The sequence below is a fragment of the Sinohyriopsis cumingii genome, chromosome 3, assembly GCF_028554795.1.
Source record: "Sinohyriopsis cumingii isolate HCF-2022 chromosome 3, ASM2855479v2, whole genome shotgun sequence".
NCBI classification, from domain to species: domain Eukaryota; kingdom Metazoa; phylum Mollusca; class Bivalvia; order Unionida; family Unionidae; genus Sinohyriopsis; species Sinohyriopsis cumingii.
In genome coordinates, this window is record NC_142963.1 from 117,112,762 (window position 1) to 117,184,850 (window position 72,089).

The following is a 72,089-nucleotide window of genomic DNA, read 5'->3' on the forward strand; positions in this document are numbered from 1 at the left end:
TTTCTTGAGTATTGGGTAGCCCTGAAAAGGGGTGTTTTTTTTTGTGGAACTTCATGGACACCTGGTTAATGGTGGCATCTTCCAGGCCTGGCGCCACATACACATCTTGTTCCCCAGTTGCTTTTTACTTTTTTTGGGGAGAGAGCAGAGGCAGGATATGTGGCTTCAGAATCCCAATTTTCGGTTTCTGGGATTCTGAAATTTCTTCTTCTTCTCTCCTTTTCCTCCTCTTCTTTGTTTCTTCTCTCCTCCTCCTCTTCTTTGTATCTTCTCTCCGCCTCTTCTTTGTATCTTCTCTCCTCCTCTTCTTTGTTTCTTCTTTCCTCCTCCTCTCTCATCCTTCCCTCTTCCACAATGGCTTCCGCGGCCAGTTCATTTAGTATGCGCCTGGCATATTCCAGATGCACATGAAGTTCCAACAGTTTCGCCAGTCTCGTGTTCATTCTGGTGTTGATCAATCAACAAGGGTAGCTGGACTGCCTAACGAGTTTCAATTTATACTAAAAGTGCGGACGTGAAGGAAAACATCCCCCTAAAAAACATAAAATTGATCTTACCTAGATCATGACCAAAACAACGCGCGGACCTCAAAGAAACACTCACTCACTTTTTTTATACTACCCATTACTATTGTAAAAAATTTTTTTTCATTAATCACTTCAATATACTATCCACATACGCAAAGCAATCCAATCCAACCCCCAAATCTACTCTCCCCACACCTCAAACAGCCAAAAAAAACCAAACATCATATTAATCTACTATCCACACCAACGTACCTGAGCACTTACAAACACACAATCTTATACACAAACACATACCTTCACATTTTTAAAAAAAGAGTTAGTGTTTATATTCACACTACTCTACCTACACACACACACACATTGGCAAATTGATGGTTATTTCTTTTCAAGAGTATTGGGTAGCCCTGAAAAGGGCTGTTTTTTTCTGTTTTTGTTTTTTTTGTTTGCTATGGCAATCTTTTAGTTTCTAAGAATGCGATGTCCTCTGAGGATAGACTTTCTGGCGATAGGTCTGCTTCTTCGGAAAGATAAGAAGAACTCTTTGGTGTCGATACGACAATCGACAAAGCCTCTGTCAGCTTCAGGTTGCTGCTGTTGTTGTTGTTGTTGTTGTTGTTGTTGCTGTTGCTGTTGCTGCTGTTGCTGCTGTCTCTGAAGTCTGTACTTCTCTGTCCATTCTTCTTTCTCCCTGTTCACTTCTTCTCTGAAGAGCTCTTCTATCAGGTCTTCAGTGACTTTTAACATTCTCACATTCTCTATTTCTTTTGGCTTCGGTATCAGACTGTGTCTGACCCTATGCAAATTCACGTAGGCTTCGTTTAGCTTAGCTAGTTTGGAGCACATCTTCGTAGGAGGATGAGTCGACAATGGATGGTTAGACTGGAAACTTCCCCGGTTCTTAAAGTCAAAGCGCGGACGTGAAGGAAAACATCCCCACACGGTTTTCGAGTCGCAACGTTCAATGAGTGTCATGAGAGGGATAGTAAGAAGTCAAAGAGCATGAATCAAACATTCTTATAGCCAAACAAAAGACAAAGGCATTTTTTTTCAAAACACAACATTTTTATTCAAAAATCACTTAACACTAAACAACAACTCTAACATTTTTTTAACAATAATCCAACACTATAACATCAAACATTTTTTTTCAAATCACAAACATTATTTTTCTCAATTCACACTCTATTTTAAACAGGGTTGGCAACGTTGTGAATGAAATTGTGATTTCCACTGTTGGAAATCATTAGGCCATTGATGGACACTACGTTTCCTAGCTTGAGACAAAAGATAAGCATACTGGTCACAAAACCATCGATCTACTTTCACATCATTTGTAGAAGAAGAACGAGGATCAAAATGAGTCACTAAATGTTCTAAGGAATAGCCCAGGCTGCGATGATGCAGAAAATACACACAATATTGTCCACACACCAAGGAATCTGTGCCTTGTAATTTCACATTATTGAATCGGGTGGTCTGAGCATTTCTTCTCATAAAGTCGATGATATCGTCTTCCAAAGGGGGCAATCCGTACGAATCGAAATATTCCACACATCCTTCTTGAGGAAAGTAAACGGCTACCCAGTGGGTTCCTTGGAGATGACTGTCGTCCGTGTTGATGACATAAGCTAGATGGTCTTGAGGTTTGCGATGAGGGAGTTCCTCTTTAGCACAGACGACAGGATTCCAAGAAGCCGTGTACGAACTGTGGTTCAAAAGGTAATAAAGTTCCCAGGTATCCATTGTTTTGTGTGTTTTCTTCTTCACAGGTAATAATAAGTCATCAATTCGATCTTGACTTTTTGCTTGAAAATGTCTGACAAATAACCGTTTCTTCGTTTCGTCTCCTCACTTTGATTCAGGAGAGCTTCGATACGATGGATCTCTTGAGTGGCTAATGGTGGACAAGAATGTTCACGCAAGTCTTTATACCACTGATGCAACACGTCTTCGTCCGAGATGAGACTCCAAGCCTCGTCCAGATACTCGTCCAATTTTTCTTCTTGACTCAGCATCAGGCATTTATCGTGTTGAATTTGATTGGGATGATCGTTTTGACATCCATAGCAATTTTTCTTGATCAATTCCGTCATTTTTTCGACCAAGTGTTTGGCAAAACAGGAGACTAAATGGGCTTCTTGTTCTGGCCATCTTGACTTCATCATGATCACTTCTTCTTTTTCCATGGTCTCCTCACATTCCATGTCTAAAGTTTCTCCACTAGGTAAAGAGGGATAACAATCTTCCATGGCTTCTAATAGTCTAGAATGACTTCTCTCAAACTGTTGATTTCTATGGTATTATCGAATTCTGCATACAGGATGACGTTCACCGTCTCTGTTAGATTTGTAGTAAACTGAATTTCCACACGAATCTGGCCAGATTTTATAGGGTGGAAATGTCCCTCGTCGCTGCCTTGGTCTGGAGTGAAATCGAAAGCCCACAAAGCGTAGCCTCCTGCGTAATCCTCGTACGTAATGCCGTGACTGGTGTTGGTTCCTAACTGACCAGTGGCTTCGTACAGGGACAAGTACGACCTCAAGTAATTCTTCTTGTCAAAGTTAGGTTCGAAAGGTCGGGTACACAAGGTCTTGCCATCGCGACTGACTTCGATCTTGGACACGTCAAAGTGTTGAAAGTGGAAAGGATTTTTAGCCAAAGCTCCGTTGAAGGCTGCATTCTCGACGATACCAAGGATCAAACGTTTGGGTAACTGTTCTTGGAACAGATGATCTTCGATCATGGATCGCAGCCCCGTAGGAATGGTGAAGGTTTTCACTTCCACGCGTCGTATGGGATACTTGGCGGTCGTTCTGCTCAACGTCTGACTTATATCGTTACCCACTTTAGGTAACACTTCCACGCGTCGTACGTAGAGCTTGGCTTCCTCGATGACAGTTTTGCAAGCACTAGTACCTATCAAATGGAAAACGGCACTACTACGATTCAGTCTCAGGCGGAGATTCACTCCGTTCAACAAATACTTTTCTTGCAACCACATGTCCAAATGCAAACGATCCATCAGTTCTAAACTTTTGTTGGCTCCCATGATTCTGTCTCTTCGTTCTACAAATCCCGCATTGTGTTCTTTCTTTGTATCAATTTCGAATTCTTCAAACTGGCCTGCATCGTCAGCTTCCCATACCACACAGGCATTGAGATGAGTGTTCTTGGCGTCTGTTCCGTACGTCAAGAGATTTTCCAGGTACGCTCGATAAGGGTAAGTTTCCATGCTGCTACTGACTAGTTTGTTATTCAAGTACAAGTCCACTCCACTGAACAAGGAATGCATGAAATTGTTGACGGGAGCTATTACCTCATCATCATCTAGGGGCGTATTATCCTCATCGACAACTTTGACTTTCAGGTACAAGTAACTGCTATTCAGATCGATGTAATCTTCGGGCTGTCCTTTGATTTCAAACTCGATGGGAGCTGAGGCTGTCAAAGAGGAGACGGGGTGAAATTCCACCCACTGGGATTCTTGCATGGTCATCGTGGTGGGGGGGCATGGCAAACAGATCCAGTTCCGACTTGGAACAAGCGCAAGACTCTCGGTGCATCATTTTTTTCTGTTTTTTTTTTTGTTCTTTCTCAATAATCGAAAACGTCTAAGTCTCGAACGGTTCTTCTTTTCTTGACCTTTCTCGGTTTAGACGTGTGAAGTCTGGTGAAAGGGTGTTTTCTTCGTCGTCTCTTTCTGCCTTGTCCTTGCTGAATGCCTGACTCGGTAGCGTGCAGGGCATTTATAGGTGTGTCTCGTCGGCCTAAAATGTCTTTGCCCGTTTGCAGCAAGACATTTTTTGCCTGCCCTCATGAAGGCTTCTTTAGGGTTTTGTTTGTCGATGATGACATTTTGGAGAAATTCTTTGCCTTGCGTCAGTGCCGCATCTTTCAAGGCGTGCAATCTGCGTGTCACCATCGGTTTCAAGACTGGGGCCACCGAACGAAAGGCCAATTTCAGCATATCTCCTAAACCGTGTCCTCGCTGTCGAGCAACCCCTCGGTACACTGGATACATGACTTACGAGTCGTGAGAGAACCGTTTTCGAAAATGGAGTTTCACCGTGACTTTTCCTTTGGTGAATGGAATATTTTGTCCCAGATCTCCTTTTATAGCAATGTTGACCGTGTCCAAATAAGACTTACTGACAGGCAAATAGTGAGGATGGACAAATTCGCGGTGAACGTGGTAAGTGTTTCCACCTTCCTCGTCAGCGTTCGTGGCAGAATCCACTTTGAAAGGAATGACACGCAGTAACGGTACGGAGGTGTTTTCCACCACGTTGTACTCCACCACATCGGAGTACACAAACATCAAATTCAGTCCTTGGTTCAGTTCTACCGGGGCACGAAATAACTTGCTAAAATACTCGTTGTCGTAAACGATGGGTAATTCGTTTTTCTTCATCATGGCCATTCTCATGTCCATGTCTCCACCCAACATGTCAAACAATTCAGGACAAAATAAAATGGACAGGATTTTACTCCCGTCAAATTTCATCAAGAAGCGACGAGCTGCTTTGTGGTATTCCATGTTTTTTTTGACACTTTCCAATGCTTTCAGAAACACGACATTAAACCTGGAGGCTATGGTGCTGACCAAATGTTGACCACTAAAATAATAGGCTGGGGGAATGAACAAGTGATAGGTGGTGTACATTTGATTTCTTGTGCTAGGGGTTTTCTTGTCATATTTGCCATGGGTATCCAAGTACTGTTGCATTTGCTCGTCATAAACTTCCACATCAAAAAAGTTTTGATTGGGAAGGACATTGAGGACTTGGGTCAGGTGAATGATTTCCACTAAAGCCACTTCCCAGTGGGCTTCGTGATCTAACGGGATGGCCTGAGGTAATTTGGCCGTGTAACAGCACAACGTGTTGTTGGGAAACACCTCCATGGAACTGTCACTGGGTAAGGTTATGTAAAATTGGTTTTGGTGACTCATAATTCCAGAGTTCTGTGGCTGTCCGAGGGGTTACTGGACGTCAGAGGCGTGTCTCCGCCCAAAATAGGGTCGTTGTGGTTGTTGTTGGAGTGGTGACTGGCACTGGCACTGGACACAAGGTTCGCGTGGTTTCCATTCGAGGTGAATTTCAGGGAGGGATTAGGAAGCAGGTAACCGATGCAACTGCTCAATAAAATAGTCCACAATTGTTTGTCTCCTTGTTGCAAACTCAAATTGGCAATGGCTGCCCCGATGACACGATACACCACGAAGATTTGGCAGAAAAAGACGATTTGCGTTTTAGGCACACGTTCTCCACACCACACCCACAAGGGTTGTTTTTGTAAATCTTGCACAGAAGAACTAGGTGAAGGAGTGGTCGACGTAGCTGCGTCTGTGATAAAGGGCATTATGGTCACTTCTTTTTATAGTCGATGACTTGCGAAGCGTCGATCCAAGAATCAAAACTGGGTGGATATCCTTTCCAACGTACTTTCACTTCTTTGACACGTCGTTGGCCCACTTTATGGGTTCTGCGTTCGAGAATGCTTTCGATGTCGTACACGTCGTCTTCTTTTTTGGTGACACGTTGTAACTCGGGCAAATAAAACGTTCCTTTGAGCACTTCTCCCTTCATGTCTTCCAATTTATAGACGGCAGGATGACGGCCATGCACTCGTCCAGTGACGCGAAACAGTTCGGTCGTCCAGTTAGGTAAGTAACCTTTGTCAAAAGTGCGTTTGGTTTTGCCAATGCGCACCCAATCTCCTACGACCAACTCTCCACTTTTCTTGGGGACAGCCCTCGTCGGGGACGTACCAAACAGGCACTCAAACACCAGCACTTCGTTGTCGGGAGTCACGTCTTGCGGGGAACGTCCGATGCTTCGATGGTAAGATTGGTTGTACGCTTGCACCAGGTGCGGTAAGATGTCGATGTACTTCAGAGTGTGGTGATGCGTAAAATATTTCCACATGCGTTCTTTCAAAGTACGTTAAAAACGTTCCACGATGCTGGCTTTGGTTTCGGGATTCTCGGTGGTAAAAAAATGACTGTCACGTTTCTTTAATTCTTTTTGGAAAGCTTGGTTCAGAAATTCGGTGCCTTTGTCCGTTTGCCATCGAAGAGGGTGACGACCGCTTTGTTTCAACACCCGTTGCAGGGCTCGCACTAACTCGCTGCTCGATTCGGAAATCAAGGGCACGACCCAGGCAAATTTGGAAAAGACGTCGATGACACAAAACAAATATTTGTAGCCACGATTGTAGCTGGCCAAATGAGAGACATCGGCTAAATCGGCTTGCCATTGATGATCGATGCCTTCCACTCGGGTGCGACTTCTGGCAAACTTGCGTCGAATGGGTTTGTGTAAAGTGTAGGTAGCTTGTTCTTGTAACCATCGTTGCACTTGAGGTAAACGGAGACTTTTCAGTCGAGTTTTGGCATCACGATACAATTTTTGAACTCCTGCGTAACCTGCAGGATGGGAGGGATCGTAGTAAATGCTGGCTAAGACTTTTTCCATTTTTTTGTGTTCGTATGTTAATAAGACACCCACTCTTGGAGGATGCTACTCTTTTTCTCTTGGGGTATTTTCTTGGATTGCAATGCTTTGCGTGTGCGACCGGCAATAGGTGTTGAAGAGGAGGATGTCTGAGCGGGGGATATCGGTTCTTGTTTCACTTCTGTCTTCACTTCTGTCTTCACTTTCTTTTTCTCTTGTGATGAAGAAGGGGTGGCCATTATCTTTTTAATCCATCCAATTCTGGAGGTAGGTGGTGTTGTTAACTTGCGTACTTTTTCTGGTGAAGTTTGAAACCCTTCTTCTTCTTCTTCTCCTTTTTCTGTCTTGGTCACTGGTAGTGATGGTACTGGTACTGGTACTGGTACTGGTGATGGTGCTGGACTTTTCATCAAGGTCTTAAAATCTTTCAGAGTGGGTAGAGCTGTTTCGTCTAAAGCTTTCTGTTGAAAGAGTTGCAGTCGTTGCAAGAGTTGACCGTACTTTTGCGATTTTTCTGTTTCGGACAAATCTTGGCGATCCATCAAGGACTGCAATTCGTGTTGTAACTGGGACATCTAGCTCAAATGGGGATTGGGAGATAAATGCGGGGTGCGTTGTTCTTGCCAACGATGGTATTCCATCCATCGTTTGTAAGGCACTAAAGCTAGTTTTCGTCCTTCCATGGGGTTGTCAGCGGTCGATTCTGAGATCTTGGGACTTCCGAGGGCCTTTTTATCTTGCTCCCACCAGTCCTCCCAACATGGTTCCCAAGACTCCATTCAGTATGGGGCCTAACAAGAGGGGTAAAATGCCTCCACGTTGGACCAACATCTTCTTCTTTTGACGAATGGGAATTTTCTTTTGAACCATTTGGCGAAGAACGTGACGATGTTTGCTTAAGCATTGTTTCTGGTGTTTGGACAAAGGGATCGTGCCTTTCAAGACGTTCAAACAACATTCGCACACGGTATCGATGACCTCTTTGGAGGCCGATTGAATGAGTTTTTTTCGTAGGGGTGGAGAAGCTTTGGACAGGACAGATAACATGTCTCCATGTTTGACTAAACGAGGAGGCAGTCCTTTCCTTTTCTTTCCTTGGGGTTTTCAGGAGGGTGACATCTTCAAGAGTACCAGAACACTGATACCCCCGACTTGGTCACAGGTCTTTTTTATACTGGAACGCGTCGCCACTAATTGTCTTTATGTCGTATTATTTTGGTGGACAGGCATGAAACGTCGTGCAGGGGTACGTAACGGACTAAATCGAGCCAGTTCTTGCTTGGACAAATCCAGTAAACTTTGTAACATGCCCGATCTTTCTTGGACTTTGATTTTGGGAGAAGGTACTTTGTGAGCAGCAGCCACTGCCACTAAATTGGAGGGTCCTGCCACTTGGGAAGTTCTTTTTGGGGTCATCAACGGAGAAGTTCTTGGTGTGATCAATGTCTCCAAGTACTCTTCAGTTCTTGGTGTCATCAACGGAGAAGTGGATGAACGTGAGGCTGCCGGAGACGCAGTCAGCTCCGTGGCAGGTAGTGGTTTGCGAGTGTAAGGTTGCGTCCTGGCCGAAGAAGATGTGCCTCTCTTGCGACTTGTTTTCTTCTGTGGACTTTTCTTTTTCTGGGGACTTTTTCTCTGTTTCTTTTTCTGGGGGCTTCTTTTCTTTTTCCGGGGTGGTGTCTGGTAAGAGGAGGTTCCCGCCACTGGAGAAGTTCTTCTTGGGGACCTGGTCTTTTTCTTCTTCTTGAAGCTTCGTTGGACTTTTTTCTTGGGGAGAAGTTTGGGGGCATTAGGATCCCATCTTAAGAGAGAGCGAATGATGACCCCTTCTAGAGTACCGCTCCCTCCAGGTTTCAAAATGATTTGTTTTTTGGTTTGAGTGTCGATGCGGGGATCGGCCAGTTGGACCAAAGCGACTTTGTTTCGATCGAAAAAGCGTTTGGTTTGATGAGGAATCTGAATGATTCCTTGGAGTGTTTGACATGCCGTCACCGTGAACCATCGTAAGACTTCTTTGAGACTAGCTTCTAAGACACGAGCTCGTATTTGTGGATTTTTTTCTCGACTGATGCCATACAAGGCACGAATCAATTTGACGGGAAGATGCGACTGAAGGGACGTCATGTTCACACTGTGTGAGACAGACGAAAAGGGTCTGAGGTTTTTATAGATTTTTTATGTGGAGTGAAATTAAGTCGAGGACGGAGACGTGTACAGGTCAGGCCCTCCGTCTTGGCACCAGTGGTGAAACAAGTGGGTACGAAATCGCAAATCCTCGGGGGTCGTAGGTTTCAAATCGACGAGTAAATAGGCGTGTGGAGTTTGAGTGGCATCGTCGTACGCCTGAGTTAGCCAAGGCGTTCCTAACTGTTTGGCTAAGACTTGCACTTGCGATTTATCTCGAGGGCTTTTAAACAAGACCACGTAATGCGCATTGAAACTGATGGTGCGATGGGCTTTACTTTGTTGAAACAAATTTTGGGTGATGTAAACGACACTGGCATTACGATGATGCCCTTTGCGCGTGAACCACAGTTTAATTTCTTCTTCGTCTTCTCCTAACATGTCGTCGAAAATAACCAAATGGGTTTGACGGGAGTCAGAGACGATGCCGTCGTCTTCTTTAGGAATGCCTTCCACAAACACGATGGAATCGCCTTGACTTTCTCGCAAGAGGCTGTACGCCGATTGCCACTCTTTGTAACACCACACGATCCGCTGAGGTGGCCGATCGATCAAATGATGTTTATGTTCGATCAAACGTTTGACGAATTCGGTTTTGCCTGAACCGCTAGGTCCAGCAATGAGCATGTTAAAGGGATGGCGAAGATACAAAGCCTCCCAACTGGCACGATCTAAGTGTTCGTCGATGACTTTGACAGTAGAGGAAGAGGGAGCAGAGACAGCAGAGATAGCCATAGTGTGAGAAATGTCACTTGTGACACGAAAACAAACAAGACAAGAGTTTATATACTTTTTTCAGAACACGTTTATTGAATGTTTCAAACATGAATACGAAAGACAAAAATACATAAAAGCCAAAGGCTTAAGTACAAGGATAAAAGGCACATGATAACCATTAACGTGGAATAAACACAAGTGTCTGTACAACATGTTTTGGGTAATGTTCTAACCAGTTCTATAGTAGGGGGTAAGGTCACACAAGTGTCCTCCCGGAAGGGTCTTTCAGGCCTGTCCACGACAGTCCCGTCCTGGGTGACGGGTTCTTCTGGCACCGTCACTAACACGGGTTGAAAAGTAACTTTTTTCCTTAAACAACTCTCGTGCATACTGGGCCACTTCTTGGGTGGAAACCTCAAAATCCCATTCTTTCCAGGCACGGACATCTGTCCAATGGGGATGTAAGTCACAAGCTACACACACATCGTCATACACGTCTTGGGTAGCTAAAAGTTGACGAATCTTTTTTTCCTGTTGAGGTCGAGAAGTATCCAGATGAAAACGCAAGGCTTTGAGCAAAAGGAGTTTTTCGTGACCATTTAAGGCCATTGAGGTGGTAAGTACTGATCGTAAAGAGTCCACAAAGAATCGGCTGGTAAACGAAATCCCAGAAAACAAGTCACTAAGACACACACCACTTGTCGACCCAAATTGAATGGATACAGTTCTTGTAATAATCGATGGTAATGATCCACGGTTTGAATATGGTCATTGAGTTCCTTCCACGGAATCTATTCAATCACTTGTGACATAAGCCGTGGCATGGATTCCTGTTTTTGTACTCTCTTTTTTTCGGAAGCAATACACGTACATTCTACCCAGACATCTTCGTTCTCCAGAAGGAAATCTAGAATACTGTAACCTACAGTTCAAACTTCGATTAGAAGTTTTCTCTTCCACTAAGTAGATTCCACGTAACATATGTTGGTAATCCTTTAACTTGTCTTCCTCAATGCGTTGCTCTAGGTGAATCTCGAAGTAACCAAAATGATGAACATTTCGTTCATTCACTAACTCACTAACAAGGTCTGACCACTGAAACAATTTCTGACGAATCAGCCCTCTTATACCATTCAGGTACCAGTGGTTAAAGATCTGGTGTCGTAACGGATGCAATTGTTCTTTACGTTTGACTTGTATTTTCACCAGTTCTCGGTAAATCCTTTCTCTCAACTCCTCAGGCAAGCCCAAAATGTTCTCTTGTAAAGTATCCATAAGTATATACACTGTTTTTGGAATCCTTTGGTGGTGGCCAATAGCCTCGTTTACCTTTGTGCCTGATGTAATATCCACTCATAATCAGTCTTCTTATACTTTAGAACAGAGCTTAATTTAAAAACGGTTGAATAACTTTGCGTTTGCGTTTCACTTGTATTTTGATCAGTTCTCGGTAAATGCGTTCTCTCAACTCCACAGGCAAAGCACGAATGTTCTCGTGTAAAGTATCCATGAACAGATTATGGTAAGTTACTTCAATGTCTCGGTCCCACTAAGGGTAAGTAATGACAATTCGGTGACCATCGAGCATGTTCTACGTAGGCCGAATCTTGCGGTTCCCAGTAATGAAGTGACACACCGCAACTGAAGCACTTGACTTTATCTCCTTCGCCCAAGTAGAAAAATCCGGCTCTGGCTAATTCTTCGGGGGTCGGTCCTCCCAGATACTTAGGCCATTTTCCTTTGAACGATTGAAGACGATTTTCAAAGTCGCAGTATTCCGACAAACGCACAGGAAACGAATATTCGTCTTTCACAGGTTCGTTTCGATGAGGGTTGAGTGACATGGGCAGGAGTTTGCTTAGGGCTGGATGACATCCGTAGGGGGGTAGACGTGAAGGTGAACATTCCCCTTTAAAACGAAACCCAGTAAAATGTCCAAGAGGACGAGCGGCATCACTTTCGCATCCCTCAGGTTTGACACGCACAGCATCCCTTTCCATGATAGGGGTAGTGACACTAAAGTTCCCATGATGCTTTACGGCATCGCTAAGGTCACAACGTACAGCATCGTACCCATCGCAAGGCTCACAATCGCATTCCACTTCAGAAGCCTCACACTTGAATTGTGCCTTTCTAAACAACTTGTTTTGTGTTTCTCTGAAAGTATTCATCTTGTTCGCTCGGTCTTGGTAGTCACAATGAACTATCGATCTTGACCATAGCCCCTTTTTATACTAGTCGCAATGCAGTCTCCAGCTTGTACATCTTTCCTTTTTTATGTTTTTTATGTCTTGTTCTGGAAGGTACCGTCTCTAAGGTACCGTCATAATTGTACCGTAGTGTGATGGGTGGAAAGGCCATAGAAAGGTAAGGGCAGTGCGGAGACCATCAAGTATGTTCCAGAATAGCTGAATCTTTATAGATACATAGATCCATTTGTAACTTCAGTCCGCAAGCGAAACACTGTACCTCGTATCCCAATCCTGACTCAGGTCCCAAGTAGACAAATCCTGTTCTAGCTAAAACATGCAAAGAAGGTAATCCTTCCCTATCCGTAGGCCATTTCTGAAACGTGTCCAATCGACGGGCACAATCACAATAGTCAGGTAAGAAGACTGGAAAATGGTAGGGTTTGAACTTGGAGTTCTCATCGGGTTTCTCACTCGATTCTTGCTGTGGCGAAGTCATCCTTCTAGCGGGTGACTATCCTCTTACAACCAATGTTTTATACCAACGTGTCCATACGGTAAGGTGAAATGATTGGGAAGTCGAACTGGCTTCTGGTACACGATTTGATAGACTTTTTCCAAGGGCCGACTGACGATGTGGTGAGTGGGTAAACGTACAATCTTGTTCGGTTAATAGGTGGTCACTTTAAAGTGTTCATCCTCTCCCGATTGCAAGGCTTCTTTCAATGCCCCAAAGTTCACTACACGACTGGTACGATAATTCAGAGTCAGTCCTTTCACTTTGCACGTCGTGTGCACTTCTCCTTGTTTGTCCCGGTATTCGTAACCGTAATTTTTGGGACCGCCACTGACGAAACTTAGAATCTTGTCGTCGGGATGCTCGTCTGTCCAGGCTCCTAAACGGTCTCCTTCGATGTCAGGGTGCTGTTGACTCGGGTGATGGATGTAAATGCAACTGTCCGTGTCAAAGTACAGGACACGTTCCCCTAACAGTTCTAAAGCTTCGTACAATTTTAAGCGAGCATGAGCTGTCACGTAAGCCGCAATGATGACATTTCCAAAAGGGTCGTCTTGTACAAAGTCCAGATATTCTTCTTTATTGACCAAGATCAAATCCTCGCGAACGACGTCCACGTGTTTCATGTATTTGGTTTTGTCGTGAATCATCTGGAAGTAGCGGGAAGGTTCTGTCAAATATTCCGTCTTGGGTAAACACGGTCGTTGTGCCATTTTACCCCACAAGCAATTTAACATCACTTTGGCAAACGATCGCCTGCCTTCGTTTTTCTCTATGTGGTCTAAAGAGATGCCTTCTTGTTCATAGTATTTCTCTTTGAATTGTATTTGGTCTTCGGGAGTGTGACACCAGGAAGGATAGCCGCTGGCTTCTTGTTTCAGTTTCAAAAAGGCATCCACGTAGTCAGCGAAAATGCCTTTCTGACTGGGATCACCCTTGTGGTATTGTTGTGTCTTGGGAAAGTGGCAAATTTCGTACACTTCTAACAGTTGGTATCCCATGTCCAGAGCTTTGAACAATTCTACGCTGACCCAGGTTCCCGTCAAGGCACGTTCTTCCTGGGTGTGCTGACAAGGTTGGTCTTGGTTGCACGTTTCGGCACAAGTACGGCACAAGGGAAACATCAGTTTGCCTTGACAATGGTGAGGTAAGACGGGATGGTATAGGTTCGTGGGAGGCAAAACTTTACACTTGATCAAGCCCTCGTATTGTCGAATGTTTTTCAGGTCGATGTGTTCCGTGAACAATTGCTGGTGCCCTACAGGAAAGCGACAATATTTGCACATGTAGGGATACAGCGAACACACGTCCAAGTATTTGATTTCTTCTCCTTTCTCTTCGTCGGCTTGGTACAGCAAACAGGTGGCATTGGTCCTTCCTCCGTACAAACTATCCCTCGGGTTCAGCGGGTCCATGAACTGGTAACTTTCCACGAGGCGTTTAAACTCGGGATCGGTTTTCATACGGTGATCGTACTCGTGTTCCCACATTTCCACCACTTGGTATCCTTCCTGTTCTAACTTTAGGCGTCGCTGACAAGTGTCCTGGTACAAGTCTTCCATGGTTCGTTGCAAAAACTGATTTTTAGTGCCACGGTCAGGGTAACAGACGGGACATCCGTGAAATAAACAACCGTTAAACTCGTACACGATCTTAGGGTTTTCTAAGTCCCAGCCATCGACCGAATACGTTCCGATGGTCTTTTCACCCCCTCCGTTGCGGGCATGCTGAATCCACTTGTCTTCCTTGTCACACAAGTAATGTAACCAACGTAGGGCTTTGACCGAGTATTGACGTTTTACAAAGTGGGTCGTTTGAGGGCTGATGACAGCTACGGTGTTTTCAGGCATGAATCGTTGCCGGTACACTAAGGAACACGCTTTGGCAATGGTGCAAGCTTCTTTCAAAGGATCGACCCCTCCGTGTTCCATGAACAGTTCTCGAAATTTTCCACAGCAACGCCGTAAAATGTCCACGTCGGAACGACAATACTTTAGCATTTCTTCCTGAAAGTCGAAAGGGTCCGAGGCGTGAGCCTGGTACCAAGCGTAGAAAGCTTCTCGTTGTTCGGTACGCATGTTGTCGGGGTCGTAATAGTGAGCCTCAGGTAAATGGGGTAGAACGGCGTGTTGATTGGCTTCCGTATTGAAAAAGTGTGGAAAGTACCCTTTAGCCATTTCTGTCATTCCAAACGTTTTAGGCATTCGGCTCAAAGGCATGGCCAAGTAACTCATCGAATCTTTAAACTGTACTTGTCCCACTTGCATGAAAATGATTGTGGCTCCGTTCAAAGTCACTTTAGGACGTTCGGTGCCATGTTCCGTATAGTATCTCAAAAGAAACTGTCCATCGTATCCGGAGAAATTGTGAGCCATCACCGTGGCATGACGATGACAATCTCCGTAACGTTCGATGTCCTCTTGGCTCCACGTCTTGTCGATGGGGTCTAAGACCCATTGGGCAAAATCGGCTAACGTGTTCGGTCCCCGAAAGATTTTTTCACGCCCTCCGGGAATCTTGCTGCAGTGAGGGCAATGACTGAAAATAGGTTCTTGAATGCACTTCTCGCACGCTCGATGAGCCACGCAGAAATTAGGAATGTGAATGCCAGTCTCTTGCATGCATTCGAAATCGAAAAAGATGAAATTGCCTTTCTTCTTGTGGAGGTGGAGGTTGGTATTTTTGCACGTAGCATTTTTGTTCCAAGTCCACGATGTGGTGACAAATGTGACATTTTTTCTTTCCTCGACATACGTGTGCCTTGGCAGTATTGGTACATATGCCTTGTCCACACGTAGGGCACAATCTCAGGAGTTGACAAGCACATTTCTTCTGTGAACCTTGCGTCTTCAAATGTTGTTGGTAACAGGTAGGGCTGACAAACGTGCGCAGACAAGTTGAACAAGGCACTGGTCCTTCGCTCAGACAGGGTGGAGAGGCCAAAAATCCTGGGCATTTCATTCCACAATGTTTGTGTTGCTCTCGATTATTATAACCACGGTCACATTTCTCACAGTAATATCTGTATCCCAGGAATCCGGTGATAGTGGTAATGGTATCGAAATGGTCATCGTGATAATAAACATGAATGTATTTTCCGTCCTTAAAATCTTGGCCTCGAAACAACAGAGGCCCGCGCATTTCTTGAGGGTGCACTTTCAAGGTGTAGCGTGGAGCTAGGACATCTTGCAATTTTTGCATTTCAGGAATGCCACAGGGTGTGTCTTTGGACAGGCCAGCTTGTTGTAACAGGAGTTCTGCTTCGTTTCGTTGTTTGGCTCGGTCCGATTGTCGAATAGTTTTCCAGGCTCTTTTCCATTCTACCGTATCGTTCTTGTTGGCATAGGTTCGTCCCACCACGATGGCACGGGCTAAACACATCTGGTCTTGAGGGTTGTTAATTCGGACGAGACTTGTTTTGGTGTTGCGAAGGTCGTCCACCAATAACATCTTTTTGCGTCCAGTCCCTTGAGGAGGAGAGACGTGGGTCATGTCCAGTGTGGCTTTTTCATCGGTGATGTCAAACTGGTCATTAGATTGTTGTACGTGTTGAATCTTGTCCATGACTTTGGAAGCGGTCAATTCTGCAGGGGTGCTAAACTCGATCCAAACAGGGGATTTCAAACCGTCGTGTTGTATGGAAAGTCTCAAGCGATCGTCTTCTTTGGGTTGACATTGTCGCTTGAGTGCGGTGAGCAAAGAATCCCACACCCCAGTGATGAACACTTCTGTTTTCTCTAACGGTACTTCGGCCTTGAAATCTTTAAACTTCACCGTTATTTGTAAGCCGTGGTTCTAAATTTTCTAGAGGAGCACTCTTCCGTCTCTCGAATGGAATAGTATTTTTCAGGGTTGACTAAGGGTGGTGAACTTGGTTTAGAGGTTTCAAATTCTGGTTCACTCATGTCCTCTTCAAAATCACTGGCATGAATTTGTGCCAAGACTTCCGCTCTGGTACGAGGCGATAGATCACGTTTCTGCCTCTTACTTTCTTCTTCTTCTTTCTTCTCGAATGAATAGGATCGTTTCATCTTGAGTGCAAAACGTCAAATGACTCAAGTTTAAACACCATAGACTAATTTATAGTCATGGCAGACCAGCGTATATAAAAGGGTGTGTGTCTTGTCCTTTCACTATTCATTTCACTCTCAAACCGAGCACAACGATGGAAGAGACTAGCCAAATCGAACGTTTCATCAGAGCTTTGCGAGGGGTCATTAGAAAATTCTCTTCAGACCAGCCCACGGACTACTCTCCTTCCTTTCGAGATAAAAGTCAAGATACTTGCTATATCTGTCAGAAGAAAGGGCATTGGTCTTCAGAGTGTCCAGACCGTCAAAAAAGAACAAAAACAGGGGCTAAAAAAGACAAAAGTCAAGATACCTGTTATTATTGTCAAGAAAAAGGACATTGGTCTCCATATTGCCCAAAAAAGAAACAAGAGGAGTCAGAAGAAAAGAGGAATTCTTCAGAAGAAGAGAGGGATTCTTCAGAGGAAGAGAGGGATTCTTCAGAGGAAGAAGAGGAAGAAAGAAGACAATTCTATTTACAAGAGGCAAAGAAACAGGAGAAGAAAAGAAGAAGGGAAGAAAATGAGGAGAAAGAAGAGGAAAAGAGGGTGAAGAAATTCAAAAAACAGAGAGACTAAACAAGGAGAAAGAAGAAGTAAATGAACTTTTAATTAAAGTGTTCTGTTGTGAATTGTGAATTGGATTGTAACAATGGATAAAAGAATAAATTAATTATATAAGGTAAGTGTCTTTGAGTTATGATTTTAAAATAAGAACGTACACTCACGCACTCATACAAAAGACACGTACTATAAGGGGTAAAATGTTTTTTTTTTTTTTTGAGTTATTGGCAAATTGAAAAGGCTATCTCTTTTCGAGAAATGTGGGTGGCCCTGAAAAGGGCCTTTTTTTGGTGTAGGGGTGAGTTTAAGCAATCAACTTTAACTGCCTTAAGCCTTTACCACGGCCAAGGCATACTTCTGGACTGCGTAATGTCGATGATGATTGCGTTGAAATCACTAAGGGTGGTACGGTAGGCTTAGTCACAGGGTTAACGTGTTTAGCTCGGGAAGGTCGTATTCTCTTCGGTCGTAATAAAGAAGTCTGATACATTTGTTTCAGACTTCTTAACTCCGCTAAAATGTCCAACAGTACCGTGACCGTTTGATTTTCACCCTCTTGTTTCTTTGTTGCTACTTCTTCTTGCTGTTGTTGCTGTTGTTTTTTTCTTACCTCTTCTTCTTGCTGCTGCTGCTGTAGGAGAAAAGCTTGTTCTGCTTCCTTTTGTCGTTGTATAAATTTCTCCAATTCTTCTTTCTGTCTCTGTCTAAAATTCTCCACTTAGGGTAATGAAGAAGGTAACGAAGGTTCCGGAACAAATTCTTGCGAGGTAAGAAAATCCACAAAATCCCAATTCACCTCTTCTGAAAGTAAGTCCGGGTTCCCTTGGGCGGTCTCCCCTGCTGGTGCACCCCAATGGATCGTTTTCTGAGTTTCCGTCATGTTGAATCACTGTCGCATAGATTGACTGTACACAAGCGCTAGCGAATCTATATAGACCACGTGACGTCACAGACTGCTCTCTTCGGATTGGATGTGGACTGACTGAATTTTGTAACGCGTGTTCGAATTGGTGAATGAACTCAATCCGTTTCAATCCTTCCTCTACCTATAAATAAGCGCAGTTCACTGCATTGATTCACCTGTTCTCGTCGCTTCAAGATGTGGACCACAGTCGAATCATCCACCCTTGTGTCTTCAATGATGTTTAGGACGGACATGCTCATGTATGTCCGGTCCAAGTGGACCGTTGTCGACAAGTCAGACACCAGTCTGTGGATACGAAGAGTGTACGTAGAAAGACAAGGTTGCCTCAAGAGGACACTGATTTATGGCCCTCGAGTAAGACGCAGCTTGAGGACAAGAAGATGCCGCAGATGCCCTTTATGTTAATGGATACATTAACATAAACCCAAAGGCCCTTTTCAGGGCCACCCATATTTCTCGAAAAGAGAATGACTTTCCATTGCCTTGCCCATTTTTGTATTTTTTTAAAAAAAAATAAAAAAATCCCATGTTCAATTCCCCCCTTGTCCCTAGATAGACCCACACTTTATTCCCCCCATGTTCAATTCCCCTTGAGGCTAGAGTGGCCCAAGACTTTTTCTCCATGTTCAATTCCCCTTGAGGCTAGAGTGGCCCAAGACTATTTCCCATGTTAAATTCCCCTTGAGGCTAGAGTGGCCCACGATTTTTCTCCATGTTAAATTTCCCTTGAGGCTAGAGTGGCCGTGGGGGGGGGGGTCTGTAATGCTAATTCCCATTGAGGCTAGGGTGGCCCTATTCACTACTTTTGAGTCAGTGAAATTACCTCGAGTTCAGAGAAGTCAATTTTCATGTACTTGTACAAAACTTTAATTCATACTTTCTAGAGAGTTATCTCCTTGTTCATTCCCCAAAATCCTACTCTGTCTTGATTGCTCAGGCTTGTCCTCTATGATTCGCTGATATTACAAAAGCGCGTCCTCTTCCGTTCGTCTTCTCCTCTTCACCAGCTTAATCCCGTCCTCTCCCACTCACTTTCGATTGCAAGAACCCGTCCTGCCAGGTCACCCTACATTCTCTCCAGTTCGTCCTACGAGGTCTGCAGCTCGCCTTATGATCCCACCAGATAGCCCTACGATCCGTGTAGCTCTCTTTATGATCCATCCAGATATCCCTACGATCCGTGTAGCTCCCTGTATGGTCACTCCAGCTAACCCTACGATCCGTGCAGCTCTCTGTATGATTCCTCCAGATATCCCTACGATCCGTGTAGCTCTCTGTATGGTCCTTCCAGCTACCCCTACGATCTGTGTAGCTCTCTGTATGGTCCCTCCAGATAGCCCTACGATCTGTGTAGCTCTCTGTATGGTCCATCCAGATAGCCCTACGATCTATGTAGCTCTCTTTATGATCCCTCCAGATATCCCTGCGATCCGTGTAACTCTCTGTATGGTCCCCCCAGATAGCACTACGATCCGTGCAGCTCTCTGTATGGTCCCTCCAGATAGCCGTACGATCTGTGTAGATCTCTTTATGATCCCTCCAGACATCCCTACGATCCGTGTAGCTCTCTGTATGGTCCCTCCAGCTAGCTCCATGATCTGTGTAGCTCTCTATCTGATCCCTCCAGATAGCCCTATGATCTGTGTAGCTCTCTTTCTGATCCCTCCAAATATCCCTACGATCCGTGTAGCTCTCTGTATGGTCCCTCCAGTTAGCCGTATGATCTGTGTCGCTCTCTTTCCGATCCCTCCAGATAGCCCTATGATCCGTGTAGCTCTCTGTATGGTCCCTCCAGATATCCCTACGATCCGTGTTGCTTTCTGTATGGTCCCTCCGGCTAGCCCTACGATCTCTGTGTAGCTCTCTGTATGGTCCCTCCAGATAGCCCTACGATCTGTGTAGCTCTCTGTATGGTCCCTCCAGCAAGCCCTACGATCTATGTAGCTCGCTTTATGATCCCTCCAGATATCCCTACGATCCGTGTAGCTCTCTGTATGGTCCCTCTAGATAGCACTACGATCCGTGTAACTCTTTGTATGGTACCCCCAGATAGCACTACGATCCGTGTAGCTCTCTGTATGGTCTCTCCAGCTAGTTCTATGATCTGTGTAACTCTCTGTCTGATCTCTCCATATAGCCATATGATCCGTGTAGCTCTCTGTATCGTCCCTCCAGATATCCCTACGATCCGTGTAGCTCTCTGTATGGTCCCTCCAGATAGCCCTATGATCCGTGCAGCTCTCTGTATGGTCCCTTCAGATAGCCCTACGATCCGTGTAGCTCTCTGTATGGTCCCTTCAGATAGCCATACGATCTGTGTAGCTCTCTTTATGATCTCTTCAGATAGATCTACGATCTGTTTAGCTCTCTGTATGGTCCCTCTAGATAGCCCTACGATCTGAGTAGCTCTCTGTATGGTCCCTTCACCTAGCCCTACGATCTGTGTAGTTCTCTTTCTGATCCCTCCAGATAGCCCTACGATCTATGTAGCTCTCTTTATGATCCCTCCAGATATCCCCACGATCCGTGTAGCTCTCTGTATGGTCCCTCTAGACAGCACTACGATCCATGTAACTCTCTGTATGGTCCCTCCAGATAGCCCTACGATCTATGTTGCTCTCTTTATGATCCCTTCAGATATCCCTACGATCCGTGTAACTCTCTGTATGGTCCCCCCAGATAGCACTACGATCCGTGTAGCTCTTTGTATGGTCCCTCCAGATAGCCGTACGATCTGTGTAGATCTTTTTATGATCCCTCCAGATATCCCTACGATCCGTGTAGCTCTCTGTATGGTCCCTCCAGCTAGCTTTATGGTCTCTGTAGCTCTCTATCTGATCCCTCCAGATAGCGCTATGATCTGTGTAGCTCTCTTTCTGATCCCTCCAGATAGTGCTATGATCTGTGTAGCTCTCTTTCTGATCCCTCCAGATATCCCTACGATCCGTGTAGCTCTCTGTATGGTCCCTCCAGTTAACCCTATGATCTGTGTCGTTCTCTTTCCGATCCCTCCAGATAGACCTATGCTCCGTGTAGCTCTCTGTATGGTCCCTCCAGATATCCCTACGATCCATGTTGCTCTCTGTATGGTCCCTCCAGCTAGTCCTACGATCTGTGTAGCTCTCTGTATGGTCCCTTCAGATAGCCCTACGATCCTTGCAGCTCTCTGTATGGTCCCTCTAGATAGCTCTACGATCTGTGTAGCTCTCTGTATGGTCGTTCCAACTAGCCCTACGATATGTGTAGCTCTCTGTATCGTCCCTCCAGATATCCCTACGATCTATGTAGCTCACTTTATGATCCCTCCAGATATCCCTACGATCCGTGTAGCTCTCTGTATGGTCCCTCTAGATAGCACTAAGATCTGTGTAACTCTCAGTATGGTTCCCCCAGATAGCACTACAATCCGTGTAGCTCTCTGTATGGTCCTTCCAGCTAGCTTTATGATCTGTGTAACTCTCTGTCTGATCCCTCCAGATAGTCCTATGATCTGTGTAGCTGTCTTTATGATCCCTCCAGATATCCCTACGATCCGTGTAGCTCTTTGTATGGTCCTTCCAGATAGCTCTGTGATCTGTGTAGCTCTTTTTCTGATCCCTCTATATAGCCTTATGATCCGTGTAGCTCTCTGTATGGTCCCTCCAGATAGCCCTACGATCCGTGTAACTCTCTGTATGGTCCCTTCACATAGCCCTACGATCTGTGTAGCTCTCTTCAAGATCCCTTCAGGTAGCCCTACGATCTGTTTAGCTCTCTGTATGGTCCGTCTAGATAGCCCTACGATCTGTGTAGCTCTGTTTATGATCCCTCCAGATAGCCCTACGATCTGTGTAGCTCTCTGTATGGTCCCTCCAGATATCCCTAGAATCCGTGTAGCTCTCTGTATGGTCCCTCCAGATAGCCCTACTATGCGTGTAGCTCTCTGCATGGTCCCTTCAGATGGCCCTACGATCTGTGTAGCTCTCTTTATGATCCCTTCAGATCGCCCTACGATCTGTTTAGCTCTCTGTATGGTCCTTCCAGATAGCCCTACGATCTGTGTAGATCTCTTTATGATCCCTCCAGCTAGCCCAACGATCTGTGTAGCTCTCTGTCTGGTCCGTACAGATATCCCTACGATCCGTGTAGCTCTCTGTATGGTCCCTCCAGATAGCCCTACGATCTGTGTAGCTCGCTGTATCGTCCCTCCATATAGCCCTACGATCTGTGTAGCTCTCTCTCTAGTCCGTCCAGATATCCCTACGATCCGTGTAGCTCTCTGTATGGTCCCTCCAGATAGCCCTACGATCTGTGTAGCTCTCTTTATGATCCCTCCAGATATCCCTACGATCTGTGTAGCTCTCTGTATGGTACCTCCAGCTAGCCCTATGATCTGTGTAGCTCTCTTTCTGAACCCTACATATAGCCTTATGATCCGTGTAGCTCTCTGTATGGTCGCTCCTGATATCCCTACGATCCGTGTAGCTCTCTGTATGGTCCCTCTAGATAGCCCTACGATCCGTGTAGCTCTCTGTATGGTCCCTTCAGATAGCCCTACGATCTGTGTAGCTTTCTTTCTTATCTCTCCAGATAGCCCTACGATCTGGGTAGCTCTCTGTATGGTCCCTCAAGATATCCCTACAATCCGTGTAGCACTCTGTCTGGTCCCTCCAGATAGCCCTACAATCCGTGTATCTCTCTGTATGGTCCCTTCAGATTGCCCTACGATCTGTGTAGCTCTCTTTATGATCCCTCCAGATAGCCCTACGATCTGTGTAACTCGCTGTATCGTCCCTCCATAGAGCCCTACGATCTGTGTAGCTCTCTCTGGTCCGTCCAGATATCCCTACGATCCGTGTAGCTCTCTGTATGGTCCCTCCAGATAGCCCTGCGATCTGTGTAGCTCTCTTTATGATCCCTCCAGATATCTCTACGATCTGTGTAGCTCTCTGTATGGTACCTCCAGCTAGCTCTACGATCTATGTAGCTCTCTTTCTGATCCCTCCAGATAGCCCTACGATCTATGTAGCTCTCTTTATGATCCCTCCAGATATCCCTACGATCCGTATAGCTCTCTGTATGGTCCCTCCAGATAGCACTACGATCCGTGTAACTCTCTGTATGGTCCCCCCAGATAGCACTACGATCCGTGTAGCTCTCTGTATGATCCCTTCAGATATCCCTACGAGCTGAGTAGCTCTCTGTATGGTCCCTCTAGATAGCCCTACGATCTGTGTAGCTGTCTTTAAGATCCCTCCAGATATCCCTACGATCCATGTAGCTCTCTGTATGGTCCGTCCAGATAGCCGTATGATCTGTGTAGCTCTCCTTCTGATCCCTCCATATAGCCTTATGATCCGTGTAGCTCTCTGTATGGTCGCTCCTGATATCCCTACGATCAGTGTAGCTCTCAGTATGGTCCGTCGAGATAGCCCTACGATCCGTGTAGCTCTCTGTATGGTCCCTTGAGATAGCCCTACGATCTGTGTAGCTCTCTTTATGATCCCTCCAGATAACCCTACGATCTGTGTAACTCTCTGTATGGTCCCTCAAGATATCCCTACAATCCGTTTAGCTCTCTGTATGGTCCCTCCAGATCTCCCTACTATCCGTGTAGCTCTCTGTGTGGTCCCTTCAGATAACCCTACGATCTATGTAGCTCTCTTTATGATCCCTCCAGCTAGCCCAACGATCTGTGTAGCTCTCTGTCTGGTCCCTCCAGATAGCCCTACAATCCGTGTAGCTCTCTGTATGGTCCCTTCAGATTGCCCTACGATCTGTGTAGCTCTCTTTATGATCCCTCCAGATAGCCCTACGATCTGTGTAGCTCGCTGTATCGTCCCTCCATGTAGCCCTACGATCTGTGTAGCTCTCTTCATGATCCCTCCAGATAGCCCTACGATCTGTGTAGCTCTCTGTATGGTCCCTCCAGATAGCCCTACGATGTGTGTAGCTCTCTGTATGGTCCCTCCAGATAGCCTTACAATCCGTGTAGCTCTCCCTTTCACACTCATTTATTACTTTCATCACAGACAGTTACATATTACGTTTGAATTAGGGATTCTCGACATATGATATTGAAATTTCAACCACCGCTGTGTAATTCAAAATATTCTCTGTAAAACGTCAACATAGGAAATGTAACTTTTTAACCACCACTGTATAATTCAACATATAAAATCTAAAATCTTGATCTGGAAAATGGAACTTTAAGGACAAGCATTTTTGATACAACACGGGAAATTGGAATTCTGAACATATGACATTAAAATTTCAACAGCAACATTCTGGTTGGACCAGCTGTTGTCCGCTACGGTGCCTCGTAGATCTTGATTACTTTTTTCTCTTCGATCGTGAATGGTTTGGCGTTGAGTATTGCTGCACGCTTTAGTCTGACACTGCGTGACTTGAATCAGTGTTATTTTCATTATGTTATTGCGTGCAAGGAGATATTGATTGCGATTCGCTTCCGCCACCTGACAGTTTCTTCGATTTACCACTTTTGATAACGACCGATGAAGTTACTACAAGATGTATAAAGAATTGTATGCAGTCTGTCTTTGGAAACGTTCACCGCGATTTCTTGCAAACTTATTATTGATTAGGATGTTCAATGCACTTTTATGATCGTACACACACACACACACACACACACACACACACACACACTTGAAATGACAGGGTGTTGAGTGAATGCGGAATTCACCCCTGCGGCTTGTCGTGACGTGATAACAAAAATCTTGCGAAACTATGAAACATTGAAATAAAGAAAAGACGATATAGCTTTTAGGCGCAGTCAATAAAAAAGTTCAGCTCCAATGTGCAATATGAATTTGAATTATATGGAAATCAATAATGTTATTGTAAATACTCCCACATGTCTTTGTCATACATGTATGGCCATACTCGTCCTTAAGCCGAATGAATGTAACAAGTAGGGATAGAATTTTCGATCTTCCAGATAACATCGATGGTATAGTAAGGCATCTTTATCTCCAGATAGTTTTGATTTGTGTCTGCGACATACCTAATTATTACCTTTTCATTAGCTGGTAAACGCTTGAGATTACGAGTGTCGACGTCTTGTACACAAACTTTGGTACACTGGAAACTTACGTTCGTTGGATCAAGAACAAAAAATCTGAATAAAGGATATTAGTTGTTCACAGGCAGCTCGTGGCACAATAACACATAGTACCTTTCGCTTAACGCATTGAGTACGACAGGGCTGTCTTAGTTAATTTTGCCTAAAATAGTATTGTGAATGGATCTTATAACTAATTCATTTATTTATATTTGCATGTCTTGGACTTCAAAAGCACTCTTTATCATAAACTATAATGGTGTGCTTTTTTTAGCAGTACCCAACAGAGCCTACGTCTGCTATGGCATATGAACAAAGCAAAATACATGTATAACCTTCATTAGTGACATTGTTAAGACCATTTTTCGTATCCTTTCGTACCAAAAAGAAACCTATAAGCCACGCGAAAGGTACATTTCTGTTTATAAATATGTAAACGCATTTTAAAAACAAAACGGTTAGAAAAGATACGAAACACTAGAAAGCCAAAACGATTTCAAAGAGGTATCGGCATTTCACAGAGTTATCGGTTTTTTACAGAGTTGTTGGAATTTCTTTTACAGAGTTATCGGCATTGATTGTTAAATCATGAAGAACGCAAGTTACGTTGGGCTTTTGTCATGAGAAACAAGACGAATTATTAAAAACCGTTGATACTTCAATAATAATTTGATAAACACATTCTATATATTGCAAAGAAGAAAGATTTTGCTTTGAAATCATGTAGCTTTATCAGTTATTAATATATGCCTGCGCGTATCGCTTCTGGAAATACATACATAAATAAATAAATAAATAAATAAATAAATAAATAAATAAATAAATATCACATTGTAAATTCTAGTAGCTGTTTTATTATAAAATGCAGTTTTATGTTGTAGATGTTTTCTCTTGACTGTACTTGACTGTAAAATTGCCATGAATGTATCAAACTGTTAATGAAGCATACAGTCTATACACACTATTTGCACAGTGTCAGAATTTCGTTTTTGCTATGTTCATAGTCCGTTGTGGGCGTAATATCATGCACGTAGCCAACAAAATAATGGTTCAACTGCATTATCGGGTTCTTACAAGTGAAATTATTTTACTCATTTAAAGGTGACTGCGAAGTTGGAAAGTAATAAGGAGAGTTTTATATCGGTAATTTTTTATAATTGCAGGCTGGTACAACGAACTCTTCCACAAGAAGCCTGGTTTCAATGACATGGATTCATTGCGTCATCGTTACCCACGGTAACAAGCAGAATTTCTACTCTTGTGTGAGATTAGCAGAAATAGCTAAAGCAATATATTATATACGCTCTATGAATAATTATACTGAACATACGATGCTTTGAATGATACGGTTTGCCGCGGGAAACAGGATATTGTGATAATATGATACAACCTAAGCCGAGTGGCACCAATAATAGATGAGAACGATGAGGTTTAATGGGTGTTTTAGCCACGTTTGTTATTACTCCAGGGCAATCTAAATTATAATTCCTATTTATATCGCTCCAAGTACGCAAGCATGACGCGGTTAACAAGAATGCCGACAAAGTAGCATATACTCAGTCTGTAAGCAAGTCGTGCTGCAGAGTATAAACGTAGGCTCTACCCTTTTTTAACAAAGAATCGAGACAAGAAAGAAAGGAAGAAAAAGGTAGAAAGAATAATGACTCACTGTTTTTGTTGTCGTTTCGAATAAAAATTGTTCAAAATTTCTCCACAATTCTAAGCGATCAAAGTTAATAACTTGTCGTACTTTCTGTGCAACAGAAAAATTTGATTTATTAGAAAGACACGAATTTGCATCCATAACTTTCAATAGTCAGAATTGTTGAAAACAGACCAAGATGCTGGTACTACTACAAATTGTGATGTTTATTAAAGGACTAGGAAGTAATGAACATATTGTTTTTGCCGTCTTGTACATAGTTTTGTTGTATTAATCACGTTTGCCTCCACCGAAATTTCATTAGGTCGCTAAATTCAGCTTTTGTTGAAAACAAAAACGAATCGCATGAAACCATGGTATTTTCTTCCTTTTAACCCAACCTTTTTGTTATCGAAGCGATATGGTATCGACGGTTAAACCATTTTTATAGGGAATTTTTAATCATGCTCGGACAAACATAAAATTTTAACATTTTTTTTTTTTTGGTAATGGGATATGGGATTTGCAGCTTAAATAATCCGACATTTCATTTAAAGAATTTTTATGGTAAATAGGTTTGTTTTATTGTCACATGTGTTGGTATGCTAAGGCAACTTTGTTCGATCTTGCAGGAAGATGACAATATAGAAAACAAAGTATGTAATAACATGCGATGTGACCGAGTCATATAATATTTGTTTGTCAACGCAAATTTACCAAATCCCATAACATTTTACCATTTTCCAAAAAGATCTTCCTCTGGACTTTTAAGGCCTTAGGAAACTAATACGCCTGATTTTCACCTCGTGTATATGTCATAAGAGGCGATTAATGGAGGTAACCTACTGGCTGTGATGCCTGATGCGACCTCGTGGAACCCAAATAAGCCATTAATGAAGGAAACCTCCTAGCTCTGAAACCTGATGCAGCTTTGTACATGCCATAGAAGGCGATTAATGGAAGTAAATTGCTTGCTGTGAGATGCAATCGTGATCATGTTCCAGCTGAGAAAGTCCCTAATTTTAAAAGACTGGTTTATGCAAAACAATTTTGAGCTTGAATTTTAAGGATTTTAGCCCTTTTGCCTTTGCTTCGATTTTGAATGTCTTTCGACTGAGGTTTTACAAAATATTGTCCTTTTTCTATTGCCTATTGGTGGTGGGTAGTTACCTTTGGTTGGAGGGAGTTCCTCTTCTTGATAATTTGGGTAAGGTATCTGACTCTGCCATTTTGTTACAAAGAAACGTTTGCTCGACGCTATACAGCTAGGACTGTCGATGTACCGTTAACCTCATATACATACATACATACATACATACATACATACATACACACACACACATACACACACATACATACATACATACATACATACATACATACATAGCTCGACGCTATACAGCTAGGACTGTCGATGTGCCGTTAACGTCATATATACATACATACATGCGTACGTACATACATACATACGTACGTACATACATATGCATACATACATACATACATACATACATACATGCATACATACATACATACATACATGCATACATACATACATGCATACATACATATATACATACATAGCTCGACGCTATACAGCTAGGACTGTCGATGTGCCGTTACATACATACATACATGCACGCACGCACGCACGTACACACACACATACATACATACATACATACATACATACATACATATATAGCTCGACGCTATACAGCTAGGTCTGTCGATGTGCCGTTAACGTCATAGATACATACATACATACATACATACATACATACATACATACATACATACATGCATGCATGCATGCATACATGCATGCGTACGTACGTACGTACACACACACATACACACACATACATAGATACATAGATACATACATACATACATACATACATACATACATACATACATGCATGCATACATACACAAACACACACATACGCACATACATCCATCCATGCCCACCTACCTGTATACCTACAAACATATAGACAAATATAATAGCATCTGTACATATGGACAGTAAACATAGATGAAAACAAAACAGATTAATCGAACAGACAGGCAGTCAGACACACTGATTATGCATACGTTGAGATACGTTTTATTAAACAATATGTACGAGAATCATAGTTCACTGTAGCAAGTATATATAATCCGATTTATGAAACATCGGGCATTGTTTATGGCTGCTTTGTAAGCGTCATTCATGTATCAAACGTCTCAAAATAATGTTTGGAATGTATTATTTTGCTAGACGGCAAAAACAAAAGGTATACAAAATAAAACAACTGTTGTTTTGAAAACTGAATAAACGGGGCGAATCAAGGCAAAAAGTCATTGACGGAATTAATTTTACAGTTGAAATATCATAGTAGATTATTTAAAAAAATAAAACGCTAAAACTGTGTTAATATCATTAGGCGATATGATAAGTTGTTTATGTGTGCTTAATATAAACAAAATTCATTATGCTTAATTCACTCTTAATAAGATGTATTATTTTTCCATCTTCTCTGATTACTATCAAACATGTTTCCTCCGTTTGGTCGTGTTTTTTTCTTTCTTTCCTCCATATATTATCAGCGAGGACAAGTACATTACACTACAAACTATCAGTCTTGCAGGTCTTGCAGAGATTTGCTTAAAAACCTGTCCGCTGTAATGACTTATAAGTCGTGTCCAACTGCAAACTGCACAGACCCAGATCTGCATCCTCATAATACGCCGGCAGATCTAGGTCTATGCAATTTGTTAAGAGTAAGCAATAGAACATACAGCATGGTGTTCAAATTTGGTTCAGATTTACTCAAATTGTAATAATATCGACGACAAAAACCAAACAGCATCTTTGCGGAATGTAGACTATACTTTCAGAAGTATCTAGAGTTTGCCGAACCCACAGGTTCAAGTTCAGAGCTGCAGAGATTAATTCGATTTAAGGTTTATAAGAACACGGTGCTGAATTTTTTTCACTTCTGATAAAAAAAAGAAATAAAATATTTTAATACCTTTTTTCAAGAGGGAAGGGCTGTCATTTTTATCCAGACTAAATCAGAAAATGGAGGAGCACATATAGAATCATGAATAATGTAGAAATAATTAAACGTTAAGTAATAGTTGGAAGCGCTTGAAACTTTATCATGCATACTAATGAACGAAATATATTCAGTTTCTTCGTTAGTTCGCTAGTTCATTCGTTCCTCCCTTCCTTCTTTCAATTGAAAAAACTCTGAAGTTTACATAAGCGTTTTTTGTTACATGTGTGCTAAGTTTATCCAGTTTCCTGGAGAAACCTGGACTCAGATATCTTTCTTTTAAATCGATGGTAATATTTAGTGTTACGACGTGGCAAGCTTGTAAGATATAATTTTTGTTAAAACTGTAATTCAATTAAAACTCATTTGGGTGCCACTCCGTGAATTCTGAACGAAAGTTGAAGAATAAGTATTACGGTTACATCTTTGTTTCAGTTTTCCTGACTGATGTGACGCCATGTTGTTTAGCCTGTTTATAAAAAAAAAATGTGAATAACATCCGAAGGAAATCTAATCTGTCCACAAAGTTGGACTGACTCATAGCGGGCATGAGAAGGCAGTCGCGTATTTCCGTCTCTAAGGGCCTTAGCCAAACTTTATTAGAAACTTTACATTCCAAAAACGTTTCAACAGCCTGAAAGGACATAGCAAATTCAAGATCATTACTGAAATTCCTAGGCCCTCGTGGATTTATTGTATATGCCGTGACATCGGTAGAGCGTCACATTTTATTTATCGATCAATATAATCAAGTTGAATACGGAACATCAAAAAAATCTCTTTCGGCTGGACACATTACAAAGCAGATATTTCTTTCCATTTATGCAACCATGCAAGAAGTGTTAACACATTCAAACAACCGTGTCAAGTTCTGAGAGTGCTTTATTGTGTGAGAAGATACGGTTTTATAAATGAGAAGCGTTCTCTCAACAATATCGATGTATGTACCTCAGAAATCTTTGTCGATCGTTAAGCGCGACAAATACAATACGGGCTAAGTACCCACTCTTACATTTTAATCACAAAGCCGGAAGGCTCTATTTAGGAACGCATATCGTTTTCGCAAAATCAAATACATTTGAATATAATTTCTCCAACGCAGATCAATAATTGTTTATATGATACTTCCCTACGTGCGCTGCTTTAAACAAAGGTGGATGGTGACTTCTTATCAAGTTCGAAAGTCGAGCACTTCAAAATGAAGCGTCATTTTCGCCGTGGCGGATTCTTTTTTTCAGTATGCCTTTCTCGTCCCTGCTCAGTCCTCAATGACATTCTTTCTTTTCCAAATTAAAGTTTCAGTTTTATTTTCATTCACCATCTTTCATTGCTTATCTTTGCCCATTAGTGAAAATGGCTCCAGCTGTGAAGTGTACGGTTGTAGCTTCTGTATGAGCATGTTCTGTGTTCGATGTTGTCTGCCACGGTTACATAGAGAGAAAGTGTCAACGGTAAATATGAAGATCTAGTAAATTAGAGCTAGAATTAGATTTAAATTAGAACTAGAGATACATGGACAGAAACAATATTTACACTCTTAGACCTTTCCAAACGGCAAGAAAAGTGAAAACGAATAATACTAATAATTTCTAGCCAAACTCTTCATCTTTTTCAATACGATTTCTTGCGATTGCTATCCGATAAAAAGCAGTATAAACCATACAGTTGGAAGCATGTTATCTGACTCACGATCATGTACCACTTACCAACCAAGTCTAATACATAAATAGAGGAAAAAATGTAATAATGGAGAAATTTCCTAGCCACTTACATTTTGGGTTACTATAAATTTAGTTTTATTTAAGCTTGAGGATAAATCGATGCTATGATCCGGAAAACGTTAGATCCAAACAAGGATTACAGATACTGTATTGGAAAGCAGAATACAAGTAGCTGAGGAATGTAAATGGATAAAGGCAGAATACATAATTATTATACAGTCTGTCTCCACTTTTAGAGACACAACATCATCATTTGGGATTTTTTTAAGGCTCTCAGGGTTATCACTTAAATGATAAAAACATGATAAGATTTAATAAATATATTTCAGATTCAAATGTTGACCATGCTCTTGTTGCTGATGGTATATTTGTTGTTGTGAAGCTTGTTTTTCTTCGTTCACAAATGACTCTATGCTACCTTTTCAACACCTATTCCACTGGTACATGTTCCTTCTCCAACTTTTGTTAAGCCCTGTACCAAATATGCTATAATTTATCATAAATTTGGCAACTGTTATGGCATCTAAATAATCTTTTAATTCTATTTATTCTTGCGGAATAAGTAATTTGTGCTCTACAGAGATAATGTTTCCACTTTGAATTATTTAGAGGTGATGATCTGTTAAAGATTTAGCCACTCTTTCCTGCTGGACCAATGGATAATTCGTGTTGATGTTCTGCATCTTTGTTTGATATGGAATTTATATTGTGTCTGATAGTAACAGGTGGTTCTTGCCAATGTTTGCTTTGTGTTTCTTCTGTTTCTTGCAAATGCTCTGACGTTTCTATAAATAACTGATTACGGCTTAAACCCTTCTGGTGGCCTAGTGGTTGGAGCGTCCGCCTTGGATGCGGAAGGTTGCGGGTTCGAACCTCGGCCGAGTCATACCAAAGACTTATTAAAAAATTGGTACTAACAGCTGCCTCCCTAGGCGCTCGGCATTATGAGGTTAGTGTTAGGACTGGTTGGTCTGGTGTCAGGATAATGTGACTAGGTGGGACATTATGCTACATGCCTGCGGTATGATGCCCCACTGCTAGACATCACTATAAACTGCCTCACTGCAGATATCGTAGCGATATGACTGAAACAGTGTTAAAGCTATGTTAAAAATCCATATCACACTCTTTCCCATGGCCATCCCCTCCTCCCAAAAAACAAAAACAAAACAAAAACAAACACAGAAAAGCAACAACAACAAAAACGCATAGTAATCGAAATCGTCTCAATATACACAACTGAATCGAGGAATACACGAGCCAAAACGACAAGCGTATTATGTAATAAAATCCATTTATAGCTGTTAAAATTGCAGAAAGAAAAAACGGCCTAGTTGAACATTAAAAGTATTCTACGCTTAGAAAGGCTATACTAATTTCATGCGATCCAGACTCATACACGAATCTATCTACAACAAGAATTAATCAGATGGGATTATAAAGTGCTAGAAGACATACGCAATGACGTAAATATATACATCAAGGCATACATGCATATACGTGTTTTGCGTTAGCGCTCGCATGGTAAACAAACCGACCACAATCCGGAAACTATCCAGGAACCTGATATCTGCATCAACAACATAATTACAATCCTTTTCAACTATATCGGCGATAAAATCCCAACTAAACCAAATGCATATTTCATCATTATTTGATCTTATTTGTATTTATTGGTCTGGGTCATTTTTAAACGTCCGCCTTATGGCGGAGCCTATTCTTGTGTTACGATATTCTCTGTCAGTTCATCTCTCCGTTTATTTCTATAGCTAAACGTCGGATAGCTAGAAAATCATCAAGGTCGGAAATAAGCCAAATTTATACCAAATGCGGTAGGAATGCCAGAGGTAATTTCATCTATACTTATCAGGAGACAACCTAAACAAACTGGGAATAAAATAAAGCCAGACCTACCAACAAAAGCTACACTCCCAGGAATAACAATGATTCTACGGAAAATCCTTGCGATCAAAGGAAATAGGAAGTGTCTCGATAGCAGGTAAAATACACTAGCTACATTGCATCAAGACAGAACTACTACTACTACTACTACTACTACTACTACTAATAATAATAATAATAATAATAATAATAACTTAGAATGATCACATCACAGTTGCTAAGCAAGCCTAGAGCCATACATTTTGTTGACTGCCTATATTAATTCCCTATTATTATAACTATAACTATAGTCAAATTTTTTTAACTTTACAGAAACAGAGAGAGATGTTGGGAAAATATGCTCCAAAGAATGAATAAGGATTATCTTTTCTAACGAAACATCTCACCTCTGTCTGCATGGGTTCGAGTCCAAGGCTCGGCTAGCGTGGGTACGTGGGAAAGCCTGCCAGTAGCTTCTCGTGGGTCGGTGGTTCTTCCCTGGGTTTTCCAGGGTTCTTCCTCCACCAGTATACTATCCACCATGTATAGCCTATCTTGTGCTGAAACATGGCGTTAATCCCTAGAACAGCAACAACAACCTAAGGTTTATGACAGTCAGCTGAAGGTGAGAGGCCTACAGTGGATGGCCAGCTATGTGTTTATTCAGTAATTAGACGGTTGTGTCCGCTGGTCGCTTCAAAGGGATTAAGCTCCTTGCCGACCATCAAACAGGCGTAACAGCCAGTCGGAATTAGAGGAATTGAAAAATCTACCAGTAGGAGGAGCTAGTGTCTCAGACAGACAGGGGAACTATCTAGCCATAGCTGTGTTAAATTAACCAATGGGTTCCTGATGTTTGAAAGGTGCGGAGGATACAAGGATGGGGGAAAGACCACACCTTGCAAGAGGCTCGAGAAAAGAGATTCTTATACTCCTTCTTGAGAAGTACAGTCCGTTGTTTTGTCGTCTGAAAATGGCAAGGACAAAGCAACCAGTTTAGAAGTACTGGACCCCCTAACAGGACTATCTTTACTGTCCACTACGGACTCCAAATCACAAGAAGGGTAAGATTCAACATATCAAATGTCAAATATACAAATATAAAGAAGAAAAAAATACCATGGAAAGTCAAAGTCAAGCAAGCGAAACCAGAGCACGGGAAACACGAGGCAATATGGCGACCAGAAGAGCAGTGAAACAACTAGAGAAATTCTTTAAGCTGAAAAGGATAGATACGCATGAAGGAAGCTACCTGCAATGCACATATTGAGAAGGTACACAAGAGATAGATATGAGGCACATACAAAGGGACAAAATACCTAGTATTACTTCGGTAATGATAGCAATGAAGATAGCACATCCAGAATGTATAAACAGAGTGTACTCCATAAACCCTAACGGATACAAAGGTTACATCGTAAGACCGAAAGGGAAAACACCGATTTTGTCATATGGAGAGATGATTATTGGGAAAGAAAAAGTGACAGTTAAAGAACCAGCACCCTTGATAAGAGAAATAAAAAAGGATCAGGAGAACTACATGTGACCGACATCCCACTTGAAATTCCATTAGACGAAATAGTAACAAGGTTTGAGGAAAAATTTCATATTCCAGTAATCTCAGCACGGAATAGAACTATAGAGACAACAACAATACTAGACGGAACACGAATACTAGAAATCGAAAAAAATTATATGAAGAAGATCAAGGGAGCTTTCTACATGTTCGTTTCCTAGCCAAGTCTTGGTACAAAGGATGCACATATGACCGTACATGCAATAGATGTGGAAAAATAGGTCACACACCATTTAAATGTCCCCAAAACCACGAAGAAAGAGGACCAACAACAACAACAACAAACACATCCAGCAGACAAATAGCAACAGAAAAGATGCAGCCCCAACAACAACAAATATCACAAGATGGGAACGGACAAGAACATTATAAGCAGCTACAGCAACAACAGCAACAGCTACAAGTACAGGTAGAAAACAACCAACAAGAACAGATAGAACCTATACAAGCAGCTAAAAAACAAAGGATAGATCAAATACATCCTCAACAGCAGCAAGGAAATATAGAGCAACAGGAAAGAAAAAAGTCACTACAGAAAGAAACTACAAACGCAAAACAAGGGCAGAAAACTCAACAACAACAACACCAACAGACCCGAGCCCAAATTCAAGTAGAAAATAGACACAAATATAAACAAAAGCAACAACAGCAACAAATACAGAAACAAGCAGGAAATAACGACGCACAGACGACAACAGATCCAAAGAAGCAACAACAACATAAACAACTAGAAGAAATAAGTCAACAACAAAAAGACACACCAAGCCAACAAGTTGTTGAAACCAGAGAACAACAACAACAAAGGACACAACAGCAATTAGAAATTAAGAACCACCAACAACAACAAACCTTGCAAAGCCTACAAGGAAAAGACAATAGACCAATAACATCACAACAGCAACAACAAACCATGACTGTACAGCAATGTATTGAAACTGCAAAACAGCTGCAAGATGAACACTCTTATATAAAGAGTTTAAGAGAAGATTCATTACAAAAAGAAATCACAACCTTCCATTTACAAGAAATCCAGAAAACTCACGTACCTCAAATATCAGAAATAACAAAAAGCACCAAGTCACCGCAACAAGGAAACTTAGATCCACATGAACATCCATACTGGAGGAGATTAAGAGAGGAAGAAGAAAAGAACAAGATAGAGGCACTATAGATAGAAAATACAATTAAGAAACTTAGGCAACAAAATACACAGGAACATCCATTTTATAGGAGATTAAGAGAGGAAGAAGAAAGGGAAAAGATAAAATCGCTTCAAATAGAAAATGCAGTTACAAAACAAAGAAATTTGGATCCACAGGAAGAAGAAAGGAAAACAAAAACTACTGAAGAAGAGCAACGAACAACAAGTCCGGAAGTACGAAAAGCGCTCAGAGAAATGACCAGAAACAAAAGAAAAGAACAAAGAAGACAAAAACAAAAGGAGGAGGAAAAAAGAATGGAAATCGAAACCTGGTTTAGCAAAGATGAATACATTAAAAATATGAATACATAAAATCCTAAAAAAAAATTAAAAATATATATATATATATATATATATATATATATATATATATATATATATATATATATATATATATATATATATATATATATATATATATATATAAAATCATAAATCAATAACACAATAGCAAAACATAAAAAAATAGCAACCCATAACATGCAGGGCAGGAGGGCCTCTCCTAAATGGTCTGAGAAGATCAGAAAGGAGAGAGAACCCTCCAAAAATTAAAAATAAAAGAGAAAATAGGAAGAAAAATTGTACTGGGAAAGAAATAGAAAGCTTCCACAGGTAGGAAATATCTCAGCAGAATTTGTGTTGATTTGAATTTAATAAATTGTTTATTATAACATATAGCGTTTTTATTAGGACATAAAACATAACATAACATATCGTGGAACTATTAGAGAATATTACATCATAGTGTATAGTTGGATCTATTAGAAGATTGAATTGAGATGTGTATTTGCATTTGTCCGTATTTACACTAAGACTTATGTCAGGTAGAAAGAGTAGATTTATATGCATATATAGTTACGTACTTCTATGTATCATTCGATAATTCGTAGAACACAGACAATGTGAATGATTACCGTTAGAAAAAAGTAGATTGCTGTGTCAGAATATGACATTGAGATGGTGTGTGCGTTTGTTACGAAACTTGGTAAGTAATATTATTTGTATGTAGAGCAAGGCGTGTATGGAATGAGTAGGCGTTAGTGTGTGCGAAGGGTCTGCAAAAGTGTTCTCCATTCGTCTGATGATAAGTCCGTGACAGAGTGGTAGATTAAGAGATGAGTATAGGGAGAAGAGGATGTACGTCCCTTACATTTTGGTCATGAAGCTGCCAGGGTGCTCGTAAGAGACGGCACTAAATTCTCAAGAGAGGGAAATAGCAAGTACAATAGGTAGCACATGAAGAGTGCAGGAGGGGGAGAAAATGTACAAGGAGCGGCACAGCAGGAAAGCAGGAGGGTAGGCGATGGGAGAATACAAGAGAGAACGAATACAGATGAGTAAAAGGGACTACTCACTGAAAGGAGACTCATATTAGGACGTCAACTCTGATATGGTGAATAAAAAGGCATTTGGTAACAGGCCAAATTAATATATTAATGTATGTGTGAATTGCAATTGGAATATTTATATCCATAAAATACTTGAATAGTTTAGTTAGTATTAATATTGATTAAATTGTTATATATGTTACCTTGAGTTTTTCATCTATTTAGGCTGTAGGCATTGCTGACTGAGGGTTCGTGAGTCATTCTAGATTTGTGTCCATTTTTCCGCTGTATTAACCCTAATACTGTCGAGGGGTTGTGACACATATCAAGGGTATTCGGGTGTAAGAAGGAAGTTGACTTCCAATCTACAAATTTAATAAGCGTTCAATAGCTACGCGTTTTGCTTTGATACGGCTTGACATGCTTTACTTGACTGACTCGTGACAAAAGCCTACAAACAGAACCAGCAAGATGTACAATTGTTACAAATTAATATACCTATAATCCATGATCCTTTAACAAATTATAAAAGTAGACTGTCCAGACGAGAAACAGATCTGAAGTGTGTTTATGGTGTATTACTCGTGTCCACGATTAGGTCTGTTTGTCGTATTAGTGGAAGTTTTGCGAATTTACCAACACCGTCCACGTAATCTGAAAGTTTGAAGCTTTACAATTCTTGTAAATTCTAATTGTGTTTAAGGGGAAAAACAGTTAAAAGAATAAAGGTGTTAACATGTTTGTTTAAAATATTAGAACGATATAATCCAGTGCTTCATAAAAGACAGACGTTTACTGATTACATCTTAATAAGACTGAAACACGAAGTAGCTATAACAGAAAGATCTTTCAAACCGTGTAGTATGACGAAGGAACACAGTACGTATTTGATGTGGCCAAATAATTGGGCATTCAGCCGACATTATTGTAGGACTTGGTGATCTCGTAAACTTTGCCAGGTGAATCTACTATGAGTTGGCAAAAAACATATAATTAACTGAGATCAAAGTCTGATTAACAAAAGCACACGCTAACTCAGTATAACAAACAGCTGTAGCAGAATAAACCAAATTAATACATAATATTCATACAACTGTATATATAACGGTGACAAAACTGAATATATAACGGCGACATAACTAAATATATAAGGTTGACAAAAATGAATATGTAAGGTTGACAAAACTGAATATATAAGGTTGACAAAACTGAAATAGTTTTTGCCTAAGACGGAATTGAAGAAACGTCGCAAATGTCTGAAAATAAAACAACAGTTTCTATTATAGACACGTGTTATCTAGACTTATTGATAATACCTAAAGACAATTTCTCAAGCTTAATGTATAATCTGGCTGGTTTTATACCTTTAAAATTACTGATAATAAACTAACAGTATTTATTTTTTTACAATCGAGAATATCCAGTGGCTTAGACAAATAGCATTCAAATGTGAGAACCAATAAAAACATGCAATAAGTTGAATGAATGGTAAAATTAATAATCGATTTACAAATTACACAAGCAAGCGGGGAAAACGTTCTTTACCAAAATAAAATGCATCAATCGCGGGGTTGTACAGATCCAAGCGGACAATATCGATATGCAAGCATATGATAAATACAAGTACCACATTGAAATGCCTTTTGACAGGGAAAAGGTCTTGAAGAAACTCTTGACCTGAAAAATGAAGAAAGAAAAAAAAAAAACGGAGACGAAAGGCACGATAGGTTTAGAGAACTCTTTTATGAGCGAAATCCTGAAAAATATATTATTTTATACTGTACAAAAGGTTTACAGCAAAATGTTTAGGATTTGCCAGAAATGGAAAAACATTTAATACTTCCCAGCTTATTCGGCTAATACACGCATCCGTTGCGGAAAGATATAACATAACCCCAAAGACTAAAATGTAATTTAATATGAAACTAGAATATGTGTCTATGTTTGCCTAAGGTAACTGATGGCTAAAATAAAACTCTTCATAGATCAATTGACGTGGCTTCGTTTTGGAGCATGCAGTGATGTGATTTTGATTTTTAACGTAGCTTTAACATTTTTTCAGTTATATCGCTACGATGTCTGCAGTGTGACAGTTTAAAGTGATGTCTAGCATTGGGGCATCATGCCGCAGACACATTATCCTGACACCAGGCCGACCAGTCCCAACACTAACCTCTTAATGCTGAGCGTCATGCGAGGCAGCTGTTAGTACCATATTTGTAAGTCTTTGGTATGACTCGGCCGGGTGGAGCATGCAAGGAAAACCCCCCAGAAAATACATGGATGAAATAGCAGCAGATACATTTAGAGTGCCAACATTTAAAATACATTAGAGACGAAATTTCAATAAACAAAGGAGTGTCTCACAAGAATAGTTTTCTTAATTTTACCAACGAAATATTTAAACTAGGCAAGTTATTTTCGGCGATCCAGTCGCTATTTTAGGTGATCCAGACGTTTACAAATTGGAAAGATTAATGTGAAAGAATAGGTTAGACATGTTTTACGAAAACGAAAAAAAAAAGATGATATTCGAAACAAAATTAATATATTTTAAGGAACAAGAGGATGAACAGTAGCATATAATATATGCTACGGAAAGGGAACGTATATAAATAGTTGTTAGAATGTGTAAACCATTGTGTCATTGAAACAAAGGGAGGAAGCAGACGGCAGAAATATTAAAATTCAAGAGGATTTAAAGTTTCAGACTCTGCAACATAATCAGTTTCTAGAGTGTGAAAAAACCCAGTTATATCAATGGAAGAAATACAATTCATATATGTAAAGTATATCAATGGAAGAGATAAAATTTATATATGTAAATTATATCAATGGAAGAAATATAATTTATATATGTAAATTATGTCAATGGAAGAGATACAATTTATATGTTTATATATGTAAATTATGTCAATGGAAGAGATACAATTTATATATGTAAATTATATCAATGGAAGAAATACAATTTAAATATGTAAAGTATATCAATGGAAGAAATACAATTTATATATGTAAATTATATCAATGGAAGAAATACAATTTATATATGTAAATTATATCAATGGAAGAAATCCAATTTATATATGTAAATTATATCAATGGAAGAAATACAATTTATATATGTAAAGTATATCAATGGAAGAAATCCAATTTGTATATGTAAATTATATCAATGGAAGAAATACAATTTATATATGTAAATTATATCAATGGAAGAGATACAGTTTATATATGTAAATTATGTCAATGGAAGAGATACAATTTATATATGTAAATTATGTCAATGGAAGAGATACAATTTATATATGTAAAGTATATCAATGGAAGAAATACAATTTATATATGTAAATTATGTCAATGGAAGAGATACAATTTATATGTTTATATATGTAAATTATGTCAATGGAAGAGATACAATCTATATATGTAAATTATGTCAATGGAAGAGATACAATCTATGTATGTAAATTATATCAATGGAAGAGATACAATTTATATATGTACTTAAATCATACTTAGAGTACCACGATCAGAGCACACCTACCCGCTGCTCTGTACCCTACACTGGCTATCCATTCGATCCAGAAACAAACACAAAATTTGTTCACTGTGCTACATTTCACTGTCGGACTCCAGTCCAACATACCTATCCGACCTCACCCATGTTTACACACCAGCAAGATACTTACGCTCTTCTTCTGACAATCGTATACTCATTATTCCCACTATGAAAACAAAGTCATGTGCACAGCGTTCTTTTGCATACCAGGGCCCAGCAACTTGGAATGAAGTGCCCACTGAACTTAGACACAAAGACACAGTGATCACATTCAACAGTGCTCTCAAGACTCACTTATTTCGACTGCAAGAACAAACTTAAAAAACCTAATAATGTTTCCTACCTTAAACATTCTCAGCATGTTTTTTTAAATAATGTTTTCTAATTTCATGGTGTTTGTTTTTGTAATCATATCATTATATGTTTTTTTTTATTTTATAGATGCTGTCTAATGTTGTAAAGCGCTTAGAGCTTCTAAAGATTAGGTGCTATACAAAGTTCTAATTATTGTCATTATTATTATCTCAATGGAAGAAATATAATTTATATATGTAAATTATGTCAATGGAAGAAATATAATTTATATATGTAAATTATATAAATGGAAGAAATATAATTTATATATGTAAATTATATCAGTGGAAGAAATATAATTTATATATGTAAATTCTATCAATGGAAGAGATACAACCTATATGTAAATTTGTGCTGATCACGAAAGGAAAGTGAGAATAAAAATACACCAGAAGACCTCAGCGAAAAAGTAAAAATGGTAGACGTGAAAACGTGATAAGAAGACTAAGTCTTCACAATGTCCCAACACTCTAACAAATGACATCAGAATGTAAAAGAGACAAAATTAAAAGAATGAAGTTGATTCCAATTAAATCTCAAAAGAGCTAAACGGCAATAAAATATAAACGTCTACAAAACTAGTCCACGGTATCTCGAAGATAGAACAATGTAAACGACATGAATGTTAATACAGTCATTTCAACATTCACATTTCTGTACAATTTTATTTTATTCGAAAGCGGTAAAGTAACGCTTGAAGTAATTACACAATCAATTGTGCATTTATTTTCGACCAAAACGTCAGCAGGTACAGCTTTTAAGCATCTATAAAGCCGTAATTGCCACGAAATTTACAAAAATCGGACGATATGGGAAGAATTTCTTTACCATGTTAGTGAAGTAAAATCCCGCACGCTTTACATGTCACCTTGATGTACCGACTTTGAAGATACATTATTAAACTTTCATTAGGTATTGAGTAGTACTTGAAATTAAGGTAAACAAAACGATTGTACAATCAACACTGGAATGTGATGGCACACATGCAGACGTAATGGCAACGTGTACCAGATACCATTGATAAAACAACAGATGGATTTAACTGACAAACGAAATGCAAGGTACCAAAGATATTAAGATTAAAATCAACGAAGTTAAAATGTAATACAATGGAAGAATCGCCAAGATTGAAGAGGTAAATCAACAAAGAATTGCACATAAAAGTCCACAAAATCTCTCAACAGAGTCTCGTCGTGTTGTTATGGCCAATAAATATAATGCATCCAGGTGATGTGGTAGATGAATTCAAATAGATTATTTAAATATAAATTAATCATAGACTTGATTGACATTTACACTCACTAGGGGAATATGTCCAGTATTTAGTGACGGGCAATATTATGACGCTGGAAATCTTAAATTTAATTTTGGTCCAGATAGGATCTTTTTTAAAATGAAGCGGACTAGGACGACACTTTATTCATGTCAAGCTATCACGTTCGAGTATATTCATGCATGCGCAATACGCAAATATTTAACGACATTGCTATACTTTCAGTTTAGTTTTCACTACCTAAAGTATATTCAAATATGACTTACAACCAACGTTCCCTCTAAGTGAATGGTAGATGTGCGCGCGATGCGCGCTGCATTGTGCAAGCATTACGGTGACTTGAGCATTAATGTTGGATTAAATATTTGGTAATTTTGATCTGCTGTGCAGAGAACAATTCAGCTGCGCGGGGCAGTCTGAGCAGCTGCGCTGCCGCGCGCGCGCGCAGCTTAGAGGGAACGTTGCTTACAACCTATGGTTTTAGCATGTTAATTTCATCGTTGGTTTATTTTCCAGATTTCTTTGTAAATAAATTTAAGATACAAAGACCATATGAAGGCGCATAGAATGACAAATCATTGCCAAAGGCAATGTCTGACAAAGGCACAATCGGCATATACAGTAAGTTCATAAAAGGGAAAAGCTCCACTTAGAGTTGAACGTAGCGGGCAACTGAACCATCACAAAAATGAGACGAAAGAAACGACTCTGTAACAGGATGAAGCCGGACGGAATGGGATTGGATTTACCGATAAGAAGTCAATTTTGGTGTTTAAGATTTTTATTTCTAATGTAATTGAATGATGAATGAATCTTCACATCATAATCGTGCGCTTAAAGTCAAACAATGGGTTTAACAGAACGATAAGCACCGAGTTCAATAACTGATATAAAGAAATGATATAGGTTCCAAATGGAAATAATCAGAACTTGTAACTTCAACGAGTAATCAAGCTAGAATTAACGTATGGTACGAGTATCACCATGGAGGATACATGTATACAACTTATACACAGATATGAACAACGTATGACTGTATAACCAATGGTGATCAAAGTATAGAATTTATATACAAATACGAGCAATGTATGAGTAATCAGTGTATATAATTTATACCAAAAAATATGACAATGCATGTTTTATCCACAAGTAGGATGTAGCTATTATTGAATTATTGATGTTGAATTATAATGATTGAAACAATTGAACAATTATCACGTGGTTTCCTGATGACGATCCTGACACAGTTCGGGTTTCAAAGTGAGGGACCAAAACTTCGGGACCAACGGTCTGCAGGGAATAAGGAGACACTCGAGGAATCCTTCGACAGACTGTGATGGGCAGCAGAGAGGGTGGACAGACCACTTTATTCGTCACGTACGTTTTTTGTCCACAAAAACATAGTTACCTTCATAGAGGTAACTACCATTACCGCGTCATTGATTGACCTAATCAAAGATGCGGTCGTCACCCTCTCTGCTGCTATGGGAATCTTTATCAGAGTAATCCTGAGGATCTTTGAATCTCAAATAATACTGTTATCTCTGTTGGTGGTTTTTCTATTTTTGGGTTTATTTTTTTTCTTCTATTTTTATAATATATCATTAAACTTCTATATCGATCTCCACCGCAATTTGCACAAATCTGATATAATCCTCTAACGCCGTTGTTACATCCAACACAATGTCGTGAACCAGCATGAGGATTTTTTGATAAAATATAATTATGTCTCCTGCAATATTCTCCATGGCATCTTTTATTACATTTATCTGTTGTTCCTTGAATCAGCCACGCACAATTGTGCATTATATTAATGATATCTGTTTAATTAAATTTACACCCTCTCTGCTGCTATAATTAAATCGTTATGTTATATTAAAATAATGGTACATCCGGCTCGAGAACGATTAGAAGCAATCAAAAAATGTCTTCCTGTCAGAGACTCATTTAGAGAATACTTACGAGCGCAGCAACAATCACAAGTTGAGTACGAAGAAGACACTAAAAAACTGTTTAAACCCGTCACTGCAGCTACTGAGAAAGCTTCAGCGGATGTTGAAAAAACTATATGGGGAGATATTGAGGATGATGAGAAGAGGAAAAAGGGTATTTTTCCAGTATTAGAACAAACTGCAGCGCAGACTGAAAAAAAAGCAAGAAGAACCAAACAAACAAAAAAGATTTTACGAGATCTTCCAGCTGATATAGCTGCAGCTCAACCTCCATCTGTCCGTGAAGAAATACTTGAAGATATTGGAGAACTTCGTACTGAAGTCGCCGACGTGAGAAAAGAACTTGCATCTGAACCCGAACCAATAAAAGAAAACTTAGAATTGATTGCAAGATTTAAAAAAGGGGTTGTCGAGGATATTAGAAATACTAAAAGAGAAAAATTACCCGAAACAATACTATTTTGTATATTTAATAAATCTGATATTTTAAAACCCCGTCATGAAAAAGTAAGTGATGATAATCTTATTAAATGGATATATCGCGTATATAGAAACAAAAAACAAGCTAGAGGTCCAGAATACAAAAATCTTGATAAAGAAGTAAAAAGATTTTATAGAGAGAGACTGGAACAAGAACAACTTTCCCAGCAGGAACCTTCATATCAACTTCCTCCACCTCTGCAACAAATAAAACAACAACAATCTTCTTCACCGCAGCAAAGATTGATGTCGGAACTTAAGAGGTCTGAGGAGCTACTTGAAAAAGCAGAAGGAGAAAGATCACCCTTAAGACTATTTAAGAAAACAACAGAAGAAGGAGCAACGGGGAGTGGTCTGGGAAATAATTTTGTTTGTCCTGATAATATCCTCAATGATGTGTCACGGTTAGAAGTTCTCATGGGGGAAAACGTGCCGGAAATAACTCACCAGAAATAACCAGTGAAGCAGCTGATATTTGCCAGCGATTATTTCGCGGCGGTATCATGGATATCAGTGTTTACCGAGAACTTATCGATGAACTTGTTGATGATTACAGTGACTAGTTGTTAGATAAATGGTAAATAAAATAAGATGATCATACACAATAATCATCGTAAATCCGTACAGGTCAGAGCGGTAAACTCACGATTACCAATCTATAGAGCAATTTACGGAGATGGACTTGGTGATGTTATTCGAGGATTATTTACAAGGTTAGCCCCAAAAGCAGCGCCTATTGCAAAACAATTATCAATGAAAGCTATCGATATTGTTCGTGAAAAAGCTCCTGGTGCAATTGTCAATGTTGCTGGTAAGGCGTTCTCGGCGATCAAAGATAGACTAGCACGATTAATAAGACGAAGATCACAACCAGTAAAATTACCAAGTACTGAAATTATGCCAGCAGACGTAAGTAAAATAATAAATCAAGCTGCAAAGCAAGGACTCGGTGAATCAAGGAATAATATTTCAAGTTTGATATCAGGAGGTGGAACTTCCCGAAGTGGAACTACCCGAAGTGGAATTTCCCGAACGCGGTAATCAACGTGTTAAACGGAAATAATTATAATAAAATGTTCAAGCGCATATCCGACGAAGCATTTGATATGGAAAAACCTGTCCTTAAAGATGAATCGGTACGTGATTATCAGTTTTATTCTTATGACGCACGAACACCAGATCAACGTGGAGGAAGAATTGAACTACAAGTTCATGACACAAGTAGATACTTTTTACCCTCTGAGGCTTTTATTGAGGTAGAAGGTACAATTGTAAAAACGGATAATACTAATTACTTAGATACAGTAAAAATTGGTTTTGTCAACAACGGGATCATGGCATTATTTGATAGCGCCACATATATGATCGATGAAAAAATATTGAATCAATTCAGAAAGATGTCGACGTTGCTACAACAATAATTGGTCTAGCAAGATACTCTGATGATTATACAAGATCAGCAGGTCCCACAATGATGTTTGTAAAAGATAATTCTGATCACCCCAATGATAATCCGTATAATATAAGACGACCAAGAAATTTTGCCAATGCCACTGATGTTGATGTGTGGCCGGTTGTTCATGGTGCTAACCCAGATTTCAACTTGGGATTTACAACGCGTAAAAATATGTTGTTAAATGACAATAGAAGTTTTTCATGTACAATTCCACTATCGCATATTTTTGGATTTTGTAGAAATGTTAGAAAGGTTATTTTTATAGCTAGACACACGGTTGTTCTTGTAAGAAAGAGTGATGATAACGATGCTCTGTGGAGACCTACTGGTGATGCAGGTAAAGTAATACTAAAAAAACTTTCACTGTGGATGCCGGTAATGACTCCAACGTTCGCAAAATAACAAAAGTTGATTTCTTTCATGGACACAGGTGGTAAATCCTTGTTGTCATGGTTAACAACAAGCACAGATAGCATACAAACTGACGTTAACGGTCAGTTTACATGGCATATAGCATCACAACAAGGTGTTTCTGCACCACGGCATATTTTTATTGCGTTTCAGCGCCATGATCGATTATACTCACAAACGTACTCATATGATATTTGATAAACCAGGTATCACAGATATTTCTTTACGGATAAACGGACAACAAGAACCAACAGAGAATATACAACTAAATTATGAACAAAATAGTATAGGACGTGTATATCATCGATTGATGTCATTCATGGGACGTGATCAAAATGTAGATACGGGGTTGCAAATATCACAGCATGATTTCAGAACTTTGTATCCGATTTATTATTTTTCACTGGAGCATCTTGATCTATCAAAACAATCTGTCGTTGATATACATCTTAAAGCAATGTTAAATACAGGTGGTGCTGATTACAGAGCAATCGCAGTTATACTCAGCGATAAAGCCATGTTACTTGAAGGTGGTAGTGGTCGAATGAGAGTCGTTGATGCACCAGTGGAAAATCTTTAATTATTATTTGGAGCGTGGCAAGTATTTATTATAAAATGTCATATCATCACGTTAGGGTCAGTCTGACTCCTGGTCAGATTAAAAACCTTCAATCAAATTCAGCACAAAACTGCGGAATGAAAATATCACTAAAGCGAGATCAGATCACGGGTGGTCAAAATAAACTATCATTATCAGAACGCCAACTTAAACAATTCAACGGCGCAAAACAATCAAAAACAGGCGTCAAACTTAATCTCTCTGCGGGTCCGATTAAGGACTTAGTTAAAATCGGTGGTATTTTTCCACTTCTCGCGACTATTCCAGCGTTAATAGCTGCTGCCGCTCCAGCTGTAGCAAAAGCAGCCGCATTAGGTGCTGTTGGAACCGCTGCTGGAATGGCTCTAAAGACAGCAACAGGAAAGGGGTACAAAAAAAGGGACGCGGCCTAAGATTACCGAGATCTCGTTGAGGAAGAGGTCTGAGGCTTCCAGGATCACTTCGTAAGATGCTTCAGCATCAAATTTTGATTTACTTGATGCTGCTAAACGATTAAAAATAAAAAAATTCAGAGGTGTTATTATGCGAGATCAATTACCGAAACAACTGAACAAACTCGAAACAGGTATTATTAATTTTGACTCGAATTCAGGACCCGGTACTCATTGGGTATCATACGCGGTTGATCCACGTGGAATCGTTTATTTTAATTCATACGGGTTAGCTCCACCTGTTGAATTTATCAAGTATGTTGCACGACTTCACGCGCAAGTTTGGTATTCAACGCTACCCACACAAACAATGACAGATCCGCCAATATGCGGCGGTGAAGTAATTAATGTACTTAACGCTATATCAAAATCATCCAAACCACCACATAAAGTCGTGAATGATTAATTATACAAGCAACCAATTCGTTTTAAACAGATCTTAAAATATAATGGTTGATATTTACGGAAGATCTTCTTCACGCGTTAAGAAAAAGTCCGATGACATTGATCTGTCAAAGTACGCGACTAAAGATGAACTCGCTAATATTATGAATCTTGCTGGAGTCGACCCAGATGAGGTTGTTATTTTTCAGGATCGACATGGTAAACTAAAAACCAGCAATATCAAATGGAATGATATAATTCGACGAGTACTTGGTGCAGTTACGGATAACATCCCTGTCTTTACTGACAGCGGCAGAATCAGGGATTCAAGTATATCGTTTACAACCATCAGAGATAAAATAACAGCAAGTGTTGCTAATCACGTGAAAAATACCGGTGACACAATGACGGGAGAACTCAGTATGAACGGAAACAAGATAGTAGTGTTAAGAGATCCAACATCCGACGAAGATGCCGCAACAAAAAAGTACGTTGACGTCAAATACAACACCGTAGATGGTAAATTATCCACGTTGCAGGCGGAGTATGACGTTCATGCAAACGCGTTCACAAATCTTCGCAGAAACTTTAGAAAGATTAATGAAACCGCAGAGGAATTTTTTGGTAATCCGTTGGTCGTTGACGTAAAACTCGTTGATATCAAGACGAACATCGACACGATCAAACAAACACAGCAAAACATCGTAGCCGAGATTCCTGAGATCGTTAATAAAACCAGTTTGATTAAAATTCCCGGCGGGGTTACTCCCGGACATATTACCAACATCGTATACTGTGTATCATCGGGATTTGCAACATGATCACAGCAAAATAAAACTATCAAATATACCGCAACAGTCACTGGCGTGTACAGGTTGTCTGTGTTCAGTGCTGCAAAATTTGAAATATTTACAACGTATCCATGGCGCCATTCAACTGATAAGTTTTCCGGGGTTGTACCTGTTGTATTAAATAACGGAAACGAAGAAATATTTATTCTGGAAGCAGCTGATAAGAAATTATTCGCAACATCTTACTGGTGGTGTTTGGAATTTTTAGCTGAAACCCCTCAATTGGTTACTGCATAAAATATAATGAGTACCTCAATAGACGTTGCATCGCAACATTACAGGTACAATCAAGCGCGTGAATGGCAGGCAGCCTTAAAAGATCGTGTCAAACAATACACGGTAAAACTAATGTTGTTGCTGGAACCGGTGTGATATTATCAACAATGACAATGATGGCACCAGTAGCTGTAACTATTTGTATTTCAGCATCAACAACGATTGCAGGTGTGCTCAATATCATTGCAAAAAAAAGTATGTATTTGCACGAATGAAAAATTATCCGATTACATGATAAGATTACATACAGCGACGGTCGCATACTCGAAGTTATCTTCGTTGTTATCAGCGAGTCTCAGTGATGGAATTATATCTGATTTTGAGTTTTCAGAAATGATTAAAATATATAACAGTGCTGTTAATGGTACGAGTATTAATAATGACGGAATTACTCAAGCAGATCGTGACAAACACAACCCCGCACAAGACCACGATGATCTCGGTAAGCTCGACTAATCCTGAATTTAGCATCAATTTTCCAACTGCGATTCGCGCGAATGAAATTGCACTAGCGCAATTACGAGCATACCATAGTTGGCCAAATATCAGATCGAAATCATTTAATGGTACGCAAGCACATAATTCGCTTGTATTTGCTAATAAGAATAAACCCGATAAAACACCTGACTGGGTTGTTGTTGGAATACCAACTGGCAGTTATGAGATCGAACAAATCAATGAGGAATTTGCTCGTAGAATAAAATCAATAACAGGAAAAGAATAAAAAATATCGATTAACGTTCATAAGCCGACGCTATCTTCTGCGGTTGAGATAAACTCGCCTGATTACGTCGTTGATATTTATCAGTCCACGATAAGATCCGTACTAGGTTGGCCGGATGTTCCCCCAGTGCATGAAGGTCCACCAGAACCAAAATTAATTGAATTTCTCATGGACGAAACAAAGTTTATAACAACTCCAAAATACCGAAATTTGTATCCATGGACTGGTAGGGATACTCGTATTATTCATGATGGAAAATTATATCCTATAACACCGTTTTCTATCATTGATTTTGACACAAAAACTTCAACTAATATTGTTTATAAAAGAGATTTCAAATCGTCAGCTAACAGAATTAAAACTGAATACACAACTACATTAAAGACATTAGCATATTTATTTGAAAACTATATCCTGGAGTATCCCAATATCAATCTGAAACATCAGATCATTGCAACGATACAACATTTAAATCAAATTGTATTAGATCTTAAATATTTTAATCAGACTATTATTGAAGTAATAAATGCTAATAATTATATAGATAAAGGAGAAATAAATAGTATCAAAGAAGCATATATTGATCATTATAAAATAACTGAAGCAGATTTATTAAATTTTACACTACCAGGATTTGAAACCGGCGAATTGATAAGATCACTAAATGATCTTGTCGCGAAAAACTTTCCTGAAATACTAGCTGTATGGAGAAAAATAGCCCCACCAGCAACTGTTCTTAGATATAATAATGATCCATACGGCGGCGGCAGGCATGTATCTCCGGAAATCGTTAATATAACCATACGATCGCGGTTAATCTAGTTTGTGATGTGATCGATGGTAGCTGTCAAATAGATCTCGGAAAATCAAATCAGGCTCAACAAGGATACATTTTATACACGTTCACACCACAAGTCCCCCCTGGGGATTTGATCGTGCAAGAGCCAATTAATCCTGTTTATCTGCGGTGTCATAATAATATGTTAACACGAATAAATTTTAAACTAACTGACCCACTTGGACACTTAATTGATATGCGTGGGGAACAACTACTTGTAAGTCTGTATGTAAGATCGTAGATCTTTATCTTAAGATTTCTGTCGTAAGACTTTTATCGTAGATTTTTCAGAAATATTGTATTTTATCAGAAATATTTTATTTTATCAGAAATATTGTATTTATTCTGAAACTGATATGGTGGTTGATACTCAAAATCATGCAAACTGATCAGTTTGTTACTTCTGATGGGTATTTAGGCACTCAAAATCATGTAAATCGATCAGTTTGTTAATTCTGATGGGTATTTAGGTACTCAAAATCGTGTAAATTGATCAGTTTTGCAAAAAATACTACACAAAAATTATATATTTATTCAGAAATATTTTATTATGAAATATCTTTTTTATTCTGAAATTAATATGGTGATTGGTACTTAAAATTAACAAAATCAATCAGATTTTATGAAAAATACAATATTTCAGAATAAATATATAATATTTCAGAATAAATATATAATATTTCAGAATAAATATAATATTTCAGAATAAATATATAATATTTCAGAATAAATATAATATTTCAGAATAAATATATAATATTTCAGAATAAATAAAATATTTCAAAATAAATATAATATTTCAGAATAAATATATAATATTTCAAAACAAATATAATATTTCAGAATAAATATAATATTTCAGAATAAATATAATATTTCAGAATAAATATATAATATTTCAAAATAAATATAATATTTCAGAATAAATATATATTTCAAAATAAATATAATATTTCAGAATAAATATAATATTTCAGAATAAATATATATAATTTCAAAATAAATATAATATTTCAAAATAAATATAATATTTCAGAATAAATATATAATATTTCAAAATAAATATAATATTTCAGAATAAATATAATATTTCAGAATAAATATATAATATTTCAAAATGAATATATGCGATTTCAAAATAAATATATAATATTTCAGAATAAATATAAAATTTCAAAATAAATATAATATTTCAGAATAAATATATAATATTTCAAAATAAATATATAATATTTCAGAATAAATATATAATATTTCAGAATAAATATATAATATTTCAAAATAAATATAATATTTCAGAATAGATATAATATTTCAGAATATATATTATTTCAGAATAAATATAATATTTCAGAATAAATATAATATTTCAGAATAAATATATAATATTAAACGTGTTCGGTCGTTTCACCAACGAAGTTACTTTGGATCGTTTCACCAACGACGTTATTTTGGATCGTTTCACCAGTAACGAGGTTACTCACTAACACGATTTTTCTCAATTGTCTTATACGAGTACTGATCGTTTTTGTTGCCTCGTATTCGTGGGATAACAGCGATCTAATTTTTTCTACTGCGGCAGAGAGATGAACGAAGTCCTTGACCTGATCATCTTTTACTGCAGCTAGTGACCGGAACATCGCCGCCTGAATTCGTTTTATGAACTTGTATTCAGACGACAGTGTAAAACCATTTTACGTTCTTGTAAGATTTCAAAATCAGAAATAATCTTTTCAGGATTCGATTCATCAGATATATTAATACTGTCTTTTTCTAATTTTTTAATAGCAACAATTACATCATTGATATTTTCATAGTTCATTATTTAGTATATATATTTAAAAGAAAAAAATCCCCTATGAACTTCCATTCGAGTCTTTTAGCAAGTTCAGGAAAGGGCACAGCACAACATTTATGATGAATATATACAATGAATGATATACAATGAATGAAATCTTAATTAAGGACAGCACAACATCTATGATGAATATATACAATGAATGACAATCCCTATGAACCTCTATTTGAGTCTTTTAGCAAGTTCAGGGATATATGGAATATATACAATGAATGAAATCTTAATTAAGGACAGCACAACATATACCATCCCCACATTGAACCTCTATTCGAGTCTTTTAGCAAGTTCAGGGGGTATATGGAATATATACAATGAATGACATGGAATATATACAATGAATGAAATCTTAATTAAGGACAGCACAACATGTAGTATTTATAATATATACAATGAATGACATGAAATATATACAATGAATGAATATATACAATGAATGACATGGAATATATACAATGAATGAATGACTTGGACGGCACAACATATACGGGCGGCCTTCTCTACGCTCAACAGATTTTGACACCCACCCATATAATCAGCCCGTGGGTGATACAAAACATGTATCAACCACCAGTGATGTGGTGGGTGGGTGTCTTTTTTCTGTTGAGTTTCGAGGCTTCTGGCGGAGCCCCCCAATTAATTATAAAAATCGCAAGTATGCGTAAACCACCGACGGTTGTCAGTCATGGGATTCGATCCTGGGACCACGAGTATCACGGTCAGATACGTTACCAACTCAGCTATCGAATCATCTTACAATATATGTTTCAGAAATTATTATAACCACGGTTCTTGAATAGATTGTAAGGTATATATATTTCTGCATTAAAACAGCGGTTTCTGAATAGATTGTAAATACTTGTGCATTAAAACAGCGGTTTCTGAATATATTGTAAATATCACTGGACAACAAATTTTTACAAAAGTCATGTTACTGAAATAAAATTAGTCAATTCTTATCAATTTTTATGTGCTGAACACGAATATGACAGTCAAATTGCAAAATTGGCTCTAGTTTTTTTGTAATCTGCAAGAAATTAATGTTTACATAACGAAATGCATTCCAATAGTAAAAGGTCAACTGTAATAGCCTACCTATAAAAAATCAAGTCATTGACTACATCTTAGATTTCTTCGCCTGTCTCTTGTACAGCTGTTCGGGAGCATCTCTGAGGAGTGTCCAGCAGTAGTCAGCCAGCATTGTAGTGGACCATTTTCCCTGGTATCTTTGTTCCATTGTTGCGATATCTTGATGAAAACGTTCGCCGTGTTCATCACTAACAATACCACAGTTGCTAGGAAAGAAATCCAAATGGGAATGAAGGAAGTGAATCTTTAGAGACATATTGCAGCCAGGTTTCTTATACTTCATCAACATGTCTTCTACTAGTTCCTTATAGTTTTCTGCCCTAACATTTCCGAGGAAGTTTGTAGAAACTAGGCGAAAAGCATTCCATGCTTGTTTCGCGTCACCTTCCAGCAAGTTGTTGAACCGGTCATCTTTGAAAAGCTCTCGAATCTGAGGACCCACAAAAACTCCCTCTTTAATCTTTGCTTCGCTGAGTCGAGGGAATTTTTCATGCAGGTATCGGAATGCTGGCAAAGTCCGGTCAATGGCTTTCACGAAGTTCTTCATCAAACCTAGTTTGATGTGAAGGGGTGGTAGCAAGATTTTCTGAGCCTCAACCAGAGCTGGGTGTTGGATATTCTTCTCTCCAATGGCTACATTCTGCCTGTGAGTCCATTCCTTCCTCATGTAGTGCATTTCCCTTGCTCGGCTATCCCACTCGCATAAGAAACACATGTATTTTGTATATCCTTGCTGCAGTCCCATTAAAAGGGCAACTACCTTCAAATCACCACAGAGGTGCCAGCTGTACTTGTTATACTCAATGGAATTCAGTAGCTGCCTTAAGTTATCGTATGTCTCTTTCATGTGGACAGCATACGCTACTGGAATAGATGGAAGAATGTTTCCATTGTGCAAAAGCACAGCCTTGAGACTCAGTTTCGAAGAGTCCACAAATAGTCTCCATTCTTGTGGGTCATGAGTGATTTTTAAAGCATTCATGAGGCCCTCAATATCGGAACAGAATATCAGATTACTTTCCTTTCTGAAGAAAGGCTCCAATTGCTGGTGGCGCTTTCGATATGCAGTAATTGTGACATCTTCTTCTAGAAGATTCCATTGTTGGAGTCTTGATCCTAGCAATTCTGCCTTGTTCTTTGATAAGTCCAAATCACGAATCAGGTCATTTAGTTCTTCCTGTGTTATTCTGTGTGGGGTTGATGATGCACCACAGTGAAAATCTGGATCACTGCATGCTGATGGACCAGGAGAAGAACAGGTCGACTCACCTTTGTCTTCGTCAGATGAATCAAGAGAATATTCTGCTGGAGGTTCTGGAATAGGAAGTCCCTCACCATGTGGAACTGGTCTCAATGCAGACGGAATGTTTGGGTAGACTATTCTCGACTTCTTTCGCTTCGTTATTCCGCCGGAAAGAGGAGGAACCAAGCAGAAGTAACAGTCATTTAGGTGGTTGCTTGGCTCTCTCCACACCATTGGGACTGCAAACGGCATTGATGACCTTTTGCAATTCAACCACTGTGAAAGCTGTGTTGTACATGTAGCACAGCATATATGCGGAGCCCAAGGCTTGTCTTGGTCACCAACCTTGCATCCGAAGTAAAGATGATATGCCTTCTTCACTTGAGAATTGATACTTTTCTTCTGGTTGGCAAATGTCACTTCCCCACAAATATAGCAAAAATTGTCCGCGGTATTAACACACTTTCGAGGCATTACTGTTCTTTATTGTACGTAAATGGATAAAATAATAAGTTTTATGTAACAGTAGCTTGAACTGTCTCGCACAACGTCTAAAATATTTTAAATGCTGAACCTATCTGATTGGGCTTTATATAGTACACTGCTTACGTCAGCTTCAGCAGCCGCCTGGCATTAGTATAATAGGCCTACACATGTATAGTACACTGCTGACGTCAACTTACTTCAGCAGCCGCATGGCATTAGTATTGCATTGCATCAGAAAATGATGCAATCAACTGTGGATGATGTGAGCATGATGGTATTATGCAATGTTACATCATTATTCCGGATGTTGCTGCAGTCCTACTGGAGAAATTTACACAGTGAAACATAGAAAATGAGGTATATGAATATCTTCAAAACGAGAGCCAATACAAATTTTTCACGGTTATATTCGTGTTCGGCACACCAAAATACTACAGATTAGGGCCTTTTCAAGTCAGTAATGATTTCACTGTTGACCAGTGTATCTGCACTAGCAGCGTGTTCTGCCAAGATTTCTCGTAACAGAGTGTAAATATCTACACTCAAACAGCGTGTTTTGCCTTGATAAAATATATGTACATGCTACCACTGCATTATTAAACGTTTTTACCTGCAGATCGGTTTGTATTATAACAGCAGTTCCTAAACAGATTGTAAATATCTGCATTAAAACTGCGTGTTCTGCCTCGATTTCTCGTAACAGATCCAAAAATAACTCCGCTATATTGTATGATGGGAAATACGTTTATATATTTATTTTGTAAGCTAAAATCCATAAATATCCTTCTACGAGTATAATTATTGATATTGATTACGACGTGGATGGTTAATTGACTAATTACGATCATAAAAATCAGAAATCTACGGATAAATATATATTACAGAAGTAATCTCCCTTTCACATGAGTCAAAAAATAAGTAGTATAAATGTGAGGCTTTTTGCCAAAAAGGATAAATAATTAAATAAATGGTTAATAAATATAATCTAGGTAGTGATGATAGTTTATCTCATTAAGACTATTGGAAGGTGATTTTCTGTTTATATTTCTTGGAAAAAGTGGATCTGCTTATATTTTCCGCGACAAAGTGTACTGAAGGCGGATTAATATTAAAATATTTCGCAGCTAAATTCATTGATTGAAATATAATCTCTTCGCCAGTTTCTATGTTTGTAGATTTTACCGCCCTCCTTCCGGTTGTTGTACATCTCCCAGTATTACCACGTGTATTATTCTCGCTCTGTGTAACAGCTCGAAGATTGGATAAATAATTATTTTGAGGATTCCCGTCAATATGATCGATTACAAAACCGTCTTTGATCAACCCCTTGTGACACTCGTATGTGAAACGATGACAGAGATAGGGTTTCTTCCCAGCAGTAAAACAAATAGATAACCATGATTATTAATATAACCAACTGGTACTTTCTTCTGACAATTTCTGAACATGCCATTAATATTTGATTCGTAGTTTGTTATTATAGGATGCTTTATAAACTCGTGGTTCATATTTTGCTCCATTATACAATAATATCATTTGTTTAAATCACAATTTGTCTGAAAACTTAGATAATCCTCCACCGATTTTATGGCGTTGTCGTTGACTCTGTCAGGGTCATTATTTTTTTATCATAATATCTTTTAAGCTCTCTGTATCGTTTACCACCACAACACGCACACAACTGCGTTTTTCTCGTACTCCAGCACCACATCGCAGACATGGTATTGGTCCTAAGCTTCCACGGTGAACGTTTTGCAAGTGTTGTCCGCAGAATTCCCTTTTACAGGATTTATTACAAGGAGTTAATGATCCGATCATCAACCATTTGCACTGAGACATTGTATATATAATATTTTTTATTTAAATACTTGTCTGAAATGTAATATGGACGAGTTTGAGAGATTATCCAGAATTAAGCCTTGGAAAACAAGTAAATTCAACCTCGACAGGATATCTCCTGACTTGCCGATACGAGATCTGGTTGATCGGAAAAATAAAGGTTTGATCGGAAAAATTCACGACCCTAAGAAAGAATTTCATGCAGATGGTGCATCTCATGTCTGGACAACGTTCAAGATTATTCGCAATGACAAAATCAAGGCCAAAGGTATCATCGATGCTACGATGAATGACAATAGAGCAGCATCTATTATTGAGCAGCTCGATGATAGAAGTTTTCTTTTCAGAATAAAATTTGTCATACTTGCAGAAACAGATAACTGGATTATCCGTGACAAATATGATCCCGTCCACGGTAATGAAAAAACTGTCATACTAAGTAGAAATTCCAAACCAGGTCTTTTGACCGGTATTGACAAACCGTATTATGAGCGAGCGTATCCTGCAACAGCAGTTGTTTATGGAATCTATGTGATAAATGAAAAATCTAGCGTTGATAAACTAGCGCCGATGAAATTTTCAAAAATAAACTGTGTAGTCGAACGAATATTAGAACATTTTACAAACGCGGCCTGTGGAAACGGTTTAACAGATAAAAGACGTAAAATAATAAATGAGTGGGGCGAAACAGTTAAAGATACCTGGTTCGTCTATCAAAGATGTCCCTGAGTTAGGAAAACAATTAAAATTCCCAATAACCGTAGTGACGATAACAGGAGAAATATTATATGAATCCAAGTATAAATCAAATGGAGCTTCGATCGAAATTATTGATCATAACGCGCATGCATGGACTAGCGCAGTAACAGTGTTTCCACGAAGTCGAACTGTTAAATTTTATGATATAACATGTTTGATTTTATTAACAAAATAAATAAAAACGATATTGTGTCAGTGTGGTTATTTAAAAGCTCAGATGATGAAAAATATGATCAATTTGTGCGACCCAAGGGTCAAATATATCGTAAAGAATCCCTTCACGAAAAAATGAAAAATCTTGCTCAGAAATATTCAGAAAATATTGATGAGTTGCTCAGCAACTGTTTTACTGTTTCATCTGTTGTCCTCGAGAATCCTCGAGATTAAACTCAATAATAGCGATAAAACAGCCAAAGCTCTTGGACGAAAATTGATAGGAAAGTTTACTCACGGTGGAGCATATGATCATAAACAACGTCATGCACGATTAATACTGGATGATACCGAATACGATTTTATAGTTGCTGATGCAGCAGCGAGAAATATATTTATAAACCGCGAGGATGTTTATTTATCAAATGAAATACGATTAGGTACGATTGTAAGCTATATGGATGGAGAATCGCCTCAGTATACACATTTAAGATCATCGATGTTGGCCGACGTGAGCATAAACTTGCTATTTACGATAAATAAATTCCCTCATACCGCAGTTAGGGTTGCAACGGATTCGTTCTATATTGATAAGAAATATGCAACGTTGTTGGATGATTTTACGGACGATGATGCACCGTGGGGTTCATGGAGAATAAAGAAAGAAAGTATACTTGATTATTCAGAATCAGCAGATGTTACGATCAAAGATGATTATTATAAAAACCAGCGATCAAATATATCATCGACAACTTCGTTGTTACCATCGGTATATGATCCAATAGCTAGATATAAAACGATATACATAAACGGATCGGGAGGCTCTGGTAAAACCACTCGAGCGATCGAACTATTTCAAAAATCAGATATGATCGTGCTGACACCTACACACAGACTCGCGCGAGAAATGAAACAACGAGGAGTACAATCATGTACTTATCACAGCTTCTTCCGATGGAAGGGTGATACATGAACTTCTTTAAGGATGGGCGAGCAATACATTCCAAGGATCATCATTTGGGATGAAATATGCACTGTGTCGTTGGAAACATTAAAAACATTTCTAGATTGGTTGTTAACAAGAAATACTGCCGTGATAATGTGCGGCGATCATGGTCAACCACCACCGTTTCTTGGACCATCTCCACATGGATGGCTAAAGAACTTTGTTGATTATTACGAAGAAATGAATGATGATCATAGAGCACTCGATGCAAAGTTGAAACAGTTTAAAAAATTAATCAGACTACAACCGAATAAAATTCAGTGTGAAGTAATGCGTGGAATAATTTCAGAAACACCCATGAACGACTTTCTACAAACATGGCGACCAAATGATCTGATAGTTGCAAGTAGAAAGATAGTTCGTGATAAACTTCAACGGGAATTGTTTCAGTTACAACGAGAAAAGTTTCCGGCGCTGCCAGTTCCGTTATGTTATCGACCAGCTGATACACGGCAGCAGAATATTGATGTTGATATACCAGGACAGACCGAGTCAAGGAAACAGAATCTTGTGCTAAATGATATTGTCGCAGTTGATGTGTATGTTGTTGAAGATGCTCTACGTGCTGATAAATCCCCGTGGACGCTAGGATACGCAATGACGATTCATTCATCTCAAGGTCTGACTATCTCTGATACAGTTGTTTGGATCGTCGATGATCACATCGAATGGTCAAACTTAGTTTATCTTGCAGTGACTCGAGTTAGAAGAATATCTCAATTGAGACGAATCGTCTTGGACGAGTCAGTGATCAATGATGATATTGACGAATGTCAAAGTGATATAATAAGAAAAAAATTAGCTGGTTATAAACAGTCTGATAAAAAAAATAATCGAGAATTTGATCTAGACACTGACGTTGTCATTGCGCTGAAACAACAACAGAATAATCATTGTGCAAGTTGTTATTGTATAATGTTATGGCGGTATCTGAAAAATGATCCAAGACAATTTACCGTAGACAGAAAAAATAACAATCTTGGTCATACACGAGAAAATACCATGTTGACCTGTCTTGAGTGTAATCGACGTCAGGGTGCTGGCACCCTTGGCACTAGTTAAGTGATCGCGGTGGTAATTGTGTATCCTCGGGAATTACTTGTAATTGTTCACGTACAAATCCACGTTGAGGAGCAGTTGAATCTAATCGGTAGATTGCGGGTCTACCTGAGGATCTTGTCACGGTGGATATCTTGTGTGTGGTAACATTCCAAATAGGATCAGTCACTCTTTTTTACCACCTTCGAGTTCACCGGGCTCGTATAAATACCTGACAGTGATATTACCTAATACTGGCTGTGCTGAAAGATCACTTCGTTGTGTAGGTATATTTTTTTGTAATTGCGCTAATAGGTTTCATGTTGGTCGTTCTAGTTATTTCATTATTTAACGCTGCTATCGCACTTGGTAATCTTGCAACCCATTCACGAGATCTCGTATCCTGAATAAATTCCTTCGCGTATTGATATCCAAATAACCGCTCAGAAAGTGTTCGATTAAATCGTTCAACAATTGCCTGATCACGATGAATTGCAGTATGTCCTCGTCGTATTTTGGTATTATGTTGTTTCATCAGCGATGATACTGGACCAAGAAATTCCTTGCCAGGATCAACCTGTAGCAGCTGTGGCCATCGCAGACCACCTCGTTGATAAATTCGTTTAAAAGCATCGGCTACCTCAGATGCTGTTTTCGTTGATAGCGGTTCTGCATCTTTATATCTACTTGCAACATCAACAACGGTTAGCGCGTATTTGTACGTTTTTCTACGTACAGTATCATGTGGTAAAAACAGAATATCAGCTTGATGAACTTCATTAGGAACACTAACATCGAAATGTGCAAAATTAATTTTCTTAGGACGCGGTAGGTAAATTTGCCATATTGCCTGTTTGGATAACCACGCTTTAGCAGTAGAATGTTGAACCGCTGCTGCATCAGCAAGTTTACTAATTGCTGCTTTATCTTTCCAGTATCCTCCTGGAGAATAATAAATCGATTCCATTTTATATATTACCAGCCCCTAGTGCTAATTTACCTTTCATCGCGGATCTTACTAACCAATTAGCTAATTTTTCTTTGATATTTTTATTTTTTTATAGAATCTAGCGCATGAATTAATTTCACATCTGCAATATGCCTATGTTGTAGATCATTTCTTTTATACGCAACATCATGAGTATGACATACTTTATCAATAGCGTTTATTGGTTCCTCGCCTGGTTTTGGTTGATCCTGATTATCAAGCCTGATATCGAGTCGAGTACCAGGACCGCAATAATTATATCCTGGTAGATGTTTTTCTCCTGGGTATTTAGCCCACGGAGTTCCAGGTAACTTTGTTAATTTTGTTGCAATATCACCTCCGCGTTGCTTTTTTTTTTTACTTGACTTTGACTTTGGCTTTGGCTTTGGTTTTCACTTTGGTTTTGGTTTTTCACCTGACTGCACTGACTTGTCAGCAGAGATAAATTTGAATTTCTTTGTACCACACCGCGTACACTTACCCGTAACTGCTGATCTATTATTTTTTGTAGTAATAGTTGTTAGTGTATCCGTCGTGGTACGCGTCTTGCACTTCACACAATATAAATTCATAGATATTTTATACAATTTGGATATAATTGATTTTTCAGCGACAAGAAAACGAGAACCTGTCAAGCACCATCCTGCGTTACCAAATTCCATCAGAATGATAATAATAGGACCATCTGGAAGTGGAAAGACACAGTTGTTACTTAATCTTATAATGAGATGGTTAAAGTGGGATAAATTGTATTTGGTAGCACCGTCAGTTGATGATCAACGATGTTATAATGTGCTCAAGGATTTTAATGAAAACGCACGAATAGATAAAGATAACGATGTTATCGAGTTTATAACCGATATTGATGAAGCACCATCAGTTGATTCCATAGACGGATTTATTAATAATTTGGTTGTATAGGATGATGTGATGCTGAATAAACAATCAAATCCAGCTAGGATTTTTTCTCGAGGTAGACATAAAAACACTGATGTCATTTATGTTACTCAACGATACACACAAATACCAAAATTAATCAGAGATAACTGTAATATTTTAGTTGTGTTTAATGGAGTTGATACACACACGATGAGAAATATTCATCAAACTTGGTGCAGCGGTGACATGGATATAATTAAATTTAAAAACTTCTTTTCACGAGCGCAAGCTACTCCGCACGGGTTTATAACGTTAGCGTTGCATGATCCTAGAACAAGATATCGTGTAGGTCTTGATAAAATATTTGGATGAATAGCAGCAGAGAGAGGTGTAAATTTAATTAAACAGATATCATTAATATAATGCACAATTGTGCGTGGCTGATTCAAGGAACAACAGATAAATGTAATAAAAGATGCCATGGAGAATATTGCAGGAGACATAATTATATTTTATCAAAAAATCCTCATGCTGGTTCACGACATTGTGTTGGATGTAACAACGGCGTTAGAGGATTATATCAGATTTGTGCAAATTGCGGTGGAGATCGATATAGAAGTTTAATGATATATTATAAAAATAGAAGAAAAAAAAATAAACCCAAAAATAGAAAAACCACCAACAGAGATAGAGTATTATTTGAGATTCAAAGATCCTCAGGATTACTCTGATAAAGATTCCCATAGCAGCAGAGAGGGTGACGACCGCATCTTTGATTAGGTCAATCAATGACGCGGTAATGGTAGTTACCTCTATGAAGGTAACTATTTTTTTGTGGACAAAAAATGTACGTGACGAATAAAGTGGTCTGTCCACCCTCTCTGCTGCTCGGGCTATGCGTGATGTCTCCTTCACCATTCAACGAGAACATTTAAACTGGAACTGCTCTGTACGTGTACCAGAAGCACGATCTTACAACTCAGTACCAGAGAGACTGTAATTTCTTTTTTAAAAATAGTAAATTTTTATTTACTTACAAAGTTTAAGTGATAAAAATTTGACTCTGCTTACCATGCAGTGACAGTTCATAATATGGCTTACACCATGCCTTTAAATACGTTTCTAAGATGTCAAATTTTTAAAGATATTAAAATTATTTAGTCGTAGAGACTGAAGGGTGTTAGGAAATTTGGTTTGGTTTTGTGGTTTAAACGCCAGATTTTCAGCATATGGTGGTCCATACATAGCAACCAGTACATTTAGTGGAGGAAGAAGCCTGGAAAGCCATAGGAATCAACCACCGTCCCACTTGTGCTCCGTGTAGGGACGGTTACTAGAGGCACACTAGTTATAATAAAGGATGCAAATTCAACAGAATAAACGGAATTTGCTGCGTACATCTCTCCTATACAAATGGAAAGATGTAATGGAATTTACTGACTCCAAGAGAAATATGTATATGAACACAATCCTATTGATAACAGAAATCACAATTCGTCGATATCGTTTCAAAGAATATGTCTTAGTGTTGGGTTTTGCAGCATAATCACTTACACCAGTGACAAAACCAAAGCCATGGTTGTTTAAATTTCTGATTTTTTTTAAAAAAAAGTCTTTAGATTTTCGTGAAGAAAGTCAAAAAGAGAGCATGAATGTTTCAGATAACAAGAAAATTCCAGATAACAAGAAAGTCCCAGATAACACAAATGTCCCAGATAACAAGAAAGTCCCAGATAACAAGAATGTCCCAGATAACAAGAAAGTTCCAGATAACAAGAAAGTCCCAGATAACAAGAAAATCCCAAGAATGTCCCAGATAACAAGAAAGTCCCAGATAACAAGAATGTCCCAGATTGCAATAAAGAAAGTAGACATAATATGAAACACAACTCAGGTATTCTATTCACTACGAGTGACAATCACTGTGCTTATAACTGACAGCAAATATAATTTGTAAGGATTTTATGATCAGGGTAATGATTATATCTGTTGAATCTAATAATGTTTCTGAATTTTTGAGACTCCACTATTATTTTACCTAGACCAAAAGAAATTATACCAAAACTTTATTTCATTCTTGATATTCAAAACGGAACCGAACATGAAATGGGCAGAATTAGTCTTGCATTAGATTTCACAATAGACGAATATAAACAAGAAAACGATCAATACAGAATTACAACCAATTCCAAGACGAAATTAATTTGGGACTTTCACGTTGCACCATGTCAGGACTGTCGTTATCCAAATGGAAGAAAGTTAGATCTCCGGGCTAAAATATGACTTTTCAATTCAAGATAAGCAAACACAAGAACAAAGAATGAAAGGTTTTGAAACTATGTTGAAGAAAACCAAATTAATCCGCAAAGACGAAATTGTAGAAACATTCAAACATAACAAAAGGAACAAACATTTAATGCGTTTTTAATTTACTTATCTAAACAACTTTCTTGTGCCAACACTTTCTTCCCCTACACACACTGGATTTGTCATAGCTACATATTTATGTATTCGTATACTATTTATGTATTTATATATTTCTTTTGTTATGTTTGAATTATGATTTATGTATTTATGTACTTATTTATTTATTTATTTTTAATACCCCCCCCACAAAAAACAATTCAATAGACGAAGCAACTTTCGTTATTCTGATGCAATACATGTCATGATTCTATGATCTAAGTAAATTCATTTTCTGGTAATCTCTAATTTTAAAAAAAAATCGATCTTTCTACATTCGAAATTTTATTATCATTTGGATTACATATTTCTATTTCTTTTGAATTTTTCGTTTCATGTTTGGCAGTTGAAGTAATCAATACAGCTTGGATCCCAATCCTGCAAGTTCTTAATAAGGCTTAGATGTAATCTTATCTTTGGTGTCAACGTGGATCCAAATCAGTCATTACTAGTCTCAAGCTGGTTCAGGGCCTTTTGTAAACAAAAATCATACATTAACCATTTAGATAACCCTATCATTGCTAATCCACTGTAGATTTTTGCGTGCTTTTTGATGAAATGGGCTTATATATATATATATATATATATATATATATATATATATATATATATATATATATATATATATATATATATATATATATATATATATATATATATATATATATATATATATATATATATATATATATATATATATATATATATATATATAAACTGGCAAGTACTAAATCAGTAATTGTTCTCGGTGCATATGATAAATCTTTAGGACACGTGAAACATTTATTCTGCACATCTCCTACCTGCTGTTCTTTCAAGACATTTTTCATCTCCTTAGCAAATGCATCATTACTTGTCAATATTACGTTTGTTTCGGATTTCATTTAGTTTCAATGTCAAATTTAAAGTCATGGTTGTAGATCAAACAAGACAACTCTGTCTACGTTTCTCACGTTATAAAAAAGACGGTACATGAGGCTTTAAGTGTTTGAAAGGAAGTACGTGTTTTTCTTTTATTTAAATGCACATACTCGGGTTGATAAAGATGATTTTGCAATAAGTCATTCGATTTATTTGTAATAACGATGCACCCGTTTCATCTGACATTACTCTGTCCATTTCATCTAGCATTGTTCTGTCCATTTCATCTGGCATTGCCTTGTCCATTTCATCTAGCAATTGCTCTGTCCATTTCATCTGGTATTGCCCTGTCCATTTCATCTGGCATTGCCCTGTCCATTTCATCTGGCATTGCCCTGTCCATTTCATCTAGCAATTGCTCTGTCCATTTCATCTGACATTGCTCTGTCCATTTCATCTAGCAATTGCTCTGTCCATTTCATCTGGCATTGCCCTGTCCATTTCATCTGACATTGCCCTGTCCATTTCATCTGGCATTGCCCTGTACGTTTGATCTGGCATTGCCCTGTCCATTTCATCTGGTATTGCCCTGTCCATTTCATCTGGCATTGCCCTGTCGATTTCATCTAGCAATTGCTCTGTCCATTTCATCTGGCATTGCCCTGTCCATTTCATCTGACATTGCCCTGTCCATTTCATCTGGCATTGCCCTGTCCATTTCATCTGACATTGACCTGTCCATTTCATCTGGCATTGCCCTGTCCATTTCATATGGCATTGCCCTGTCCATTTCATCTAGCAATTGCTCTGTCCATTTCATCTGGCATTGCCCTGTCCATTTCATCTGGCATTGCCCTGTCCATTTCATCTGGCATTGCCCTGTCCATTTCATCTGGCATTGCCCTGTCCATTTCATCTAGCAATTGCTCTGTCCATTTCATCTGGTATTGCCCTGTCCATTTCATCTGGCATTGCCCTGTCCATTTCATCTAGCAATTGCTCTGTCCATTTCATCTGGCATTGCCCTGTCCATTTCATCTGACATTGCTCTGTCCATTTCATCTAGCAATTGCTCTGTCCATTTCATCTGGCATTGCCCTGTCCATTTCATCTGACATTGCCCTGTCCATTTCATCTGGCATTGCCCTGTCCATTTCATCTGACATTGCCCTGTCCATTTCATATGGCATTGCCCTGTCCATTTCATCTAGCAATTGCTCTGTCCATTTCATCTGGCATTGCCCTGTCCATTTCATCTGGCATTGCCCTGTCCATTTCATCTGACATTGCCCTGTACGTTTGATCTGGCATTGCCCTGTCCATTTCATCTGGCATTGCCCTGTACGTTTGATCTGGCATTGCCCTGTCCATTTCATCTGGTATTGCCCTGTCCATTTCATCTGGTATTGCCCTGTCCATTTCATCTGGCATTGCCCTGTCCATTTCATCTAGCAATTGCTCTGTCCATTTCATCTGGCATTGCCCTGTCCATTTCATCTGACATTGCCCTGTCCATTTCATCTGGCATTGCCCTGTCCATTTCATCTGACATTGCCCTGTCCATTTCATCTGACATTGCCCTGTCCATTTCATCTGGCATTGCCCTGTCCATTTCATATGGCATTGCCCTGTCCATTTCATCTGGCATTGCCCTGTCCATTTCATCTAGCAATTGCTCTGTCCATTTCATCTGGCATTGCCCTGTCCATTTCATCTGGCATTGCCCTGTCCATTTCATCTGGCATTGCCCTGTCCATTTCATCTGACATTGCCCTGTCCATTTCATATGGCATTGCCCTGTCCATTTCATCTAGCAATTGCTCTGTCCATTTCATCTGGCATTGCCCTGTCCATTTCATCTGGCATTGCCCTGTCCATTTCATCTGACATTGCCCTGTCCATTTCATCTGGCATTGCCCTGTCCATTTCATCTGGCATTGCCCTGTCCATTTCATCTGGCATTGCCCTGTCCATTTCATCTGACATTGCCCTGTCCATTTCATCTGACATTGCCCTGTCCATTTCATCTGGCATTGCCCTGTCCATTTCATATGGCATTGCCCTGTCCATTTCATCTGGCATTGCCCTGTCCATTTCATCTAGCAATTGCTCTGTCCATTTCATCTGGCATTGCCCTGTCCATTTCATCTGACATTGCCCTGTCCATTTCATCTGGCATTGCCCTGTCCATTTCATCTGGCATTGCCCTGTACGTTTGATCTGGCATTGCCCTGTCCATTTCATCTGGCATTGCCCTGTCCATTTCATCTAGCAATTGCTCTGTCCATTTCATCTGGCATTGCCCTGTCCATTTCATCTGACATTGCCCTGTCCATTTCATCTGGCATTGCCCTGTCCATTTCATCTGGCATTGCCCTGTACGTTTGATCTGGCATTGCCCTGTCCATTTCATCTGGCATTGCCCTGTCCATTTCATCTAGCAATTGCTCTGTCCATTTCATCTGGCATTGCCCTGTCCATTTCATCTGACATTGCTCTGTCCATTTCATCTAGCAATTGCTCTGTCCATTTCATCTGGCATTGCCCTGTCCATTTCATCTGGCATTGCCCTGTCCATTTCATCTGGCATTGCCCTGTACGTTTGATCTGGCATTGCCCTGTCCATTTCATCTGGCATTGCCCTGTCCATTTCATCTAGCAATTGCTCTGTCCATTTCATCTGGCATTGCCCTGTCCATTTCATCTGACATTGCTCTGTCCATTTCATCTAGCAATTGCTCTGTCCATTTCATCTGGCATTGCCCTGTCCATTTCATCTGGCATTGCCCTGTCCATTTCATCTAGCAATTGCTCTGTCCATTTCATCTGGCATTGCCCTGTCCATTTCATCTGGCATTGCCCTGTCCATTTCATCTGGCATTGCCCTGTCCATTTCATCTGGCATTGCCCTGTACGTTTGATCTGGCATTGCCCTGTCCATTTCGTCTGGTATTGCCCTGTCCATTTCATCTGGCATTGCCCTGTCCATTTCATCTAGCAATTGCTCTGTCCATTTCATCTGGCATTGCCCTGTCCATTTCATCTGACATTGCCCTGTCCATTTCATCTGGCATTGCCCTGTCCATTTCATCTGACATTGCCCTGTCCATTTCATCTGACATTGCCCTGTCCATTTCATCTAGCAATTGCTCTGTCCATTTCATCTGGCATTGCCCTGTCCATTTCATCTGACATTGCCCTGTCCATTTCATCTGGCATTGCCCTGTCCATTTCATATGGCATTGCCCTGTCCATTTCATCTAGCAATTGCTCTGTCCATTTCATCTGGTATTGCCCTGTCCATTTCATCTGGCATTGCCCTGTCCATTTCATCTGGCATTGCCCTGTCCATTTCATCTGGCATTGCCCTGTCCATTTGATCTAGCAATTGCTCTGTCCATTTCATCTGGTATTGCCCTGTCCATTTCATCTGGCATTGCCCTGTCCATTTCATCTGACATTGCCCTGTCCATTTCATCTGGCATTGCCCTGTCCATTTCATCTGGCATTGCCCTGTACGTTTGATCTGGCATTGCCCTGTCCATTTCATCTGGTATTGCCCTGTCCATTTCATCTGGTATTGCCCTGTCCATTTCATCTGGCATTGCCCTGTCCATTTCATCTAGCAATTGCTCTGTCCATTTCATCTGGCATTGCCCTGTCCATTTCATCTGACATTGCCCTGTCCATTTCATCTGACATTGCCCTGTCCATTTCATCTGACATTGCCCTGTCCATTTCATCTGGCATTGCCCTGTCCATTTCATCTGGCATTGCCCTGTACGTTTGATCTGGCATTGCCCTGTCCATTTCGTCTGGTATTGCCCTGTCCATTTCATCTGGCATTGCCCTGTACGTTTGATCTGGCATTGCCCTGTCCATTTCATCTGGTATTGCCCTGTCCATTTCATCTGGTATTGCCCTGTCCATTTCATCTGGCATTGCCCTGTCCATTTCATCTAGCAATTGCTCTGTCCATTTCATCTGGCATTGCCCTGTCCATTTCATCTGACATTGCCCTGTCCATTTCATCTGGCATTGCCCTGTCCATTTCATCTGACATTGCCCTGTCCATTTCATCTGACATTGCCCTGTCCATTTCATCTGGCATTGCCCTGTCCATTTCATATGGCATTGCCCTGTCCATTTCATCTGGCATTGCCCTGTCCATTTCATCTAGCAATTGCTCTGTCCATTTCATCTGGCATTGCCCTGTCCATTTCATCTGACATTGCCCTGTCCATTTCATCTGGCATTGCCCTGTCCATTTCATCTGACATTGCCCTGTCCATTTCATATGGCATTGCCCTGTCCATTTCATCTAGCAATTGCTCTGTCCATTTCATCTGGCATTGCCCTGTCCATTTCATCTGGCATTGCCCTGTCCATTTCATCTGACATTGCCCTGTCCATTTCATCTGGCATTGCCCTGTCCATTTCATCTGGCATTGCCCTGTACGTTTGATCTGGCATTGCCCTGTCCATTTCATCTGGTATTGCCCTGTCCATTTCATCTGGTATTGCCCTGTCCATTTCATCTGGCATTGCCCTGTCCATTTCATCTAGCAATTGCTCTGTCCATTTCATCTGGCATTGCCCTGTCCATTTCATCTGACATTGCCCTGTCCATTTCATCTGGCATTGCCCTGTCCATTTCATCTGACATTGCCCTGTCCATTTCATCTGACATTGCCCTGTCCATTTCATCTGGCATTGCCCTGTCCATTTCATATGGCATTGCCCTGTCCATTTCATCTGGCATTGCCCTGTCCATTTCATCTAGCAATTGCTCTGTCCATTTCATCTGGCATTGCCCTGTCCATTTCATCTGACATTGCCCTGTCCATTTCATCTGGCATTGCCCTGTCCATTTCATCTGACATTGCCCTGTCCATTTCATCTGGCATTGCCCTGTCCATTTCATCTGGCATTGCCCTGTCCATTTCATCTAGCAATTGCTCTGTCCATTTCATCTGGCATTGCCCTGTCCATTTCATCTGACATTGCTCTGTCCATTTCATCTAGCAATTGCTCTGTCCATTTCATCTGGCATTGCCCTGTCCATTTCATCTGGCATTGCCCTGTCCATTTCATCTAGCAATTGCTCTGTCCATTTCATCTGGCATTGCCCTGTCCATTTCATCTGGCATTGCCCTGTCCATTTCATCTGGCATTGCCCTGTCCATTTCATCTGGCATTGCCCTGTCCATTTCATCTGGTATTGCCCTGTCCATTTCATCTGGCATTGCCCTGTCCATTTCATCTAGCAATTGCTCTGTCCATTTCATCTGGCATTGCCCTGTCCATTTCATCTGACATTGCCCTGTCCATTTCATCTGGCATTGCCCTGTCCATTTCATCTGACATTGCCCTGTCCATTTCATCTGACATTGCCCTGTCCATTTCATCTGGCATTGCCCTGTCCATTTCATATGGCATTGCCCTGTCCATTTCATCTAGCAATTGCTCTGTCCATTTCATCTGGTATTGCCCTGTCCATTTCATCTGGCATTGCCCTGTCCATTTCATCTGGCATTGCCCTGTCCATTTCGTCTGGCATTGCCCTGTCCATTTCATCTAGCAATTGCTCTGTCCATTTCATCTGGCATTGCCCTGTCCATTTCATCTGGCATTGCCCTGTCCATTTCATCTGACATTGCCCTGTCCATTTCATCTGGCATTGCCCTGTCCATTTCATCTGGCATTGCCCTGTACGTTTGATCTGGCATTGCCCTGTCCATTTCATCTGGTATTGCCCTGTCCATTTCATCTGGTATTGCCCTGTCCATTTCATCTGTCATTGCCCTGTCCATTTCATCTGGCATTGCCCTGTCCATTTCATCTGACATTGCCCTGTCCATTTCATCTGGCATTGCCCTGTCCATTTCATCTGGCATTGCCCTGTCCATTTCATCTGGCATTGCCCTGTCCGTTTCATCTGGCATCGCCCTGTCCATTTCATCTAGCAATTGCTCTGTCCATTTCATATGGCATTGCCCTGTCCATTTCACCTGGCATTGCCCTGTCCATTTCATGGGGCATTGTTCTATCTGTTTCATCGGGCATTGTTCTATCTTGAACAGCTTATCATCCTTGAATAATCGTACCAGTGTAATGGAATCTCTAAAATCACTTCCAAAATGCAAAGACTTGTGTTTCCAAAATATTTCCTTCAAATAATCGAATTTGTTTCAATGTGGGATATCTCCCAGC

At 39.6% G+C, this 72,089-nt stretch overlaps 1 long non-coding RNA gene across 1 annotated transcript; it reads right to left on the minus strand.

The window, feature by feature from the left end:
• Nucleotides 1-30,763: 30,763 nt before the first annotated feature.
• Nucleotides 30,764-38,142, minus strand: LOC149803665 (uncharacterized). The gene is made up of 2 exons (XR_016419971.1): nt 37,810-38,142; nt 30,764-31,317 (listed from the first exon to the last, which is right to left on the minus strand). It is a non-coding gene; the product is annotated as an uncharacterized LOC149803665 (long non-coding RNA).
• Nucleotides 38,143-72,089: the final 33,947 nt, after the last annotated feature.